The sequence below is a fragment of the Ambystoma mexicanum genome, chromosome 9, assembly GCF_040938575.1.
Source record: "Ambystoma mexicanum isolate Mex_15411 chromosome 9, UKY_AmexF1_1, whole genome shotgun sequence".
NCBI classification, from domain to species: domain Eukaryota; kingdom Metazoa; phylum Chordata; class Amphibia; order Caudata; family Ambystomatidae; genus Ambystoma; species Ambystoma mexicanum.
The window spans coordinates 719,683,556-719,755,644 of NC_090931.1; positions in this window are offsets into that span (position 1 = coordinate 719,683,556).

Consider the following 72,089-nt stretch of genomic DNA (forward strand, 5'->3'; position numbering starts at 1 on the left):
ATCACCCGCACACTCTGCCCTTGGATCCCTCTGTATCGGTTGACAACCCGGCTGCCTGGGCATGTGTTCGGGACCTCAGTGCAGTCGCCTGAACATTTGCTCACATCTCTTATGTGCCCAGGCCAGGGCCAAAAAGTTTGCGGACCGTCATAGAGTCCCGGCTCCCGCCTACAAACCCGGCATGAGGGTCTGCTTGTCGACTCACAATTTGCGGATTCCCGGTAAACGTATGCTTCTATCCAAGTTTGTGGGTCCTTTCCTATCACTGAGATAATCAATCCAGTGGCTGTGTGCCTCTCTTTGCCCTCTTCATGGAAGTTGCATGCTGTTTTTCATGTGTGCCTCCTAAAACCTTGTCCTTCATCCACCCGTTTGCCTTGCCGCCCCCCTCCGGTTCGGGTGGAGGGTGGCGGGGAGTACGAGGTTGCGGCAATACTGGACTTCCGGCTCCGTAGGGGTCATCCCTTCTGCCTGGTCGATTGGAAGGCCTACGGTCCGGAGGACAGGACATGGGAACCGTTAAGCAATATTCACGCTCCTGTTCTTCTGCGTCATTTTCATGCCCACAGGGCGTTGGCACCGCCTTTGGTGGTGGATACTGTTACACACTGACATTCGCTCAGGGCTCCTTCTGCATCCTTGTTGCAACATAACAAAGGCAAGTACACTATCAGGTCCTCCAGAAGTTACTTAGCACTTTGCCATGGTCTACGCCATCCTGCAGCAATGTTTTTGTCTCATTGGCAGCTGCCCTGGAGAAATCTGCAGCCCCTTACACTGCGAACAACATCTCCCATGGTTCCTGGTGCCTGTGTGTAGTTCGTGGAATACGGGCGAGTGAGCCTCATATTCGCATAGCCCTGCCTCCTCAGAACGCTGCTTCTGTTTGTAGTTGCTAATCAACTTTCTATTGACTTCCATATCAACTCCATTGCTGTTACTTCACGTGTACCAACCCTTTTTGCCTCACCCGGATTGCCTGATTCTTTATCCTCTGACTGCTAATCTGTGTACCGAACTTCCTGCAAACTCTAACGTTCTGCCTCAGATTATGACTTTGTCTTACATTCTTACATTGCCTTCCAGTGTACCGAACCTCAGCTACGCTTACGGACTGCCCCTTAACTACGATCCTGCATACCATTGCCCTCCTGTGTAACAAATCTCTGCGAACGCTTATGGACAGTCTTGGTGTTCTGCTCCCTGCGACTCTCTTTCTCTGGAAGCTCCGCTTACAGAAATACTTCCTCCACAAAAGCGGTAAGTGAATCCCATACGTCACGTACCTCACTTTGCTCTGGAACCTTTCTCTTCTGCTGTGACTTGGAAACTGAGTCCTCACCTCTACCACTCTTTACCATCCTGTTTACTGACTGTGTTGAATCCATTCCATATCCTGGACTACACCCTTTTTAGTGCACGCAGGGACGCTTTTCTGGGAAGTGCACCAACCCATCACAAGTGTGCTCCTTGTGCCTCCCGGGTATAAGTTACCTTACTAACATTCCTGTTTATTGTTTTACACTTCCGTTGTTTCCCATCCTGGATATTCAGTCAACCGAGTTCCAAACAGTGGTAAGAACCGTGCATTTCTCTCTCATATCGTTAAGGTCAACCTTAGGAAGTATAGTGTTTGATATCCTTCTGTGCTCCTAGTTGGTATCCAGTGCCTGTTATATCAGGATAGTGGGTAAATAACAAAGGTATCATTACTGTTAGTTATTAATTAAGGGGAGGACACCTCATTTCTTTTGTGGATATTTACTTCTTGTCCTTTCCTTTTCAGCTGGGTCCGTGGCAGTGCGTTCTCCCCGCGCTTTCATGCGATCAGTCCGTCTGTCTGCTATACTTCCAGCAGAGGGTCATATCGCAGAAAAGATATTCTTCCCTCACAGAGAGGAGGCTTGGTTGGAGGCTCAAACCCAGCTCTTCAAGCAACTATCCAAACCATTCAGGCATCCTGTCTTTGGGTACTCTCCGTTCAGTGAGTAACACACACAAACAGGTGCAGCTCTTCCACCGCGCATCTACTTACCATCCATAGGTATGGATGTTAAGCAGCCAAGTGGTGGTGGAGCTGTTTAACAGGTCATGTGCCAGTGCCTGGTCTCGATGAAATGGAGACCAGGATGGTGGTGATGGAGTGCAGAGTTTGTGGACCAAGGTGTTCAGGAGGAGCCATTCCTTGAGGAGGAAGGTCTTGAGCTCTTGCCTGGACTGGAGAAGTGATGGGGCAAGTCTGATGTTGATGGAGAGAAGGTTCCAGAGTCTTGGAGCGTACACAGAGAAACCTGTCTTCTTGTTCTTTCCTTCCTGCACTGTCACAATTCAAGTCTGCACATTTCCTTACTTCTGGAGGCTCGCAGAGCTCCGGAGATTCTTAGTTTCTCAGTGGGGTAGCTTGGGGACTTCAGGATGACAGCCTTGTAGATGATGCAGCAGGATTTGAAGATGATTCACACTTGCAGTGGGAGCCAGTCAGTTCGATGAGGGTTGGGGTGATGTGGTCGAATTTTCAGAGGCCTTTAATGAGTCTTGCTGCAGCATGCAGGACACATTTCAGTGGTGCCAAGGTAGTTGCCGGAAGGCCTTCCAAAATGATATTGACGCCATCCAAGTGGCAGAGGACCAAGGCTTGAAAAGCAAATCAGAATTTATTTTCTGGGATGTAGAGCTTGATTTTGTGCAGGGGAGAAAGCTGGTACCATGCCGTTTGTGTCTTCCTTGCTATGTGCTGTTTGAAAATGAGGTATCTGTCAATGTTGAACCCAAGGGACTTGGCACAGGGGGAAGCTGGGGTCTGAATCCCTCAAGGTTTATAGCAGAGATCCAGGTCTGGATGTCAGGGTGTTCAGTGTTGTTGGTCAGCAGGAGGTATTCAGTCTTGGTGGGGTTGAGCATCAGGTAAGCACTGGACATCCAGGACTGGATCAATGTGAGGCAGGCCCTGAACTAGTGATTGTCTTCGATGGAGAATATCTGCGTATCATCTGGGTTTTGGTGAATGTGGATGTTTTGTGGATTGAGTAGGGTTCAGAGTGGTTCCATGTAATAATTGAAGATCACGGGGGACAGGATGGATCCTTGCACGACTCCACAAGTGATGGGTAGAGTTGGTGATATGGATAAAACCAGCCTGTGAAACTGAACATTGCATGTTACTATAGAAGATGTTTGAGGCTTAACCTTGAATATTTGGTTGTATGAGTCTTCTCTTACTATACTGTAGCAGTGCCTTACATGAAAGACAATACATTGTGCAGGACTGAACCTGGCATTTGAGGTTTCAACAGATATATAAGAAGGCAGTAACTTTCCAAATAAGGCTCTACTGGCATATATATTGAGACAGCACTGTATTTAATATATAAATGGTAAAATAACCTTTATATTATTATTATTTCTGTATGCTTTAATGCTATTTGTTACTTTATTTATTTTTTACGTGTGCACTCCTCTTTTTATTTGTGATGCCAACAGGGCCAAATGCCATATGTCATCACGCCTTGTTATGTCATCAGGATCAAATTCTATGTGGGGGCACTTCCTGTGACATCATACGGTATGTGATATAATTTTCACAACCCCTAGAATTTGGATGAATTGATGTCCAGGACTTCTATGCGGACTTCTTTGTAATATGTGTATTTTCTTTGCAGAATGCATCTTATTCATGTATTCTTTTGTAGAATCAATTGTATTTATTATTATTTAGTTAATTTCACCCTGTCTTCTCTTCAGTGACCGAAGACTGTTAATTTCCTGTATGATATAATAGTGTGGTTTTTGCAACCTTGTGCTCCGCCCACACAATTACACACTTCCCTCCTAAGGAACCCTTTCCCTGATTCACGATGTGTTTTTTTGTAATGGGAAAATCCTATTGAGAAAACCTTTGTGAATGAGGACATCTGTGTTTTTCTGTTGTAATATCTGTTTCTTTGTTGCCATTTGCAGCCTAATCTTTGTGGCTTCAGACCAGATCATAGTCATTTGTGTGTGCTTGTCTGAAGCTATTAAGAAAGCTTCAAGCACAGATCTAATCCATTTGTGTCTTGTTCAAATATCCTAATTTTTAGTTTGGGCTATTAGGTGTCGTTTGCGACACCTATAAAGCCCAAACTATTTAATTCAAGTACAGATTCGTACAGATACGGAGGCATGGCATATGATGAGGAACACACAGGAATGACATATGAGGAATAATAAACAATGTATAGTTGTTGTTTGGTTCTGAGCACACCCATACCTTATCTATGGCCATGTTAATCCTTATGGCTTTTTCGACCATTCTTGCCTCTCCCCGCCCAAAACTCCTCCTCATGGGAACTCTCTGGAACCAAGCCTTTTGATTTGTTGATACAAATGCCTGCCATTATTTTTTCAAAGCAGTCTTTTGAAAAGTAATGACCTGGAGCTGTAAACCTGCTACTTGCGTAATAAAAATGTTTTAAGCAGGTTTGCTGCCAGCTACTCAATTTATAATCACTATGCGTGTCTTTCACTGAAGTACTGCTAAAAGCAAGCATTGGCAAAGCCAACCGTTTCTTGCTTGTGTATAAGTATTATGTATTTGCCATGCACTGCTATTAGGTGCCGAGGTACTCACACCAATTTGCTCCTGTTACCATCAATGCCCAGTTAATACCACTATGGCAGTCCTTTCCAAGTGACTTTCATATTCCTACACATAGGCCCACACTATTGGCATTGCCAATGCTTGTTCTACTACATTTTCGCTTATACTTTAGTCACTCTCATGCTTTTTCATTACTAAAGGACTAACATGTCCACATTTTGCTATTAGTTTTAGCTTAGCTAGACCTTGCAGTCATATCGAAGATTATGGTGTTCAAAGTTCTGAAAAATATGTTTACCAGTTCAGGTCTAGCCAGAGCTTTTTCACTGATTCCGATCTTGCAAAAGGTTGTAAGTTACATATGGGTGAGGATTTATTTAGTTGCAATACATCCAGCTGTTTCGCTTTGAGGAGTGTATTGCCTAAATCAATGCTCCTCGGCCTTGAATATTAACTTATTAGATTGTGTATAACAGTAAGATTCTGAGTCCTTCACAATTCTTTTTTTTATACTTTAGTTTTAATTAGCATTTTTAGATACAACAAACACATTCAAGAAACCAAAAAAAAAACCTGCTTCGACCTGACCCCCCACCCCAACCCCTGCCCACCACCCTACCCTGTGTTCAAAAACCTATATTTGCCTTGGGAGAATGTCAATGTTCAGTCCTTCGCCTGTACCGCTGAGATGATGCGATTTGTGGCCTTTCATCTGTTGGTTAGATGCTGCTTTTCCCCAGGTCGTGGGTTCCCTGGCGTGTTGTCTCACCTTTCGGGGTCAATCCTGGCTCGTTCAGGCAGGAAGCCTGGTGTCAAAATCAATGAACGTCCCAGCCCCAAGACTGCTGCACACCATACCATTTTGTGAGGAACGTGCTGCTTTCTTTGTTCACCATCGCAGTTAGTTTGTCCATCGAGAACATATTTTTCACTTTTAGCAGCCAGTCCTCTTTGGAGGGGGGCTTGGGGCTTTTCCACTTCTGGGCAAGGGCCACTCTGCCCGCCCTCAGCATGGTTTCCCACATCCTAGGGTATCAATATAGCTCTGTTTCCTCCGGGGGGAGACCCAACAACTTTGTTAAGGGATTCAGTCGCAAACGTTCTTCTATTACTTCTGCCATCCAATCCCGCACTGGACCCCAGTAGTCCTGAACTTTCGGCCAGAGCCACCACATGTGTCCTCTGGTGCCAGACTGTCCGCATCCTCTCGGACACCTAGGCGAGACCCCCGTGAACATCCTTGACAACTTTGCGGGGTCCCTGTGCCACCCCTGTAACACCTTAAAGTTATGTTCCATGTCCGAGTTAAACAAATTTCCGTGAAATGCTATCTTGAAGATTCTGGCCCAGGAGTCCTCGGAGATCTCTTCCCCTGCTAGGTTGTTCCAAAACATACGAAAGCTCCTTCTGCCTTGAAGGTCGTAGGTGTTTAAGATTTTGTACATGTTGGACACCGCCCCCTTCCTTGAGGTCGCCAGGTCGAGGAGTTTCTCGAAGGGGGTCAGCTGTCTCCTCTGGTTCGGGCCCCATGACGGGTTGCAGAAGATGCCCTTCAGGTGGAGGTATTCGAAGATGGATAGCGAATCTCTTCTGAGAGAGTCCCTCAGGTCCTCGTATGTTAGGAATTCCCCTTCTCTGAACAGCTGCCCCGCCCATTCCATTCCCTTATCCGACCATTCCTGGGAGTGCCGGAACCCCCTGCCTCCCAATCTAAGGGGGTGGCCCCAGAGAGAGGTCATCGGGGACGACCAGGTGGTGAGGTGAGCAGTCCGGGGGCCCTCTCTCCAAGTGTCCCAGAGGACTCCCAGGGACGGGTGGGACCTTAAGTGTTGCGGAATCGACCTGCGAGGGGCCCACAAGAGGTCTCGGACCTTCAGGGGATGGGCGTCCATGTCTTCCAAGTATGTCCAATACGTCCCCATTACCTCTTTCATATGCTCCAGTAGGACGCGCAGTTGGGCAGCACAAAAGTAGAGGTGAAAGTCTGGGAGCCCAAATCCCCCCTCCTCCCTAGGCAGAGTCAAGGTGGTCCTTCCTATTCTCGGGGTATTCCCCTGCCACACAAAGTCCCGGACCCCCTTTTGTAGCTCTCTAAAAGTCTTAGCTGTGATGTTGGTTGGAAGAGCCGTGTAGAGATAGAGAAGCCGTGGTAATATATTCATTTTTACTGCAGTCATTCGGCCATACCACAATAGGATCATCTTGTCCCATCTCCTCAAATCTGATTTGATCTCTGCCATCATGGGGTCATAGTTAGCGGCGCTCAATTTCGATATATATCTGGTGAGGAGTACCCCTAGGTACCGTACAGTGGCCTTCTCCACTTTAATCCCGTGAAACCAGACCAGAAGGTCGAGCCCTGGGTCTATTGTCCTCATAGGGAGCAAGACAGATTTTGCGGAATTTATCTTCAGACCTGAGAAGCGACTGAACGCGGCCACCAGCGCCAGGAAGGGGGGAAGTGATGCACCATGGTCCACCAGATATGCCAAGATGTCATCTGCAAACAGGGAAAGTTTGAATTCAACGTCCCCACTTCTGATCCCCCTGATGTCCGGGTGAGCTCTAATTGCTATTGCCAATGCCTCCATCGTGAGGACGTATATCAGGGGGGAGAGAGGGCAGCACTGCCTTGTCCCTCGGGAGAGGGGGAATGGTTCGGACAGGCTCCCATTCACATGAACCCTTGCCGTGGGGGCCCTGTAGAGGGCGGTCACCCAGCTCATGATGTGGGGCCCGAAGCCCATTCTCTGGAGGAGGAGCCCCATGTATCGCCACTCGACCCTGTCGAAGGCCTTCTCCGAGTCCAGGGAGTGGACACATGCGTTTAGCCCTGACGTCTGGGCAAAGTGGAGCAAGCCTATTGTCTTGCGTATATTGTCCAACCCTTGCCTTCCCGTAATAAAGCCCATTGGTCACCATGGATTAGCTTTGGCATAATTCCCTCCATCCGCCTCCCCACCACCTTGGCCAGAATCTTGATGTCAATATTTAACAGAGATATGGGGCGATATGAGGAGCACTCCGCGGGGTCCCTCCCCTCCTTAGGCAGAACTGCTATTAGGGCCCCCATCATGGACTCTGGGAGGATGCCATCCTCCAGCACAGCATTGAAGACTCTCGCTAAGAACGGGGCCAGGGTGGAGCGGAATCTTTTATAGAAATAGACGGTGAAGCCGTCATCACCAGGGGAGGTTCCCACTTTCATCCCACCTATCACCATGTCAATCTCATCCTCTGTCACCGGGCCCTCCAACCCCTCTGCCATCTCCCGCAAGAGGGATGGGATCTGTATGAAGTTCAGGAAATCCTCTATCTGGGTATCGTCCCCGTCATACTCCGAGGAGTAGAGGGTTCTGTAGTATTGGCGAAAGGCCTCTCCTATGTGGGAGGAGTTGCGGCCGAGATGTCCCTGGGTATACCTCACCTCCTTCACCCTTCTGCTTCTCTGGATCTCCCTTAGCTTCCAAGCTAGGATCTTATCCGCTTTATCCCCCTTCTCATAGTATTTTTGTTTTACCATTAAGAGGCTCCTCTCGGTTTTGTCCTTTACAATTCTTAATGAAAATTTGATATGTTAAGATTTGCTACAATTGCTTTGAGTAATGTTACTATGGCAAATGTTGTTTATTGTCCTACCAGATGGTCTTTTACTTACAAACAACTTTAAAATATATGCCCTTTTCAACATCTCCACACAGATTATTTCTCTAGCAAATAATGTACTCTGCCTATGTTTTCATATTGTAATTTTTCTGTCTGTTATAGTTATTTCCTCATTTCTGACAGTCCTGATTATAATCCTTTTTGTGGAGTTCAGTAAATCTTCTGTTAGCATTTTTCAGAAAGTGCAATAAAGCCAATCAGTGAATTTCTGTCATATAGTATCTCCAAACAGAATGCATGCTTGGGTCAGGAGGATAGCCTGCATGATTGGCTTTGAGCAAGACAACGCAGAGCAACACAGGTTTGAATCCAAGTACTTATTAACCGTGTTTTAAAATATGAATTAATGATCTAATATCGAATACCCAGACATGATGCCTTAGTTGGCTATGTTTTCTGCTGGTTGTGAGACCCAGGAGGAGAGACTGTTTGTTGATGGTGGTCCAAGCTAGTGTCAATCAGGGAATCTGGAAGCTAAGATTTAACTTTTTGAAGGGCAGTCTAGTGGGTGTGTAATTCAATGAGCATATCGGGCTAATGGTGGTAGGTCCAAGCTATGCAGCATTTTAGTCATGCCAATCAACTGTACAAGGCAATAACACATTTATTGCAAATGATATGATATTATATTTTATTTATAGCACACCCATACATAAGTACATCAAAGCATGACGAGAATGAAACGAAAGCGTGTTCCCGTGTAGATAATATTAGACAACTTATTGAAAAGCTGCTAGCAATTACTCTACTAGTAGCTGTCATGAATAAATCATATAATTTAGTAAAGAAATTGTTATATTTCACCTAACATACTTCGCTTGTGCAGTGTATTATTCACACAAAACAACAAAGACATAGTAGTGTGAACAAAAGAGTAAACGTTCTTTTGACAACAAAGAATTATTTACCAGATATTTGTTTAAAAAGGGCAACCAAGCCTTCTCAAAATAGCTACAGTACAATACCAGGTGTTTTAAACTTTCTAACTCGGAATTATTGTTACACAAGCAACATTTACTTGCGTCATCATGCAAATCTTTCGTATGCCAGGATTGAATGCGTTCATTGGCAGTAAATTGCTTTATTTTGAAATGCAGGTACAGCATTCTTTGCTTCTCGCATGGACATTAATGCAATATGATGCTCTTTTTCCACGTTTTCTAATACACTTTACCTATTCTTATTGATTAGCACACACCAATCATATTCCTTCAGTTTCCGTTTAACCGCAGGTAATAAAGCACACAAATCTTCAATGGACGCATTAATGTCAAGAAGGATTTTGTTCATTCTTTCAGCAAAGTTTGTTACAGAGGTGGGATTACAATCAGTAAGCATTTGTGAAAGATCCTCATATAGAGAATTTATTGGAGGATTTAGCATTTCCACATAGTTCAAGAGCGACCGCCAATGCCACTTAGATGAAAGTGATGTAAAATCTAATTTGTGACAGAGTATGGAGTTGGGTATGGAAGAAACAAAACCCAACATATATTTCGATATTTTGCCCTGGATAGCATCCAAAATTTGATCTATGTCAATTATACACATATCTAGACCATACAATAGTGTGGCCTGAACCTTTAATAGATAATATTGGATCAAAGGCAACAAAGAGTATTTACAATATTTGCGATAAATGGGTTTCATCTGTGACATTAGCAGTTTAACTTTCGTTATTAAGAGAGGCTTTCCACATAGTGTCAGTGAGATTATATCCCAAATATCGAAGAGCAGGGGCACACTTAATTTCGGAATCCACAATTGTCCACACATACTTGCACAGTTTTCTTTTGCATTTCATAAATATTATAATGTGAGACTTGGATGGATTTGCAAGCAGGTTGTACATCTTAGCATAAGCAGCAAACTTGTTCAGTTTATTTTGTAAACCAAACGGAGTACGATCAAAAAATATTAAGTCGTCTGCAAAGGCCACCCAATTAAATTGATCTTTAATTTACCTATGCGGACGGGATAAATATTGTCCTGCTTCCATAGCTCATCCATGTCACACATGTATAAGTTAAAGAGGACAGCCGCTAAGTTGCATCCCTGTTTCACTCCAATACAGGTCTATATAGGGTCAGTTAGAGAACCGTCAGCATTTAACCTTACCCTATAGTTTGTGTTTGTGTGTAATTGGGCTATGATGGCAACCAAGAAGGCAGGAATTCCCAATGTATACATTTTGGTCTATAAGTGTTTTCTAATTACCCTAACAAAAGCGGCTGTCAAGTCAAGCACTGCCATATAGACAGGACCTGATTGAGATTTTTTGGTTTGTTGCAAAATATGTGCTAATATTGTAGCATTGAGAGGGCAACCTATATATTTTCGAAATCCCACTTGATAGTGTGAAAGTATATCATTTTGGTCGATGTGTCTATAAATCCACCAAGATTAATTGAGTAAAGACTTTCAAATAGGCATCCATCAAGGCAATAGGCCTACAGTTATCTGGGTCATTGGTTTTCCCTTTTTGTATACAGGTATGATCAATGCTGAACACAAAGATGGAGGCAAGGATTGCGATAAAAAAAATTATCAGATTTCAGTTTCAGGATGGAGGCCCATAGGTCAGGATCAATTTTTAAGGCACATGGAGGAATTCCATCAGAACCTACAGATTTTGAATTTCTGAGCTGAGTAACAGCCCATTTTACTTCTAACAAGGACCGAGGGGAAACGTTGTGAATCGTCATTTCTGGATTCACACATTGCACTTGCTGATGGTCATTCGGAAGCTGACATTTAGTTGTTATATATTCAGACCATACAACCACAGGCATTGTTGCTTGTGCATTCCTTGACGTGTCACTGGTAATAGTTCTAAGCACAGCCCACACATGTCTTGGATTATGAGTAATTAGGTTATACATCAAGCTCTGATTATCAGCTATCTGCAAATCCATCTTTAGTGTTTTTATCTTGTTTTATACGATTGGCAGAGTAGTCATTTCTGACTTACAAAGTCCACATATGTATTTGCACATTTCATTGCTCTCCTAACAATATATTTTCTGCCTTTTAGCAAGAGCAACAGCCAGATTAAATGTATGAGAATGTGTCACTTCAGGACATTTGCTATGTTTTTGATCAAGAAGTTTATTAATACAGTTTCTAATAATAGAAACGTTATTTTCTTCTATCTGCAAAGCATTGTTCCCATTCACTAAACCAGCAGTAACAAAGCATTTTTCATGGCTATTTGCTTTTGCGAGCTTGCTACATAGCTTCAGAGACCATCTCACTGATAAGAAATGTCGATCAGGTTCGATCAAAGCCAAATTAGGTACCACTTCCCAAAAACTATATGGAGACCTTAAAGTTAGTTTAATTAGCATATGATCCCCAAAGGAAGGATTGGTGATATGGACAGGCTTGCAGTTAATAAGCAACAATGTGGATACAAAGATATAATCGATATAGGACTTTGCTTGCCCTCTTGCCCAAGTGTGATCATAGCCATGTGCACATGAATCAACAAGCTGTAGGTCCCAGTCAAGAAAATAGTTTACCCATAATTGTCCTTTTTTATATGAAGTACAAAAAAGACTGCCATCATTATTCTCATTGCTCTCATCGATAACCCTGCAATCAGCATTGAAGTCACCCCCAATAATAATCTTATACTTGGGATACCGTAACACAGCATCTTTCATAATATAATCCAATTGGGATAACATCTACAGTTGTGAAAGTTTTGCAGAGTTCCAGTACACACTATCAATGAGCAACGGTTCCGCAGGTTCGGAGTAAAGTGTGACTTCAATAGCAAGTGTATCTTAATTAGTGTGCATTACTTTGGTGGAGGGCCTAATGGCATTGTTAACCAATATTGCAACCCCACCTGAGAGTCTACCCAACAATCCTTTAGTGGCGAGTTGATTATATGTTACGTACCCTTCAATTAAAAAATGAGACATGCTCATGGTCTCCTGAACCAATACAATAGCTGGTTAGATACTAGGAGAGCTCATACACAGCCATGTTTGAAGGTTCCATAAGCCACACAAATTCCATAAGGTGACCCTAAGGGCAGGATTGCTACAAAGAAACAACAGGTTTACTTTCAGGTACATTTTTCAGGCGGGGCTCAAGCCAGGTAAGTTCTTTAATAGCAGCGGAAAATGCCGAAAATTGCTTCAAGATGTCTTCCTTAATGCCTGGCCGTAAACCTCCTTGAGTATAGCTAACCAATTTCTGATTCAATAACGGTTCAGTTTCCACGAAGGCGATAGCTTCTTCCTGAGAATCAAATATATGGGTTGTAAAACCTATGAGATCCAGGTCATATTGCTGTTCCAATATTAATTTCATCATATTGTAGGAAGGATAATGACAGATCATACGATTGCTTTTAAATTTGGGAGGATTATCCTATCTATGTCAACAGATACCAGAGTTCTTAACGAAGCAATATTTTTAAATGCATTCAGGAAGTAGGTCCTATTCAAGTTAGACCTCCCATTCAACCAAGGGTCACTCTCTCACCCCATAATAGTTGGTAGTTTAGGGGTTATGACCAATGTAACCTTGCTTATCTGTTTCAATAGGACAATTCAAAGCTATAGGGAAATTCCCTTGTATTGAATCTGTAGTGCTATTAGCACCATTCATAATAGGAAGGGGCAAGGCCTCACTAGCAGAAGCTATTGGAAGTGCAGAGCACAGTTTAAAAATACCAAGGCCAGATGACATTGCTGCAATACCAACAGCCATCTGTTCGGAAGAATATGCTTTATGTGGCATCAAGGGTCTAGACATCGACAGACCACAGTTCAAAGATGGCAGCATGGTAACACCTGTTTTTAACAAGTTGCATGTAGTTGCATGTAGTAGATTGATCCTTACTCAAAGGAGCCATCCAGGCATTCCTGACCCCTTGTAAGTTGAGACTATCTCCTTCAGTAATGGAATGTCCTGTCACTCTACATTTTGTACTCCTAACGATTGTGTAATAATTTGATCATTCCGTTTGTTTCTGTCACTTGGCAATCAACGACTGACCAGGTGTTAAATCAATGTTACTCTTGGCTTTTACATCAGTTCCCACCTTCCCGTCTATATTACTGGAGGTATTCTTATTGTGAGTTGCTTTACCTACAGCAATAGTATCTGATTTGGGGAGGATATTATTTGTGTTTTTTTTTTAATATACAGAAGTATAATCTTTTTTTGTGGTAGATTTTGGGATTTATTTTCCAATGCCTGTTGAGCTCTTTTTCTACAGGTTTTCGGTTTAAGCACTCGTTGAGTTAGGTGTTTCTGTCTACGCCATAAGTACCCATTGTCTGTTTCGAGACACTCTGAATCAACATTCCCACCATCAGGTACATCTTGTGGGATGTCGTTTTTATCTTCAAAATCAATCAAGTCAGTAAGTGCCGAAGGGCTGCTAGGGCCGTCATCAGTAATTATAACTTCAGCTACATTAGGTATACACTCATCAGGAGTATGTTTCAAATTGGCCTGTTGGAGATCCAGCAAGAGTTTCAATTGCGCTTCAATTTTCCCATAATTGGTCACCACCGTATGTAGTATGGTTTCATCAGAGGCCTTAATATTGTCCCTACTATCTGAACATCCACTAGCAGCCACATTAGCCTAAGACTTGGCATTGGGGTCAGATAACAGGGTAAAATCTGTTGTTTGTGCATATTTTGCAAAATGAGAATTGGAGGCCTTTGATGCAGATGCCAAGGCCAACATTGTATCATATGCATAAAACAGCCCTTCAAGTTTAAGTTTAGCTAAAATGTGAGCGAATGTTAGTTTCATCTCCCGAATTTCCCAATGCGTTTGTTCATGTCCCTTATCTAGTAAATTACGGATTTGTGTGAGAACTGGTTAGGGATCATTATCCATTAGACTGTTCTCTGGAAAGTGGGGAGATGAACTAGATGCACCACAAGGGGGAGTCCCAACAAAATCAGCATTCACTTCAGGGGCCAACCCAAAGCTTCTCTTTTCAAACTCTGTATTCGAGTATGCACTTTGAGTGGCAAAGGTCAGAGAGCTAGAAGATTGAGGGTAGTCTGCTATAACCAGTTGTATCAATTGGTTTAGCAGTCACCTGTTTGTTATGAAACGAAAAATCATGTTCAACCCCCATCCTTTTTTGTGAAGCAGGAGTTGAAGGACCTAAAGACAATCTTATCCATTTGCCTAGCTCCACCTCAATCGCAGGAGCAAGCATAGAAATATCGGAGACATGATTTTTAAAATCTTCCTTGAAATCAATCTTCATGTCAAGGATATTTTCAGGCTTATAACCATTTGTAGGGTTCATTACTTAAATAGGTTCTTCATCAATATCATTAATTTCATGAAGGCCAAAATTTAGGGGTAAGTCATCCGTCAATTGATGTACGAGGGCAGAATGCAGCCCCAAGGCAGACGTTGCGTCCACAGATTGTGACGGAGACCTAGAAGAAATTACCTGGCAGTTGTGTTCAGTAAGCAAGGGTGGATTTTTAATATACTCACATGACCAGGCACGTCATGGAAGTAGAGACATCCTCCATTTTATCCGATGACCCACCATCAAGGCAGTGCAATTTCCTACTGCTACACAAACCTTTCAACATTTTGCACTTAATACATGTACACAGATGGGCACAAGACCAACAATACAACAAAAAAGCCTATGTATCCTTGAAATCACAGGATTAACACAGTTTTGCAGCTCACTTAGAGCATGGACATGATCAGCGTGTTTGTGCGCAAGGATTACTAGATGGTTAACATCAAGCAAACTATAGTTAACCAATACGTACGTTGCAATTGAAAACAAAGAACAGACCCAAAATCAGGATTGCAAAATGATGATGGCATAGGATAAAATAGAATGTAAGATTAAATCACTCACATGCTCAAGTAAAATGCGCACATATCATACCCGAAGTATAACTAAAAGTGTTTAGCCTCGTTGTAGCTTTGCTGGGAGCACAAGGGGGTGGGGCCAACAGAGGAGTAGAGACGCTGCTGACTCAAGTAAGAGAATAAGTTGTTACCAAAGAACGCGTATTAGAAAAGTCCCAACAGAGTCCAGTGAAGTACAGCAGAGTCTCAGCAAGACTCACACTTCATTAATTAAAATAGTGAGACCAATAATTACTTGAATGTAAAATGCAGAAGTTTTTCCACGTGTGAGGCGGTGAAGTCTTTCTCTTGCAGATGGCAGACCCAGAGAGTCATCAGAGATTCCAACATCCAACAAAACAGTGGACCACTTGTGGGTGCGGCCGCGAGTGTGCGGGCACAGCCCAGTTGTAGCTTTGCTGGGAGCAGAAGGGGGTGGGGCCAACAGAGGAGTAGAGACATTGAATGTAAGATGCAGAAGGTTCACGCGTGCGAGGGAGTGAGGTCTTCCTCTTGCAAACGGCAGACTCGGCGAGGGATCAGAGACCAACAGCCAGCCAAACAGCGGACCACTTTCCGTCCACTTTCTGCACATTTAGACAGTTACGTTCAGTTTATAGGTGAACGTGCTGCTTCAGATCATGTGGCTGCAAGTAAATAAGATCTGGTTGCTCATAAAAATCGATAATATAACAATGGTGTGAATCGAATCCAGTGGAATGTTAAAAATATGAATAAGGCACAGGAGGTCATAGCCAAAATGCTATCTATATTTATAGAGAAACATGATGAGTACCGTGGAAACAGTGGCCCAAACGTACTGGTAGTTTTTTGTTGGAAATTCACGACAGGTATCAAGGAGGCCATTAAACAGAAAATAAATGACAAGAGAACACAAGAACAATGGAACAAAGAACAAAAAAGGGACAACATTATGACTCCTGTTTTGCTGCCACAAAAAAACAGTTACGCATTACGATTGCGGAAGTTCTTAATCGAATGAAGGATTTGTACACTCCAGGAGAAATCACTGCAGAGATAAGATGGGTCAAAGCTGAGTATCGTAGATGGTTGAGACATCAGCGCAAATGCTGTGTGATAGAAGTCTGGTAACAATGAGTACATTATGCTAATACTGTTAACCATAATGGCATATGGACAGTATTGAGAAGGACAGTTAAGAGAGATCTGCCAATCAATAGTGTCTGGGAGAAAAATTGGCGCACCCATATTGAGAAAACCTTTGGGTGCATGTACACCTATAGATAAGGAGCCAGCCTTGCCAATAGATAAATGGGTATGTAAAGCCCCAGTAAGTGAAATAACAAAGATAATAGAGAGGCTTCACACCTCACGTGCAGCTGGATCAGATGGTACCTGCAATAGTCTATTAAAGCTTTCACCAGATATGTGGGCATGGGTGCTGAGTCTCCTTTTTGTGCACATCAGTGAATGTGGTACCCTACCGGAGTCCTGGAGGGAGACCCACATTCTTCCGGTACACAAACAGGGTTCATGGTTAGATCCCTCAAACTATTAAATGTTGGCAATGTTGGATATACCAGGGAAGACATTTGGCAAAGTGCTGTTGATAGAACTGCACCAGTGGATCAAAGACAACCAAATCCTTCCCCCGAACCAGACTGGTTTAAGAGCGAATTCTAAAAAGACCCATAATCTGCTGATTCTCTCCTCTGCGGTCGAGTCTGCATGGACAAGGACGTAACACTGTTGTCTATGGCGCATGCATCGATTTCAGCGCCGCTTTCAATACAGCTATGCAGAATAGACTGTGGCGAAAACTAGTGGGTTGGAAGATACCCCAAGGCCTAATGAAGATGATTATGCTCTTATACAAGGATACAAGTATAAAAGTATGATTGGATGGCCAGGGGCCTTGTCTGAAAACATCAGTACAGGCAGAGGGGTGAACCAGGGATGTATAGTGGCAGCCACCCTTTTTAACCTGTACTTAGCTGATTTAGGCATTGCCTTTGATAATACAGCCCACTATCCTGGTAAAGTAAGGACAGCAAGAATCGGTTGGCTGGGCTATGCAGATGATTTGCTCCTGTTAGACAACACCCCTAATGGCCTGCAGAATATGTTAGAGGTATTGGGCGCTTATGCTAAAAACTAATGGCCTACGTGTCAATACCTCTAAAAGTAAGATCATAGTCTTCTCTGGTAAGAAGACAATAAGTAACACATTTGTATGGAAGATTGATGATGAGGACATGGAACAGGTCAGGCACTATACATATTTAGGTGAAGTTGTTGATGGCCAGCTTAAATGACTTGCACATTGAAAGGAAACAAAACATAAATGCACAGGGATAGTTTACAGCGTTAGTGCATTTATTGGCAGAAATGGAGGCTGCTCGCTCTCGTGACGATTGTACTCTTATAGAATACTAAGCTTGTATCAGTTATGATGTCTCGGATTGAAGTGTGGGGTCACAAGTTGTGTGACAAAATACGGAAATTTCATGCAAAACTACTGCGGAAATTGCTCAGAATGCCACACACACTTCCCATTGAATACATCCACTTACAATTAGATGTGAAGTGTAGCTTCTCTCATTTTACATATAGAGTGGCCATGTGTTATGAAAGAATGACACTATCATGGTTACCTTTCTTAAGGCCTTTGCTACTTTAGAGCATTGTGAAAATACAGGGACTCTGGGAAAGGTATTGAGTAGTGACAAAAAGTGGTTTGAAGGGTATAGACCGACACATGATGGTTTACATTCTAGATTGCGCAAACATTGGCTGAAGCAGAAGGTTATCACTTATAGTACTAATAATAATAATTTAGCATTCATGTAGCGCTACTAACCCTCAGGTATCTGAGCGCTGCTTATTATTATGACCATCAATCTGGCTTCAGAGCGGCCAGAAGCACGGAAACTGCTCTCCTGAACATCCGTGAGGACCTGCTCTTGAACCTCGACTCCAACACTCCGTGTGTTCTCATTCTGCTCGATCTCTATTCTGCCTTTGACACTGTCAACCATGCCATCCTGCTCAACCGTCTCCGTGATGACCTGGGTATCACTGGTCAGGCTCTGGCGTGGCTGACCTCTTTCCTTTCAAATCGACCCTCCCAGGTCCAACTTGGGTCCTTCCTCTCTGACATCTTTTTCTCCACCTGTGGTGTTCCCCAGGGATCTAATCTCTCTCCCTGGCTGTTCAACCAGTATCTGGCACACCTTGCCCACCGCATCGCCGCTCTCTGCCCCTACTTTCAGTGCTATGCGGACAACACCCAGCTCATTTTCAGGCTACCCTCGGCCTCCTCCTTTCCTTCCCTCATCTCTGACTGTCTGTCTGCCATCCAGGAATGGTGTGCCGCCAATGACCTCTGCCTTAATGCTAGTAAGACTGAGATTCTACTCATCGGCACACCCACTCCCTCCTTCCCTGTAGCTCTCTGGCCATCCTCGCTTGGCCCTCCTCCTGCTCCTACCTGCAAGGCAAAAAACCTCGGGGTCATCTTCGACTCCACACTCTCCTTCTCCCCTCATATATCTGACGTCTCTAAGAAGTCACACTACCAGCTGCACCTCCTCAGAGGTATTCTTCCCTTCCTCTCCTTCCCCCAGAAGCTCACTGTCTCCCGAGCCCTGGTTCTCTCGAAGCTGGACTACTGTAACAGCCTCTATCTTAATCTGCCTGCCTCCACTCTCCGCCCCCTGCAACTCATCCAGAACAGAACTGCGAGACTTGTCCTTGGCCTCAAGCCCAGGGACCGTATCTCTCCAGGACTGAAATCTCTACACTGGCTCCCAGTGGTTGCGAGGATTAAGTTCAAAACCCTCTGCATTGTCCACAAGGCCTTCTGGGGCCTGGGGCCTAAATACCTTCAACTCGCTCTTCCTAAATATCTTCCTTCCCGAGCCCTTCGCTCATCCATCTCCAACTCCCTCTGGGTCAGCCGCTTCTCGAAGCAACGAGTCGGGGGTCGATCTCTCGCCGTGGCAGGGTCCTCCCTCTGGAACAGCCTTCCTGCCTCCCTGAAACTTGAGGAGAACCATCTCCGGTTCCGGAAGCACCTCAAAACCTTCCTCTTTGCTTCTGCTTTCTCTCTCCCTCTCCCCTGCTAAAGTCTCGACATGAATCTGCACCGAATCTGCAACTGGGCCACTCTCACCGACCTCGGTCCAGGTCCCAGCCACTCTCCTCTTGCACTGCCTCCCTGGCAACCCCTGCACTGAGGGACTGTTCTCTGTATCCCTACAGCCCCCCTTTTCCCAGCACTTGTCTGCACTTACCTTGCACTTGCCACCAGCTGGCCCTATTTATTTACTTATTCTACTTACTTGTACTGCACTTCCCCCTTCCCCTTGCACTTTTCCCCTTCCCCCTTCCCCTGCACTTGCGCGGTCTGAATGTCACCTGGCCTAGTAGGATCGTTGTCTGTCTTCCCCTTGTTCCCCCCCCCTGCCTCGTCACGCCTTGAAACACTTGTGTATAGGCGCGTTACAAATGCCATATCATATCATATCATATCATATAATATATCATATTACCCACGGTGTGTGGTGCTCATGAAAGGCTGAGTTTGGCCCTGCCGGGATGCTATCTGACCGGCTAAGTACAATCTGATCAAATCATCAACAAATGTAAATAATTGCCCGTATGTCCAACACAGAATGCTCCAGGCTTCTGAACCAACATGTATCTTGGCCTACCCTAGCAGTGGCATTATTAGACAGTATTTGTTAATTAAATTTAACATCAGTGAAGTATTGGAGTGTAGAGGCGCAAAAACTGATATTGATATGTCTGTCTCTATGTGCCAACTATGTGGTATTAATACTCTGGAAACATTGAACACATAGTGGTGGATTGTGCAATCCTGGATGAAATCAGATCTACCTACTTGAAAACATATGATAATGGGTTTGACGGTGATGATAGATCACTTGTATGGTCCAGATTCATGCAAGGACATGATCTAAATGTTATATATTTTATTGTAAAATTATATTGGAAATGCAGTGGAATTTTAAATGCCCTATCCAAGGGTATTTTAGATTGAACAGGTAACGAAAACATGCTGCTATTATTATTGTATTATAATGTTATTTATGTCCTCTTTAAAAACAAAAAAAAATAATAATGGTAGGGAATGCATGGAATTTTAGCCATGAAATAGATAAACTTGATCATGGAAAACCCTGTACAATTAATTGTGTGTGTTTTCATATATGTTGTCTGTAATGTATATACAAAGCCGATTAGGCTACATGTATATTAAATACATAAATAAATAAATTAAGAAATACATCAATAGATGTGTTAAATAAAGACAACTATTATAACATTTCGAAAAGAGAAGTGGTCATCACTTTGAATGTCATATTACCATCACATTTGCCAGAGGGTTCCATAATCAGGAAATTATTTTCTTTTATGCATGTTAATATATGGCCAGGATCGGAAAATGAGCTGGTATCTAAACGATGAAGATTGAGTGCAGCCAACGCTTATAACGTGTTTTGATTAAAATCGAACCCGGTCTTTCTATAAATAGGTTGTGCATGCTGAGAAATAACCAGCGAGATGTTTTGCACTCATTTTAATGTTTGCAAATAACGAATGCAGAACACGCAATTTGCTCTGCTTTTCAAATGTGAAAATTATGATGAAATAGCTAAAGCCCATTCCCTTTATTTCGTATAACATAATGAGCAGCCATACAGAAATATCTATTAGCCCCCCTGTTGCCCTAATGTAAAAATGTGCTCGCTTCATACCATATTACACAAGAAAAAAATAATTCCAAATGGGATTTTGCAGCTGTGCAAATTATTATAATGAACCCCCTCATTTGTCCATAGGTTACTTTGTTATGTAGGTGACAGTCCATCTGCTTCCTTCCACCAGAATGGTAAAAGGGCACCGAATATGCAACTGTAAACACATTAGAAAACACGAGAGGTTCTGCATTAAATAATGTGTTTTTGGAACACTAAATTGTTCTTCTTTTATTTTTTTTATTGCATCTAACTAGAAATATTAAATTACATAGACCAGTGAAATAAGGACTTTTGATAAAGTATGCTTCCGATCGTTAAACAATGCCTCATATTTACTGCAAGGATTTTAGATGTCACATAGAAAACAAACTCCACTTATTCCTAGGTTCCCAATCTGACAGAACATATGCATCATGACTTCACAACATACCTAGCACATACACTAGAAGGGAGGGTGATCATGTTCTTTGTTGAACAGAGTAAAAAGCATGCATAAAATGCATGTGCTAAGATGTTATGCATGCTTCTTACACTACTACTACTTCTGGTGTCGAGAGGGGGCTCAGAACGGAGTTAACCATTTCCGCCACCCCATCCTCTCCACCATGCAAACGTGTAAGCATTCTGTCCGGCATGGCATTCGTATGATGCTGTATATGCTTTGGATGCCTATGAAACTCGCCTGCTTTTTACCCCTGCTAAAAGCAGGAAGAGTTCTTAGGAATCCATTGACATGCTCGTTGCCATTCATAGATGTCAGGTAGCATTTACTAATTCTGCACTACGAAGTGCAAAAACAGATGTGCAGGCGATTAAACATGCATGCATACCTACCTTTGTGTTGCACTCTTTAAGCACATGATTAACGTTGCACGGGGGAGATCTGTGTGCATATTGTCGCAAATGTAACAGGTCCCTTCCGTGAAATGTGGGCTTACAAACTAAACCCATTATTTTCTTAGTGGGCTCCCAAGATGTCAACTGCCAAGCAGAATCATACATGTAAATCTGTGCATTTATAAAAACCAAACACTGCAGGGATTGGTAATGATGCACCATACACTGATCTGCATAGAATGCATCAGTAGGAATGTTTCTACAGTGTTGGTGGTCATGCGAGGTCCATTACAGCACAAGGCCAGAAAATAAAGAATGGTGAGCATTGAATGGGGTTTCCATTAGTGAGCAGAGCTGGAGTCCAGAAGGGGATTTGTGGAGGAGTCCTGACACTGCTGCAGCACCACATCAATCACATCAGATGTGTGCCCATGCTGACATCCGACAAACACTTGTCCGAAGAGTGGGGTGTGATTAGTGCCTGAGACAGAAACAACTGGGAGCACTGAGGTTGAGATTCAAAGCTGAAGAGTTCCTGAGAAACAAGGATGTATGCAGTGAAATACTGATAGTAACATTCAAGAGGTTCATGCCACACCTGGTGTCTCTCCAGAGCTGGCAAAGTGCTGCAGATTGGTGTCTCAGTTGAGCGGTAGGTGAGGCAGATGTGCTATCAATTAAAATCACTTAAAAGTGCTCTGCACAGACAAGTCGAGAAATTAGCACAGGAAACTAGAGTGAAAAACAGAGAGTCTGAGCCCGGTGCCAAGATATTTGCAAAAGCAGGAAGCGATTTGAATCATTGCAACCATCTAGAGTGGGTACACCGAAAGGGGCCGGGCTGGGAGACTGTGCAAGAAGTCCATTAGCTGGAATCTCATACTGATGGGTAAAATGAGAAACATGATGTGCACTGACACTTGGTGGGAACATTCCTAATGTGCACGAGGGTCTTTGTGAAGTCTTGTTTAGACACACTACATGTAGGCAGGAGTTTACTGGCCTATAGGGAACTCTGGAGTTAGTCCAGGTAGGCCTCAGTAACCTGAGCCTCTTTTGTGAGGTAACCTATTTTAGTTCCAAATGTTCTCATAGGGAAAGGGTTGGGTTTGAAGAACATGTGTTACATGGGTTCATTTCCAGTGTCTTTTTTGCTTCCCAGTCCACCCTTGCATGGAGGAACCAGAGGACAAGATTCCCAAAGGGAATGGCGGACTTGCATGTCCAAGTTGACCCTCAATGTTTATAGGATCCATGAGAGATTGGTCCTGAAGCATACAATAGTACTGCTGAAGCCAAGGCAAGGCTCAGGGGAAACGGGAACTGTGAAAGAACATTCATAAAGTAAATCGTAGTATTAGTAAAACCAAGATGAGAATTAGGAGTAAATGTTCCTAACACATATGTGAATCTTTGAAGATACATTTGTCATGTTGCATACAGTAACCAGGAGAGACGTTTTCTAGAGTGCATCAGAGTGCTTGTGAAGTCAAGTCGAGGAATGCTGTATACAGGAACCAGAAGTTACAGTCTGTGAAGTGAATGAGAGTCTTAGTGATATAAAGTTGAGACACACTCCATAAAACCTTACAGAATTTCAGACCATTCAAATGAATAAACACTGAATACAGAAGCTGGGAGAGACAGAAAACATGTGTAAAATGTGTAATACAGAAGAGAACATGCTATGTGTCTGGTAGTCTGGAATCATTAAATAGGTGGTGGGGTCTGTCATTATCTGTTATGGATTTAGTAATTGTAAATGTTAAGGATTTGGTCTTGATCTGTTATTGGTTTAACATACATTTGTGGGCCATGTGTACATATAAGTCTTACTCGTATTTCTGGTGATGTAGAAAATAAAAGTTCATAAAGAAAAAGAGTGTTAAACTCCAATTGGGAGACAATGGCCCTCATTACAACACCGGCGCTAAACCATGGCGATATTAGCACCTTGGTTGGTGCCAGTGTTGTAACAAGTCCGCCATGGTGAAATGGGGAAATACCACCCCATTCCAAGGTTGGCGGGGCGGTATTTCGCCATTTCCCCATGGACCATCCCCATTCCCATTTTTGCACCATAGGGCTCAATGGGAATGGGGAAGGCGGCAATTACGGTACCGCAAATTGCGGTACTGTAATTGCCTGCGAGGTCCCTTTGCGGGTCCCTACTTTAACAGCTGGTCCAGACCAGCCGTTAAGGTGGGGTCCCGCAAAGGGACCTCGTAGTAAGGCGCTAAGTGGTTAACGGCGCCGCAGCCTTTTACGACACCGTTAACCTCTTAGCGCCAGGGTCGTAATGAGGCCCAATGTAAACATAGAACATGAACGCTGCAAAAGGTTTACCTTTGTCAATGGGGCAGTCCAGTAAAACATGTGCTCTCATTTTCCAGGCCACAATTAGTTTATAAATAAAGAATCGGGACTCTATTTATTGTGCTTGTATTCATCTCAGACTACCAAGAAATGGTGTCGGAGTGGGATAAAATGAAGTTTGAATTGTAGTAATTCAAGTAGGGAATTGGACAGTGATGAGGAGAATACATCTTCAGAGAGATCTGTGAATACCTGGCACCTGAAAACGTCCCCACCCACGTCTTTCTCATCTTCTTCCTCGACTATCTTTGTTAGCATAAATATACTACTCTCAATCTGAGTCTTGATTTGGAGAACTTAACATCCAGGGCACAATAGAAATAACTAACCTCTACATGCAAGGTCCAGAGAATAGCCCGAACCCTCCCTCCTTGCTTCATAGAAATGTACAATTAAAAGAAAACAAATGAGTTCCTCAGAATACATATTGACCAAGTGCAAACCAAACTTCCAACGATTACTTGATCATGAATCTATTGATACAAGACATGGCTGGGTTCCAAAGATAGGTACCACGTTGTCACATCGCAAGGCTTTTTTTCCGCTGAGTTTTTTGCTGAAAACCTTCGTCCGATTAAACTCATCATAAAATGGGGGGGTGGGTAAGGGTATAAAAGGGGCAGGAGTGGGGAGCAGGGACTCAATAATAGGGAAGGGTGTTTTGGGGGACCCCCACATATTGTTTTAAAAAATGCTGAGATTTTTCAGGCAAACATTTTCGACAAAAAACTGTGAAAATATAATATGTCAATCTAACAACCCAAAGATAGCTACAACTTCATTGCACAAGGAAAACACCAGTGAAAGAAAGTCAACAACAGGACATAATCCAGCTTCATGAGAAAAATGCCTTCTTACATGATCATCCAGACTTACCAGCCTCCCTATGTTCCTGAATTTGAGTGGCAGAACTGAAATTAGCATTTCCAAATGCCAGCCCTACACAAGACAGCAGCTATGTGGATATAAATAAGACAATTTCAGAAGCAATCAGGTTGGATGAAGAAAACTATTGGTAGAAGTTTAGGTAACACAGACATCTGACTCATAAAACCTGGAGGCAAATGTAATATCAGCTGCTAGACGTGGAATTAAAATGGTGTCTACCATAGACACAGCCAACATATTGGAGCTAAAATTATTAGAACAATTGCTGATGCTCTTCCACCACCTTTTCAGAGGTAGCTAATACAAAAGCATAATCCATCTATAGCGTAGGCTACACATACAGTCCAATTTTATTAGCACGCAGGATCTGGTAATGCCTTTTCAATTTGGACAAAATTGAGGTTCCACAAAAAGTCATTTATTGGGCATTTATTTCACAGTTGTATGGAACTGCCACCTAAACAGCATTGATGTAATCAAACATATAGGGCCTCATTACGACCCTGGCGCTGGACCATGGTGCTGTTAGCACCATGGTCCATGCCGGTCTCCGGCATGGTGGATGGCGGAATTACCCCCCCCCCATCACAAGGTTGGCGCGGGGGCGGTAATCCCCCATTCACCATTTGCCCTTCCCCATTTTGCCCCATAGGGCATAATGGGGATGGGGAAGGCGCTAATTACAGCACCGTAAATTACGGTTGCCGTAATTAGCTCCAAGGTCCCTTAGCGGGTTGGATTTTAACGCCTGCAAAAAGCAGGCGTTAAAGCCTCCAACCCGCTAAGGGACCTTGTAATCAGGCGCTAATGATTTAACGGCGCCGACGCTCTTTCCGGCGCCGTTAAACCATTAGCGCCAGGGTCGTAATGAGGCCCATAGACAGCATTACATCCTATGCTGCTATTCCTATGGAGTATTTGTTCACCTTTCAGAGCAGATTGTGAAGAAGATCCACAATTAACTGATGTAAAATAGGCAAATGAGTACTTCTTCCCAGCAACCACATTTTAAATGGAAGTATATCACCTCCATGGTGGTTAACCCTTCACTTCATAGATCTGGTTGACAAGGAGATGAGTGTGTACACCATCAGCCAGAGCAGAGCACATTATCTCTGTAACCAGAGGAAATGTGTATGTTGTGCTTCAGAACACTGGAGAAGCCATATACAGAACATTTGCACCCGGGGAAGGGCACTCAGCCAATCTGGTGGCTGGAACAGCGGGCAAGAATACACCATCCCTGCCGCACTGATGCACTAGCAGGTTGCTGACAGGCGGAAGGGATTTAACCCAGATATTAGACACGCAGTAAACTCGATAGAACTACAGTTAATTAATTAATTAATTGCCAAAACATGTGTCATCATAGGGAAATTTGTGTTATGATTAACACAGAGCCATCTGTGTTACGCATGCTGAACTGTTTGTGCCAATAAACAACAGTTTTCAGCACCCATGAACTTTGAGTGTGGCACATTAATCAATATGAGGGTGCACTTGTGTGATAAACTAGGTATTATCTGTGTTCACAAAAATAAAAAAAAGTGCACCCAATGCCATATAGTGCATACAATATTTATGGACAAGATATTCCATCACGTACCGTAGTGTAGTGTTGGGGGAGGTGACTCTGAATTTTAACAGTGACGTCTCATTTTAGCTATGGCTCCACATTTCAACAAGGGTAAAAGATTGGTCTCTGTCGTGTGCAAGAGTGTGAGACTTATGTGTGAGACTTATGCTGAATCTAATAGATGTCACCTAAAAGATTTTACTTCATATCACAGTCATGGACTGAATTGTTGTGGGCCATAAGACTAACATATACTAATTTACCTTATCAATCTAACTTATAACATATTCCCTACTAAAATTGCAAGCAAATCAGTTCATGATTGTTGTGTATAAACTTGGTGCAGATTGATAAATCCAATGTGTAAGTCATTTGGAATGTGCAAGGTTATCCTGGAAATGCAATAAATGAAATGTGCAGTATTAAGGCTGCACAGTGTTTGAATGAAGACGTGACAAGTCAGAATTGTGGAATGTGAAATCCCTTCTGCTAAACACTAGTTTATTGTTTAAAAGACTGTCAGAGCTGGAAACAACACTGAGATGTAGCTATTTTCTTCCATTGCTACCATTCTAAGCAATCAGGATGAACACGGTCAGAACTTTCGAGAGGGGTGGCTGAGTTTCAAGGGGGTGGTTCTCACTGACACATTGCATCACAGAAAAAGGCTGGCTCTCTTACATTTCATATAGGTGCAATGTATGTACATGGGAAATTTTAGGTCAGAGGGCTTAAAAAGGCTGGCAGGAGGGAGGGCTGTCTCACTCTGGCTCCTAGGCTGGTGGGATTCAGTTCCTCTCTGCCTTCGGGTTCCTGGCTGGCAGCCATCTCAGAAGAATTTTGCTGACCCTTAGAGACGTGTGCAGGCAGGTGCTGACAGAGGATCTTGTGTGCATTTTCCAAACTAAGAAGGGAGTGTCTGGGAGCTACACAGGGGCCGTCCGCAGTTCAGGACACACACACATAATTAAAGATTATATTTGGTCAGTTCAGTGAACTGAGGAGCGAGCAAATCAGTAAATGCTTAGTATTAGATAGTGTAGGGTGGCGAATATAATTATAAACTTGTCAAATGTGGATAATTCATTTTTAGGTGCTGTACAGTGAAATCTTAAACATGCATAATCATGTTTATTTATTTTTTTTATTCATGCAACAAATTTCAAATTTATTAGAAGTTTAGTTTCTGCCAAGATTGGTTAGAAGCTCAAGGTCAGTTTCCACAGAGATCTGGCTAGTTACCAAAATACACTGTTTTGAAGCTTATTTTGGGCCTGGCCATTTTATTGCAAATAAGAACACTTTGAAATCTATCTTAGAAAGGCATTTTCATTGCAGACAAAAATAACTGCAAGCAAATTTCACTTAGAAATTTTTATTTTTGAATCCTGAATCACTGATATAAGGGCCATGTGTACATTTTGCATTATATATTAAGACTGTGTATCTTGCAAATTTCTAACTTCTGATGAATAATAAAAATTCAAAAGTTGAATCACCTCTGAATATGTATTATGTGTTTTGATCTGTGATGGCAACACAGGGCACTGGGGATACCCAATGGGGAGCTAGTATTACGGCCTGTGGCCTGTGGTAATTCACTTTGCCACATATGTTAAGACAACAACCAAACGTGTTATTGTACACTGGGTTTCAGAAGGGCAATTTGTGTTTGTGAATGTGAACATTTTGTTACATGATAAATGCCTTCTAAAATACTGCCTAAAGGGAATATTGTGGTATTGTAAATAAAATACTGCAAGGGGATAAGATAATTATCTAGAGGGTACTAAATCAAGACTTATCAGATGATACTCTAAAGTTTGGCCAACCAAAAATACTGCCAAAAATATCTCTAACAGGTGCCTTAACACCCATGTGCTGGGAATGAAATTACAACAGTTTTCTGATCCATCCCAAAATCCATCTAAGTGAAACAATGTGGCAAGGCAAAATATATGCCTCCTCAAAAAATGCTCTTACCAGACTAATACCTCAACAGGTTCATACCAGCATATACGCAGAGAAAGAAATACATTTACTTTTCTCCCATGAAACGTTTTTATTGCTTGCTGGAGTGGTGATGATATGAGATTCAGAGGATGGACTGCACTTCATGTTAGGACCAAGGAGAATTGTGAATGTAAGGATTAAGGATGTTTGAGAAAGTGTTATACATTGGGGCAAAACAATATGGAACATCCCATCTATCTACATTACCAGTCATGTGAGGCCAGTCTCAGCACAAGTCAACTAAACATGCGTGCTGGCCCCAAAGGGGGCATCCACCAGTGTTTAAATTCAAATACATTTTTATTGTACTAAGGTTTTACAAAATTGTATATATAAAATAAAACTTTCAATTTTAAAAGTAACATGTAGAACTCATGCAGGCTCAAATTATTCGTAAAAACACACAAAATCAATTTCAATAAAACATCTTACATTAAAAATGTTAACTAGCAAAGAGAGGAGGGAAAATGATAAAATTAACAGGTGAAGATGTGTTTTGTCCCCCGGCAACTCAAGGCAGCACCTAGGAGAAACTGCAGACCATTAAGCCGTAACTCTAGGTGCACCCCAACTGTGTCCGGTGCTCCTGCAACTCAAGGCAGCACCCCAGAAAAACTGCAGACTGTTGACCCGTAACTCGAGGCTAAACCCCAACGGGGTGCCGTCCACCCGCAACACTGTGGCCTTCAGCCCAGTTTCACACCTAAACTGCTGGCCTATACCCCTAATCATAGCAGCACCCTCAAGTCCTCACATAACCCTGACTGACATCCAGCACAACTTACAGGTGTCCCTCTGTCACTACACCACCCACCCCTAACCCCACTGACCTCTGCCACACCCCCAGACAGCCCCCTCAAGTCCCAACACCACACACTAGCCTCACTGACCTCCGTTACAACCCCCAGGCAGCCACCTGCCACTAAACCCCATCGCCTCAACCCACTTACCTCTGCCACAACTCCCAGGCAGCCCCCTCAAGTCCTGACACAAGCCACCAGCCCCACTGACCTCCGTCACAAGCCACAGGCAGCCATGCCAATACACCCCTCTCCCCTCACCATACTGACCTTCACCACAACCCCCAGGCATCCCCTTCAAGTCCCCACACCATCCACCATCCCCAATGACCTCTGCCACAACTCCCAGGCAGCCCCCTATCACTACAGCCCCCTCCCCTCACTCTACTGACCTCTGCCACAACCCCAGACAGTCCCCTCAAGTCCAGACACCACTCACCAGCAACACCGACGTCCACCATAACCCCCAGGCAGCCCTGTGCCACTACACCCCACTCTTCTCACCCCACTGACCTCTGCCACAACCCCCAGACAGCCCTCCCTAGTCCTGACACCACCCATCAGCCCAACTGACCTCCATCACAACACAAGCCCACACATCCATCTGACATTACACTGCCCTCCCCTCACTCCACTGTCTTTTGCCACAATCCCCAGGCAGCCCCCTCAAGGACTGACACCACCGACCAGCCCACTGGTCTCTGCCACAATTGCCAGGCAGCCCCCTGCCACTACTGCCTCCTTCCCTCACCCCACTGACCTCCACAGCAACTGCCAGGCAGACCCTTTAAGTCCTGACACAACCCACCAGCCCCACTGACGTCCCCCACAACCCCCATCAGACCCCTGCCACTGCACCCCCTCCCCTCATCCCACTTACCTCCACTGGAACACCCAGGCAACCCACTCAAGTTGTGACACCAGCCACCAGCCCCACTAACCTCTGCCACAACCTCCAGGCAACCCTCTGCCACTACAACCCCTCCCCTCACCCCACTGACCTCCACCCCAAACCCCAGGCATCCCCTGCCACTACAGCCCCTCTCCTCACCCCACTTACCTCCACTGCAGCCCCCAGGCAACCCCCTGAAGTTCTGACACCGCCCACCAGCCCCACCGACCTCTGCCACAACCCCCAGACAGCCCCCTCTAGTCCAGACACCACTCACCAGCACCACCGACCTCCACCATAACGCCCAGGCAGCCCTGTGCCACTATGCCCCACTCCCTTCACCCCGCTGATCTCTGCCACAACCCCCAGTCAGCCCTCTCTAGTCCTGACACCACCCACCAGCCCAACTGACCTCCATCACAACACAACCCCACACATCCCCTGACACTGTAACACTCACCAGATATCCACGGATATGCCACTCAGTCTGGTTGGACCATATCCGACCTTGAACCCCCTCCCTTAGACTCTTGTTCAGCCAAGAACCGGGTCTGAAAACACAGGAATTTGGGTTTAGTTTTATTGTCTCTTCCAGCCTGGAGCCCACCACCCTTGTGGACACAACAACGCCCTTGGTGCTCTCCTCACCTTACTTTATTATATGGTGTGCTCTCTGTCCTACTACTCTGTGCAGGGGCGCATTGTTGGATGGGCACGGCGCAACCTAGTTGCTTCACTGGTGCGGGCCCTCAGAGTCCAGACCTGCTGCGACTCTCGTTTGTCCAGGTAAGACTACTGGTTTGGCAGGTTGTCCTTTACTTTGCAATTGCCCCTATTAATGTCTCTCTTTCTTCCTTAGGTGTGAATGGAGTTCTAGTGGTGCCATGCTGCTTGGGGCTGTAAACGAGATGGTAAGTGAAAGCGCGATATGCAGCGCTATGTGCGTTTTCTTGTGCTGACCTGTTTGTTCTCTCTTCCTTACAGGCCGCTGCGATGTCCCGGAATGGATGCTGCCAAGAAGATGAAGAGCGGTGAGTAAAGCGTAGCACGTGCCGCCTTCTTGATTTCTTGTGTGCTAATCGGTGTTTTCTTCCCTCTTGCAGGTTTTTTAAATGGCCCGGAATGGACGTGGGCCAAGGGCAAGTCAACCCCAGGTAAGCATGCGCTTATTTTGCTTGTTTTATTGGAGAATAAACGCTTACTAATGCTGCTTTTCCGTTCTCTTTTCTTCTCAGGTGCGGCTTTCCAGATCGAAGGAGGGCTCGCCGCGATGCTGTATATTCAGGAACCAGAATTGGAGGGCAGAAGCAGGATTTGCTCGCAGGTAAGTGATGGAAGGCTGTGGTGCAGCCCAGATAGCTTGACTATTAGGGCCAGGGGTAGGGGCTGTTACAGACACTATACTGCCCTCCCCTCACTCCACTGTCTTTTGCCACAATCCCCAAGCAGCCCCCTCAAGTACTGACACCACCGACCAGCCCACTGATCACTGCCACAATCGCCAGGCAGCCCCCTGTGACTACAGCCTCCTTTCCTCACCCCACTGACCTCCATCACAACTGCCAGGCAGACCCTTCAAGTCCTGACACAACCCACCAGCCCCACTGACCTCCCCCACAACTCCCATCAGACCCCTGCCACTACACCCCCTCCCCTCATCCCACTTAGCTCCACTGCAACACCCAGGCAACCCCTCCAAGTCCTGACACCACCCACCAGCCACACTAACCTCTGCCACAACCTCCAGGCAGCCCTTTGCCACTACACCCCCATCCCCTGACCCCACTGACCTCCACCCCAAACCCCAGGCACACCCTGCCACTACAGCCCCTCCCTTCACCCCACTTACCTTCACTGCAACCCCCCAGGCAACCCCCTCAAGTGCGGACACCTCCCACCAGCCCCACTGACCTCCGCCACAAACTTCAGGCAGCCCTCTGCCACTACAGCCCCCTCTCCTTACCCCTCTGACCTCCTCTCCAACCCCCTGGCAGCCCCTGCCACTATATTCCCATCCCCTCACCACACTGACCTCTACCACAACCCCCAGGCAGCCCCCTGAAGTCATGACACCACCCACCAGCCCCACTGACCTCTGCCACAACCTCCAGGCAGCTCTCTGCCACTACACTCCCTTCCCCTCACCTCACTGACCTCCACCACAACTCCCAGGCAGCCCCTGCCACTGTATCCCCATTCCCTTACCACACTGACCTCTGCCACAACCCCCAGGCAGCCTCCTCCAGTCTTGACACCACCCACCAGCCCCACTTACCTCTGCCTCAACCCCAAGGCAGCCCCAATTGAGTCTGACCTCTGACCTGTGAAAATACCAACTTACCTCAACCCATCTGGCCTGCCTCCAAAGTGTACCTACCACCTATCCTCCAACATGATCAACTGGAAACACTGCTGTTGAATTCATGCCTCTAGCATCTTCCATTACTCCCCGGTTGACCACACTCATCTGCACATCAACAGGATAGCACACCATTGCACCATCTACACTATGACCACCCAATGTACATTGAAATTGCTCAAATTACTGCAAGTGAATGCCCTTAGAGGACAGAAACAAATCACAGAATAGGCCTAATCTAAAAGAATGGCTGGGTGCATTACAGCCTCTGCAAAAGTAGACAGGTAAGTAGGGGAGGCAAAGTCCTTGTCAGTGACCAAAATAGAACAGGCCTGTGTCGGGGTGATGTGAAGCATGTCAGAGAGTGAGGGACTCAGGGACTCGGGGAAAGTAACAATTTTTGCAGCTACACTGAACCATCAATAATGCAACTCATCTGCATTACAGTGGCAGTAGTGATGCTTTATATGAGAGCTGGTAGAGGCTGAATGCTGATGTGGGTGGGTGGGGGTCCATACCTTGTGAGGGATACAGCAATCTCCCATTGAGGGTGCACGTGATGAGTGTAGCCCAATAATACACAGTGAATACCCACAATGACAAGCAAGTGCCAAAGGAACACAGACACACCAGTGGACCTGAAATGAACACAACATACAATAAACCATAACTCCAGTAGCAAATTTGCAGAGAGGAATGATACCTCACCCTCTAATAAGCAGAGTGGAACATGTGGCAAGACACATGAACACAAGAGTATAGATCCACATTGAGATAGTACAAACACATACATCACATATCTCACACATCAACACAACCAACCCTGTCCACACAGCATTAGACACACATACCAAAAAACACAACTCAGATAAGACCAACAATAAACACACAGTGACCCTGAACAAGTAATGAGAACAGATAAACAGCTATTGCACCTCAAGAACTCTGATAGCCCCATTCCTCCGTGTGAAATGTATGTGCACACATCAAAGTCAATCAAAAGAATGCCAACATGACAAGCACTGACAAAATACACATCAACAGACACATATGAACACATTTACCAATGGAGTACATAAACAACCATGCCATACCACTATCAGACACACATCCAGATCCTGTACCCAAAATAACAACCTGGATGTATTTCAAAGCACACAGCAGGCAAGCAACACATGCGCATGACAAACCTGTCAAGAATATGATGTTGAAAAGCACAGCACCCCCCACCCCCACCACATCTACAAGAGCCCACCAGTGTACATAGAGCATGGATGACACATTCTTCACAAACAAGGAGCATGCACACATGTCCCCCAACAAACATCACAGCAACAACATGACAGGCACATTGAGGACTCAGCCCCCATGACCGCAATTGTACCCATGCACTCTAAGAACATGGAGAACTTAAAAGTGCACATGGATGAAGAGACTTCAACAAATGTGATATGAACAGCATGAATTAAAACTATGTACACATGAAAAATCGGAAGCAAAACATGTCCAAGGCTGAAATAAAATACAGGGCTGACGCCACCACAACTTCCTCAGCTTGTAGGCAGTCCACCGTAGGTTCCTGGAGGGCTTGCAGGGTGTACAAAATGTATCCATCTGTCTCCTCTGCCACACTGCAGGACTACCCCAGAATGGCTACCTGCCTCCTTGCCTGTCGCTCATCCACCTCAGCCCTGGCCCTCAGAATGGCTGCACCCCATGGCTGCTGCCTCTCCACCTCCTACTGCCTCACATACTGCACCCTGGCTGACACCAAGTTCTCCCGATGGATCCTGACCCTGCCTCAGTTCACTCACCTGTGCACTAATTTGCCTTATCTGGGTGGCAATGCCCTGAAGAATGCACCTCTGCACAGCCACCATCTGCTGGTGCCTGGGAGTTAGTGGCCCATCTCTGGACTATCTCCGACCAGATGGCAGTTGTTGTCGGTGGAGTACGGTACTTGCACTGCCCAAAAGTGCCTGCTGGACCTCCAATGCCTGTTCCTGTGTGGGCCCCTGAGCTGTCTCAGTGACCACATTTGCTGTTGAAGTAGGGACTTCAACCTCATCCAGGGACATGGGCACATCTAGACAGGGTTGTGGGGGGACTGGTGCTCAGGGGACCATGGTGGGAGGTAGCATGGAAGCTGTAGGGGTGGACAACTGGGCCACAGAGGTGGATGTGGTGGAGGGGGCCATTGCATGTGCCAGCCTACAGAGACCACTTGAGAGGAGTGCAGTCCCCAACTGTGCCAGGAAGGTGGATACCTGTTTGTGATGCTTTACAAGATCTGCCTATAAGACCTGTACAGCATCCCGAATGGCTGCCATCCACCTGGCAATATCTTCCAGCAGGGGCTGCACTACTTTGCAGATAGCATCATTGGTCCCAAGTGGGGGCTCGGTCTGGGGTGGAGGCATCATGGAAGTTGGTCACTGCTGCTGCAGATGGCCCAGGGATAAGAGGTTGTGCAGAAACCTCCATGGTGCACAGCACATCCTCATGCTCCTTGGCCAGTGGTGCAGCAGAACACCCTCCACGATGTCCCCATCTGACCCAGTGGGCTGGCCTCCATCGGCCTCCTCCAACAACAGACACCCCCATCACCCCAGAAGACCCCAGAGAGCCCTCTGCCTTATTTGGCTCCTGTGTGGCATCACCCTGTCCCACCAATGCTGAAGAGTTCCCCACTACAACAACCTCCTTGGACTTACCATCAGCATCCACACTCCATGGAATAGGTGCAACACAGCCACATCGCTCTCCAAAGATGATGACTCAATCTTGCGTGACTGAGGTTTGTGCCTGTTGTGGAGGCCCGGACCCAGCTCCTCTGCTCCACACCACTACTAGTGCCCTCTCCGCCAGCTGCAGCAACTGTGGAAAAGGGAACAAAGAACACAGACATCAGTCAACATTGCCAATACATGTGTCACAAACACAGCATCAACAGTACCATGTATTCAGCACATGTCAACCATCAACTGACACAAACACACACGCCCATGCAATCAGCATGAATAGTGAGACACCATTTTAGGCACAAAGATGATTCCCACTCAAGAGACATCCACATGTCCACAAGCACATTAACGTGTGGCCACATAACGAGGTGTTTGGCATCACATACCACACAGCATTGGCATGAGACTGCATACTGGTGTAGAGAAGCCATACACACATGCTGTGTATACGAGGGAGTACCTGCAATCATACATACTCATGCAGAACACAGAAACACACACTGAACAGCAGTGCACCACATGGCTACCTACCAACAGCTTCCAGACGTTCCTTTCACCACAGGATCTAGGAGTGGAGCGCTGGGTAAAAGGTCTCCAGGACACAAAGCTGAAGGGGGGACAATCGATGGCCGTCCACATGGTGCACCTCCACGGTGGCACCTGGTTCGAGGGAGGCCTTTGCCTTATACTGGTTCCAGTGCTTGTGGTCCTCCCAGCGGTTTTTCACTGTGTCAATGGTACAGACTGCCACCATCTCTGCATCGATAGCAGGCGTGATGTCCTCCCAGATCTTCAGATGTCCGCCCTTTGCACGCTGAGTTGCTGGGTTGCAGAGGGCATTGAAGTAGGCTAGAATCTTATCCACCAGGAGGCCAACTTCATTGAAGGTACAGTTGGCAACCCTCTACCTCACCTTGGGGGTGCCGCTCGATGAAGGGGAGGGTGGGCCAGACCTGGCGACCACTGAGGTAGGTGTGGTATAGCTGGGGCCTGACGTGCTGTGGAGCAGTGGTGGCAGAGATACAGATAGGTGGACGCCCTTTGTCAGCAGTGCAGGTGGTCACAGAGACTCACAGGTGATCTACAGGCAAACACGCAATGAAGGAACAGCAGGCACTAAAAGACAGTACTGGTGGGCAGCATACACTCACAAACTGTCGGGAGCAGCAGATGGAGGGGTTTGGAGGCAATACAGAGCTGGAGGAGGACAAATTAAAGGAATGGAGAAAGGAGGAATTGTATTTGTGGCATTCGAATGACAAAGCAGAGTGGAGATGAGAGGAAAGGCCCTCAGCATGTAATTCATGTGCTACATGCTGCACCTGCCACACCTAGGCAGTAGTGACAGTGATATTTAAGAGGTGCAATGCATATCACTGTTTGTGCGCAAGAAGGTACACCGATGGAGGATTGAGTGTTGCCGAGAGACATTTGGGTGTACTTTGCTAGCTGTTGCCTTCAAATAACACATTTTATTTGTGGGGGTTGACTTGGGGCATACACATTTATTTTTGTGTCCTTTACGAGGCTTCTGGTGTATCGTGTATGCATTTTTTCTCTTTTGGGGTGCCACTGCATATCACGCACTACATTTCCCTGTTTTCGGAAGACTTTGGTGCATCGCATACACAAGTTTAGGCTTTTGGGATGCCACTGCTTATTGTTTTGAAGGTTTACAAGTATTGTGTATGCAATTTCTGTGATTGGGGTGCCTCTGCATATCGAAAAACACATTTTATTGGTTTTGGGGTGGCTTGGAGCCTTGCTGGACCACTCATCTACGTAGTCCATCACATAGACTGTTCCATTTCATATTTTCTGTGAGACATATTTGGGGGTGCTTTTCCTATATTCATTTGTGTGAACCATGAGAGGGAAGGCCCCAAAATGGCAAGGGAGAAGACAGTGACTTGGTGAGGGCACGATACATACCCCCAGAGTCCTTTTCATGTGATATGATATGTTATGCTTACAAAGTCATAACAATACTACTTCCAGAAAAGAGAAAAATAAAATATTATTAGGAATGTATTAACTGTATTCAAAAATTGTATATAAAATTAATTAATATTTATTTCTCACAAAATGGGGGGCATATTGGGTGCAAAGCACATAGAAATACATGCACACACATAGATTTGATCTATTTTATACATTTATAACAATGTATAAAAATGTATTTATAGAGCGACATAACTAAGACAAAAATATTTATATGTGATGTCTCTCATACATATCTCAGAGAGAAAAATGACAAAGAAACAACACAACACTGAAGAGGTACAAATCCAAACAAATACTAAACAAATCCCCAATTAACCTGCACCAAGTGGCACATGTGCCCCAGTCCCAGGAGGATGTGGTGTGCCTTAGGCCGCAGGTTGCCCAGAACCTGTACGTGGACATGGTTGGAGGCTAAGAGGTGTACCAGCACCACCAAGTGCCACTAGAGCCACAAGGGGATGTTCTGAAAAGGCTCCACTCCAAGATCAGGCACAGGAGAAGGGTCCGCCAAGGAAGAAGTGCTTCACTGATGAGGAGCTTGAGATCTTCACAAATTATGTGACAGATCACCAGGTTGAGATGTACCCCTAGGCAATCAGCACCCATACTCCTGCCCAGCGAATGGTGCAGTGGCAGCATGTCACCAAACTCATCAACGTCTGTGGTGTGGAGAGGTGCCCTGCTAAAGAGGTCCAGTATCCGATGATCAACCTCACCTCACATGTAGGATCAAACATGAGCTGAGTGACAACCAGGCCCCTGAATAGGCAACTGGGGGGGGGGGGGCAACAAAGGAGGAGCAGCCGACTCATTTGAAGAGGCTGCTAGTTTACTCATTAGCAGTGAGCAGGTGCAAGGCATGGGAGGCATGGACGCCTATGTGTACTTGATGAGTGGCATTTGTGTGTATCATATATGTAGATAATAATGGTTGACCTGCCCATATATGGGTTGTAGTACAGTTGGCTACAGTTGTCAGTCAACCATAGCCAATGCATGTTTGTTACCATGTACACTTCTGTGATCTGGCCTGCGTTCTGAGAGGTGCATGTGTGTTTTTCATGTGTGGCATATGTTTGTGCCACAGTTCGCATCATTGTCTGCTGGCCTTCACAGCTGTGCAAGTACTTGGATGCAGGGTTTTTTCTATCCACATTTGTGCTCAGTGCAAGACCCTATGATGTGCCCCCCTGACTGGCACAAATCAGTCCCAAGCCACACCTCTGTGTCATGCATAAAAACATCCTCCACTCCAATAAATCATTGCTAACCTAATGAGCCAGTCTTGTTGCATTGTACATCAGGTAAAAATGATATATCATGTTGAAACACAGCAGTTGCTGCTGAGGTGCATGCTTGTTCTGTCACCTGCTCTTACGGAACACCATGTCAGAATCCATTTCCAAGCTGCCTGTACTGACTCAATGTGGTGTGCCCTGCCAGCTGGGGTCTGAGAGCCCACAGACCACTTCCCTGTGTTGCAGGAGTTATGTTGAAACAAACTTGCTTGTATATTGCATGGGGCGACACTAGATCAAACATAGGTTACATTTGCTGATAGAGGGTCATCATTCCAAGGTAGACAGTCTTGTACTCTTCTATTGTACTGTCTGAAGATAAGCCACGAGAAATGGTAAGGGGATGAATAACAATAATGAGTGTACCTGTCTGTTTTGCATGTAATGAATGTGCATTTTCTAATTGAAACAATGATCATAGAGCTCTAGGTTCCATTCACCAGTCTCTGATAAAAAAAAGTTGTATGTGGGAATCAGTGAATACATGACAGACACATGTCTTTGTGCTTGCATCAATGTTCACAACACTCACCGTAACATTGCAATGTCTGTAACTATGTAACATACATACTTGTCCAGGCATGTAAATTGATTTGGATATGGAATGACATGGCATTAGCATCGCCCACTCAGATGGGGCATGATGCCTCTGTTGCTTCTTGTCTCAGGAGAATTGCAGATTAGGATGGGCAGGGTCTCAGTCTGAGCATGCCCAGTCATCAATGCAGGCACATCTTTTGGTGGATAATGTTCATAGACAGGAACAGATGCCCCACAAGAAATCCAGAGAGGAGGTATGAATGTAGGGAATGATTGCTCCACTTCCGTAAATTAGCCTGACCATTAATGATTTGATGAAGCTTTAAGAACAATTCGGTTTCTGATATGTCGTAAGTGGGTCCACATTTCCCCAGCCACTGCCTCCTCACCATGAAGCATAGCCTCAGGGGTAATTTGTCCACAAAAGAGCAGGACCATGCTTTGTCTGATAGTGCTGGGATTAGCATATCCTCTTAGTGCTGGCCTGCAACCAGTACATATCATGTTGTGGCAATGTGTTAAGGGTGTTTAACTCAGTGGAGTTTCAATTTGAGGGTACTTCTGTGATTGATTCATATGATTACGTGTGGGATCAGTATGACAAACTTGTAGCTGCATATGTCAATATTCCTATTGCAATGTTGTACGGACAAGTGACACAGAGCTAGCTCAAGGCACTATCAAGTTGTGCGGTCACAAATAGCCACTGCAAATATAGTGCACAGCCAACACACACAATGTAAAGTCCTATTTCACATTGTGTGAGCTGACAGTGCCCTTTACATGACAGTGGGCCTCATTATACCTGTGCCGGTCTGGAACCACCAGTGCCGGTAAGCCTAACGGCACCAGTGTTTCCGGACCGGCACAGTATGACTCATGCAGGCGGGTGCTGTCCAGCCCGAGAGGTCAGATTAGACATGCAGCACCCGACCGCAGATTTCCACGGAAGCACTGGCACCGTTGTTAACAGGGCCAGTGCTTCCCGTGGTCCCCATTCCCATGGAGTCCAAAAGGACTCCATGGGAATGGGTACTTACAAAATTACTTGTGCCTGACTTCTCGGCCGCCAGGGTCAGAATACCCTGGTGTTACCGAGACGTCAGGCACCAGTAAATCATTACAGGTCCGGAAGCGATCTGCCGGTTTTACCGCCACTGTTACCGCTGGACCCGTAATGATGGCCAGTGTTATGTAAAGCATTAGTCAATGACTGCCAGTAACTCATAGACAGCCATTGACTGAGATTTTACATGACATTGTCATGTGAAGTGTGCTACCAGATCACACAATGTAAAGTGACAGCTCCTATTCATGAATTGCACCAGGCAAACAGCAGGGGGCTCCCACCTATGTGAAAACACACACAGGGTGCTGATAGACCCCTGGGCCGGCACTGATGTGACAAATCAGACATTAACAGTCATGTGTCATTTCATATTGGGACAGAACATGGAGGCTTTGACAAATAGGGTGGTGATTTGGCCAGCACACTAATCATTGCTGCACACATATCACAGCTTTGAATTACATGGGCTATGGGGTGCACTGTGACACAATGGACCCTACTGTCCTAATCAATGTGCTAAGTCACATTGAGGAGACATCTGGCAGTGGTTGGCATGTTGTGAGGATGGATAGTATATTGATGGTGAGGGGATGTATGCACACCATGTCCCAATGCACCCACCAGAGCACTTTAGCAAGGATACCAAAGTTAACCTTCTCAGGCATGCGCATTATGTAGCAGTTAAGTGATATTCATGAACAGTTTCAATACATGAATTGACAAGACATGTAAGAACCGTTTCAAAGCCTGAATTGACAAGACATGTAAAGGATGTACATTGTATCTTTTAATGTGTGTCATCTTTTTCATCTTGAAAGTATGTGTAGATTTGGTCAGCTAACTGATGCTTTGTGCTGGCCTTTCCGAATTACAATGCTAAGGGCTTGAGCTGGACATTGGTCCCTAGGCACTCAGGCAGATCTGCAAACAAGAAGCCGGCGATGGGTTAGTTGGGTGAAGAGGGAGTAGGAAAGTGAGAAAATGGTGTGCTGCTGACAGCTTCAGTTTGGTTTTCACTGTGCGCTGAGCTTAGGTGAGAATATCTGACCAATGCGAGACCTTGTATGCTGTGCGTGTGCTTTATGTGTTGTTTGTTTGTTGTTTTGGTGGGGTGAAGTGCATCTGGTTTGTTGAGCGAGAAGATGTTTGTGTGGATTGTCGTGTGAGTTAGGTATGCAGAGATTTGAGCATAGGGTTAGTGGATTATATGTCTCTTAGTCCTTATAATTCTTGTTCTATGTATCCAGTTGTCCTATAGGTAGGCATTTTTTCACTTTTTTTCCCCATCCATCTAATTGTTAGGAGTGACTTGTGGCACGTTCCCAGCTGTGTTGTTTGAACTTAGTGTAATAGGTAGGGGCATGTCTTGTCCCCCACTCTGGTACTGGTGATGTAGTTAGCAATCATCCACTCCTTGAAGAAATCACATCAGGGAAGCTATGCTGCATGTAAGGTTGTGCACTGTCAATCATGTGAATGGCTGGTTAAGTGTGCACCACAATATTGGCATGCAGTGGCACACAAAGGATTTTGACAGGTCATGTGATTTTGGGATGACTATCAGTGCAGATGTGAGTTTGTCCACATGTTTGTGTGTGTATATGTCCCCTTGAACATCCATGCATGTGCAAAACATTTCTGGTTCACTTCCACAAAGGTCAGCAGAATCAGGAAACCGTGCAGCACTCATCTCATTTCAGCCATTGGCAGTCTTTGACATCTTCTATGACAGCATCCTCAGACTCCATTCTCTAGACATTTGAACTCTGCATTCTGATGGTTCATCACTTGCCTTGCCTCGCTTAGCGTTCTCAAGTCTTCTTCCTACATCCTCCTCCTCTCCCCTGATGTCTCCTATGGGGTACTGCAGGTGAACTCACTGTCAAGCCCTCCTCTCCAACCTGTGCCAGAGCCCATGACACACCCTTATCTGCTCACATGACCTGCCCTGCTACAAGTACAGTATCCCATGATTTTACGGAAAATGTTTTTTCTATCAGTGTTTTAACTCCAACAATCCATTGATACAACACTGTTTAAGGGGTTAAAACGGGAGGGAAAGTGGTTGGGGGTGAGGTTAACAACACAGGAAAATGGTGGGCTTGGGTGGGTGACCCCCAAAATAAAAAAAAAAAAATGCTGTGATTTTTTTCCGGTAACAAATCCATTGAAAAGATGTTTTCGGTAATATCACAGGGAACCTACGACTATACATCTTACATACATCCATTCACAGTTCATCAAGACCTTGAATGATCCACATCGCAAACTTGCCTCAGGAAATGCAAATCTGGCTGTATGTCTCCATGCACTCCACACGACCAGTTTATCACACTTCGACCATCTAATTGTGTACTGGTTTGCACATGTGGACCCCTCACAGCCTTTACCTGTGTACCCTATACAAGTCACGTGTTGTTTATTGATGTTGTTCCTGTATGTTGTATCCTCTTGAGTGCATTGCATGTCTTTTGTTTCCATAACTTGTTGTTCTAATTCAGCCTTTTTTGAGTGACTGCACTGATGTTGTTCCTGTATGTTATATCCTCTTGAGTGCATTGCATGTCTTTTGTTTCCATAACTTGTTGTTCTAATTCAGCCTTTTTTGAGTGACTGCACTGTATGTACATTGTCGGCATATGGATGTGGAACATCAACCCCGTACCATAGCGTCTGTCCATCTGTTGTACCTGAAAGTGTTTGTAGTACACACTATGATCCCACCCCCTTCCTGGGAATGGCTCATCCAGGATGTGTGATCTGTTAGAGGGGGATGCAACAGCTGGGGAGTAAAGACCAGTCCATGAACTGTGGTGTCCAATGGGGTTGGGGGTTGTGAATGGTGCAGAGTCTGGAGTGGGCTTTACAAGCATGGTTTGTGAACATGGGTCTCTTTCTGGTTTACATGTAATGGTATGTTATCCATGTTGGATTTGTGATGTGAAGTTGATGAGTCCCCTTTCTCAGGTGGCCTGTGTTTCGTATAGTATGCCCTTTACCCTCACCCGCTATTGTCCTTCGTCACCCTCAGCATGCAATATTTTTCCATTGGTGTGCCGTCTAGACTCTTTGCCCCTTCTGTCCAATTTTCTTTCCTTCCATCTCTGTATTGTTCTCTTCATCCCCTTCTATATGCCAATACACACTTAACACCCCCATCTCCATCCTCATCACCCCCAGGCCGGATAGCTCCTTGCTCCCTAATTCCATTCTCTCTCTCTCTTACCATCTCCTGCTCTCTCTCTCCCTCCCCCTCTCTCCCTCTCTGTCTCTCTCTCTCTACCTCTCTCCTCTCCACAGTTGCTCATTCATCACTCTGTCTCCTATCTCCCTCTTGCCCTCTTTCATCCTTCAGCTCCCATACTTGTACTTGCACTCCCCAGACCTTCACCTCCTCACTTGGTGTTCCTTTCCCTCCCCTGCATCTAAGGGTGACGCAAAGGAACACATGACACCTGACGGTGGATGTGCATGACTTGTTTGCCTGCCATCGATGGCCCAGCTTGTGCCCGCATCCCAGGGCAGACTAACACATGTGTCTAGAGTGCATAACATGCTGTGGTGTACATTTGTTTGCTTCACTGCCATTGATTACTCTGGCAATGAGTTTTGAGTTTGCTCATTTCCTTTGACATGGCTTTCCAGTTGTTGATACTGGGTGGACCATGGCTGTTAAGTTACCTTGTTCAATATTGGATACATCAAGACTGTCCTGTTGGTTTACTTTCATGCAATGCATGTTTTTACAAGCTAAGAATGTTAATTCAGGTGAAATGCTGTGGATTCAAGACAGGTGTGTACCTTGTGCAGGTAAGTTCAATGCACTCGGGGGGCACAGATTGAAGTGTCATTGGTGGCAGGGAGGCTGTCACTGCATCCTGGGTTTTTCAGTGCATAGGCATGAGATGTGCAGGTCTGGCTGCATGGTTGCGGGGACACATGGTGATGGGAAGCTAGCAAGTCATTGCTTGAAGTTTCTGCATGGCACTCAGGGGGCACAGGTTGCAGTATCATTGATGCCAGGGAGGCTGTCACTGTGGGGTGTTTTTCATTTCGTTGACTTGAATTGAGCAGGTCCAGCTGAATGAGTGCGGGGATAGATGGTGATTGGAGGGTGGCAAGTCATTGCTTTCAGTTTTTGCATATGTCATGGCTGCCGTGCTGCATCCGTTCACTCACCTTTTCATGGCATGTCTACCCACTCCTGGTGCTTCTGCTCTGTCTAAGGGTGCACTCCCCAGACAACTCCAGACCCAGCACAGCATTGCAGGCTATGTGTGGGCTGAGGTCAGGCCCCCGGACACCAGGGACACGCCATAGGCCTAGTGTTGTTGTTTACCATGGCGACACGTACCATGCACAGTACACAAGCACCTATTTAGACACCTGTTGACAGCTGATCAGTGCATCTCAATGCTCCCTTCAGTTCCCAGCTCATTGGTCATTGTTCAGTCTAATCCCTCTGTGCTCTACCTTCCCTTCCTCTTGCCTGCTCCCTGCTCTCTTTTGTGTGCCAGTCTCCTTGACCTCCATTTCTCCTTCCTTTCTCTTGTCTGCTTTTATGCCTGTTGCCTCTGTGACTGCTGCCTGTTTGCCCAGCTGCCTTCTGATGGATCCTGTCTTCACTGTAATTGATGAGAAGGTCGCCTTCAGTCATCTTGGACAGTCCTTCATCAACTCCCTTGCCAGTGTTTTCTACATTGTCTTGTTTCCATGTTAATCATGGAATCCAAATCGTGGCATTGAGAGGGCTTCCAAGGAGATCCTGGGTTTCTACCCTCTCAGTGATCTCCATACGGGAGTTCTCTCAGTGTCATTCTGACTGCAGCCCGATCTGAAGGATAAAAATGACCCCTCACAAGAACAAGGGGTAAGCAGAACCTGGTTCTTCACAGCATAGCACTCAGGGGGCAGGCAGTGGCGGTGTTGTGGGTGGGGATGGTGTCACTGTGTGAGGTGTTTTTCATTGCATTGACCTGAGGTGAGCAGGTCTGGCTGTGGGTGTGGGGGGACATGGTGATGGGAGGCTGGCTAGTCATTGCTTGCAGTTGTTGCATGGCAGTCAGGGTGTGGTGTCATTGGGTGCATGGGTTTCTTATCTGCTCTGACCCTGTGTTATATTTCTCTATTGAGGTATACTGCAAGGAGAGATGGTTGCTGCTATTCAAGGGAACTGTGCTGGGGTATGCCTGCACTGTTACGCTCACCTGGTTCCCACAGGGGCGTCGAACGGACCTGGACAGCTGCGGTCTCCAACAACGTGATGCGTAGTGAAGAGATGACAGTCTGGAATGGCCCACCTAATCTTGTCTGCTGGACTCGTAGAAGTATTCTCCTGCAAGTGGAGAAAGGGATTTAGCCACCCATGGACTTTAGTGATGGCCCCCAACTGTTCTCGTTCTCCCCACTAATCACCTCCGATATCCCCTCTTGGTAATCTCACCTTATGTTTTTAAATGATGAGCTCTCCATCCTGCATGGCATGCAGGGGCGCGTAGATAACAGTTACTTCACTGGTTTGAAGGTACTGGAGGATTTCCGGAGGAATCTTGACTCCAGTGTCTATAAAGTTCAAAGAGTTCAATATGTCCGATGTTCACTCTTGTTCCATTCCCTCGTTAGGTTGCAGCTGGGTCCAAAAGGATATTGCCTGGAGGCAGCTGATGGCGTTCAGGTAAGAGTCTGTATTACCAAACACTGTCCGGTAAAAGATGCATGTGTTTAGCTTGCTGTTTTCTCTCCCTTTATAGGTGTGGCATTGGAAGATATTGCGAATTAAAGGATAATACCTCCAGTGGTAAAGCAGGTAAGCCTATGGTGGCAAAGATTTGTCTTTGTCGGTTTTCTCGGCTCACCTTGTTATTCCTTTTGTTTTCCCCCCAGGTGCTGGGTTTCGTCGAAGAAAATGATGGAGGCAGCGCCGAGTCGAAAGATGCGGTGGACTGGTGAGTATAACATGGCGCTGCTGCTGGCGAAGCGACGCGTGCTGAAATAATGTCCTTTCCAGGCTCGGAGATGTGCTGGGTCCGGAATCAGGTAAGGAATCAAATAATGTCCGTGATCTAACCTCTTCTCCTTTCTTTTCCTTTTGTCTAGGAGCTCCGGATTCGAGGCGGGCGTGGCAGAAGACTGGATGCTGACTTGCAGACACGGTGAGCGTTACGCTGCTGGATGCAGAATAAAACAAAGCATGAGCTGCTGTTCGGGCGTGGTTTAAATAGCCTGCAAAGTAGTCCCAGATAAGAAGTTCTGCAGAACCACACCCGAGTAAAAAATAGTCCCTGTAATAAAATAGTCCCATCCAGGCCTCACGTTGGCTTGGACTCATTTGCAGCATGGTCTGCATAAGGTAAGTAAAGTCTATGAGCCTGGCGCCTATGGCGCCAGGACTGATTTCTATGATAAGCCTGGCGCCTAAGGCGCCAGGACTGAATTCAAACAGCCCCCAGCTGGGGCTGTTGGGGTTTTAATGAGTATCTGGATGCCTGCTCCCGGGGCTGATGGACTCGATCCGGATGCCCGGGGTAGGCATCATGACATGCACGCAACACTTTGGCAGTGCAGGCAGGTTTGGACACCTATGGAGGGGAGCATGGATACATTCCTGGGTTCAGATTGAGCAGGTTCACAAGGGGAAAGATGTGAGGAGGAATTTGCATCTTTCTCGAAGTGAGCTTGCAATGTTCTGTGTCTGTATGACTATTTGGATATTGTTGTACATTGTGAGCATATTTGTTGTCAGGGAATAGGGTGGCCACTCTGCCTGTATATTGTTGTGGAGCATGTATAGGGTGGCAAGGGCAGTCCACTCAAGTGTTAGTTACTGCTTACATTTTGTGCTGTTCCTTCTTACTTGTGTTCTCTTGTGTGATGTTGGGCACCTGCATGCACAATAGTTGGTTGGGTGCATGTGAAAGTGATAGGGGATTTCATTGATTGTGTTGTGTGCTTTGGTGTGAGCAACATGTACACTTTTGTTTCCACTTTCTATGATCGTGTCAGCGGTTGGTGCCATTGATTTGATGGCTTTGGACACACATAGTTTGCCTTTCCCAGACACACTTCCTCAGGGTGTTGTTATGGGCATAGTGGATTGGACCCGATTCATCATTGAATGGCACCAGGTATGTGGCTTCAATGTGTGTGCCCCACAGAAGCTGGTTTTCATGTGAAGTAGGTTTGCATGAGCTGATTGTGTGCAGCCTCTCCCTCTGCACTTTGCCCGAATCAAGGGCATGGGTGGTGCCAGTGGCTGAGGGGGATGTCCCTCCTGCATCTCTACTGGTATGCCACACTGTCATGATGAATTTATTTGCATACTACTAGAGTGGCATATAGCAATATGCCACCAGAGTGGTCAAGGCAGCGAAAACATGACTTGAGCACCCTGAATGTGTGCTCCACTGTGCCCCTAGCTATGTGCTGAGTTGTACCTTACCTCAGCTGGTGTGGTAGTATTCCTGAGATGGAGAGAGCAGGAATGTTGAGAGTGGGTAGGTACTATCCCCTGCAAATGTGTAAATGGTTGTTGTTGGCATTGGTTGTCATGTTCTACTACTCAGTGTGCCATTTGACTGCACACATGTGCGTGACAGTTGGTTCACACCGATGAGCAAGGTTTTGCCAAAGGTTCCTGTTGCCAGGGCCCGGTAAAGTGGTGACTAGCAGAAAATTAAGCTGTCAGGTGTACATTCAGGGAAATTGGCATTGACATGCATGATGACTCTGTTTGCTTCATGGATGACCTGCACATTGATTGAATGCCAATGCTTTCGGTTGTAGTAAATTTGCTCCATCAATTGGGGGTAGAAGGGACTGTAGCACAACATACGCTTAATCAATGGCTCAGAGTACACATGGAAAGTATGCTATGGCATAAAGCTTCTGGCACACTCTCTGCCTCGCCTGCAGTTTGTGTAGCATGTATATGTGCCTACGCACACACACACGTGATGTGATGCAGCCCACTATCTGGTTTAGACACCAGGATTGTGTTGTCTGCGATATGCCCACACCAATGGGAATGGTGTGCTGAAAAGAGCCTCTGGCCGGGAACTGTAGGGCTGTCAGCACCTTCTCCAGGGGTGTGCGGGCATGGGAGCAGATATGGGTGATGCATTTTCTTCCTCCCACTCCCTGCCCAGGTCTAGGAACACATGGGTTGGGAACATTTACCTTGCTTACACCTGGTCATCTGGCATCCCAAAGAGCGTAGTATGTCGGGGGAAAATCCTATCCTCACCATCCTCCTCCTCTTCCTTCTATGGACATGTACAATTGCTCCTAGTATACCTGCATTCATCCTGGTTCAGCGACGATTGAATATTGTGCACTGTGCTCTTTATATACATTTCCTTTGTTTGTTGGTTCCTGTACGTGTTGTACTTTGCGTCTCCTATCATGTGTGTATGATCACAACGTTTGCATGTGACTTCTTTCGACCTGAAGTTGCGTGTTGTAATCCATGAATTGGGTTAGGTATGCGCTTGACTGGGCGTGTGAATTCTTTGCATGGCATGTCCCGCAACATGTCCACGTTATTCCCCGTTCTTCCTCATTTTGAAGAGTGAATGGGGAATATGCATGTTCCGCCCCAAGTTTGTTTCTTTGCGTAGGTCCATCCCACACTTTCAGTGGTGTGTCACGCAAAGCGCTCAAATGCATGCAAAGGTGTGATGGACCTGCACAAGGTCGCAGAAAGTCAAGCAAAGTCTGATCCATGAATCGGTAAAAGGAGTTTTTCATGCTGAAAAGTGTGCAAAGATACTTATCAGCTCACAAAACATTCGATGAATCCGGCCCCTTGTTTCTAGGGGACGTTATTTTTATCCCATTCCAAATGCAGTCTACGAAGGCCAAAAGTAGTCAAAACCGTTATTGGCCATTTTATTTTCAGGAGGTTTTACCTTGGACAGAAGAATTAAATGTTAAATTTGTGTATCTGCTACATTTTCACCAAAATCACTGAGTGATTCATGGGGTTTGGTCGACTTCCTTCACTTGGTTCCTTCAATTTTCAGGTGAAGCAGACCTGATCAAAATTTTAAACACAGCGGTCTCATATTTGGAATTCTCATGATGTCCACCTTTTCTTCTCTACCAAGGGTCCCTAGATTCCATCTTTCATGCCACCTTTGAGTAAGGCAATGTCTGTGTTGCCATTACACCATCCTCATAAGCCATGCAGAGCAAACCAGCCTTCTTTAATCTGTTTCTTGGTATCAGGCATACATCATGTTTATCTTTCTAAGCAATTATCTTGTGGCAACCAAGGCAGCGTCCGACCCCATCTAAGATATTTGGAAGATACTTTATAAATTAGGCAATCTCAAGCAGCTCAAATATGTATTTCCAGAATTACAGGTCTCAGTGTAGCCATGCTTTCAATACGTCTTATCCATTCAGCATGGGTATTCACGTTGGGTGCACCCATTAGTAGGCTAACCATCATTAAAAAAAAAAAAAATACACACACACTTTACGATAAACCTTGGGTTTTGAAATGTGCTGCTCCCCGCAGCTCACTCCCATTAATGGACCTTGAAACAGCCTTATCGAGGAACTTAATGCTGAAACACAGCAGCCAAAACATAGGCCCCTCACTAACTTAATGAACCCATTTTCTGTCAGGTCGAAGAACATTGCATTTGTGCCACTAATCTGTAGAGTTCCAGGCAAAGGCCTTACCAGCTATACAGTTAAATATTGAAGGAAACAACTGGAAAGGGTCGGGCTACCACACACCCTGTCTCGCATCTTTCATAATTGGGACCTGTATAGAGAATTCTCTGTTCAGATCAAAGCACACTCATTGATCTTGTTTCATGCAGCTCCTTTAAGTTACTCAATGATCCGTTATCTGCCCTTTCCTTAAATAATGAGTCCCTCTTCCACGGAAGAGCTACTGAATCGAATGTGCCTTTTAGATTCACAAAGCCCACACAAATAGACCCTGGTTGCAACTTCAAATATTGTATAGGAAACAGTGAAAGATGCAACACTACTTTATTTATTGGTGTAAAAGCCAGCCTTGGATATAATGATTGTTTCCCTCTAAAGGGCCAGTCATCGGGACTACTAAAAACAACCTTAATAAAAAAGCTTTGAAATGTGCACATATTAAGGATATTGGCCAACAGTTTCATGGCGAATATCTACTTCTCTTTATGTAAATTGGCCCAATCTCTGCAGTAAACCATTCAAGGGGTGCCTTAGATATAATGGCTTTGGAATATCTAGTCAGAAAATGGGTCAAACATTTATTTTCTATTTCCCTGGAGAATGTCTGTTTGTATTTGATTAAATATGGCTGCCTTTCCACTCTTCTGAGAACAAAACGACAGAAGTAACGCAGTAAGGGAAAGGTACAAAAGCATTAACCTCTAACATTACTCGGCCACTCCACTGTTGTTCTTCACCTCTGTCATACTTTCCCTATTTATGCAGGCTACTAAAATATTCTCCCATTCATCAAAGGTGAAATTGCTCTCTCGGCAGAGGACATAATCCTTTGAACTGAAATTCTTCATGGCACAAAATAGCCTGCTGTTTAGGCATTGTCAAGATCAACCTAGCCACGCGCCTGTCCCTCACCTTTTTTCAATGTAACTAGGGCCTTATAAGCTATATTTGGAGTGCATTGGGGCTTTCTCGGTTCCTCCTGTGAAACTCCAATACTGTTAGGCTAAAATACATTTGACTCTTCAGCTCCAACAGCAAACAGAGGGGGGAGGCCAGAAATCACTTAGAGAACGATTCCTGAAATCTGTGTAGATAAGGGGCCAAATCTAATCCTCATGCCCCCTACGCGACTTTCAACACGAAGGAAGAAAAACGACAGATGTGCTTCACTTTTAGGCCCATCACAACGAACTTCAATATATCACAGGTGTGAGAAGCGTTATTCACTCAGACAGCCATTCAGACCATACCAAATAGATGATTTGGACAACATAGAAATGACATTGAAAGAGCAAGTAAACTGACTGCAAAGCCAGAAATGAATGACATCATCACTGATATCACGACGTTACCACATTATTCATGAAGTAAATATTCATCCATTCATGAAGTTACACGAACATGCACTAGTTTATTGCATATAGGCATAAAGCACATGCTTATGAACCACGTAGGTAGAGGACAGACACACATACATATTTCTTTATATTCACATCCTTCGCATATATTTAGCTTGCACATGCTTGACTGCTACTAAGACGCCATAGGGAATGATATGGAAGCTATAGGCCTCTGAAATGGATGGCAAAGGAGAGACAGGCTTCAGGTACATGGAAAATCTGACATAACCGCCACAGCCGGAGGTCAAACATAAACAAGGCACTGAGCCAAGGACAAGTGGTGATGTAAACTTCCAGTTACCAATACAATGAGCCACCTGCAGAAATTCAGGCTAAAATCCTTATAATTACAAGCAGAGCAGCTTCATTTCATGGTCTCCACACATGTGACTAAACCGAACAGGACAATACCCATTCAACCAAGGTAGGCAAAGAGGACTGTTCTCATTGAACCAGAAGGGGGAAAAAGCTACATGTGTTGCCCACAAGCTTCTAACTGAATGCCCTCTCCCAGGCTTAGGTGATCAGAGATGGCAACATTAGGGAACACACAACACCTCCATGTTCCCATTGCCTTGAAAAGGTATACTCAGTCTGGTAACTGTCCAGAGTCCCATGGATGGGAGGACACATTCTGGGTAATCCAGATCCATCTTTCATGTTGGGGTATAATTTGTTGCCAGGACCAATGATCTCTCTGTGACCCTGCAACATTGTAGATTGATACTTGTAGAAGTGGTCCTAGAAGGGGCCACTGGATATGGCTATCCATTTGTATAACTAACCAATATATCTTATATATGTATCCTACCCAAACTGACCAATGTAAATGTGTGATATGTTTCTGGAATGAAATCTGAATTTGTGACATCGCATGGGGAGAAATCTTGGCGGCACATGCTTAGAAGATGAGAGCTCCAGAGGGTACTTGTTTTTCTGGTGTGATCCCTGTCATTTTGTTTGCTAATAAAAGACAGTACATTTGGCCCATGACTGAGTTTTTCGTTCTTGTGGTGGGGAGTCTTTGATGGGCCCAAGTGTTCTCTGCAGATAAATGGGATGACTGCTAGAGAGCCCTGGCCAGACCTATAAAGCTGTGCAGCCCACACAAGAGGAGTACCCAAATCACCATCTGTGAATGGTCACCTGGAGAGTGAGGTTCAAGTTATTTCCAACTCAGATAGGAAAGTTAAGCATGCCCCATGGCATGGCCACCAGACTGTTGCAGTTTGGAGAGTCCTGATCAAAATGAAATGGAATTCAGGCTGATGTGCTGGCAATGGGACCAACTCGAACATGCTCATGAACAAAAAGTTGAGACAGACAGACAGAGGCTGATGTCCGGATATGTAATTTGACTTTGTACAGCCATACAGAGAAGGCAGAACAAATTGGAAGGATGGGAAATCAGAGGAAAGTCTTCTGCCATAAACACGGGATTAAAGCAGTAAACTATCTGCATGCTGCATACAGGAATGGAGGAAGGAAGTTCCAAACCATAAGAATGTCTTTGTGAAGCTAAATTGGGATAATGGTACAGTAGACAATGTTTCTAGACCCTTTGTGAAGACACAATGAGACAAGCTGTACACCAGAACCAATGGAGAAAATCCATAAAGGAAATTGACAGACACTGAAGGGTGAAACTGGGATAGAAAGTTCATTGATTACATGACAATGTTTGAAAAGTGAATTGAATAAATCCTGAAGCATGCTACAAGCTAGAGCCCATATAGATATTTTCTAAAACATATGAGATTTCTATTTGAAGACTACACACACCAAGAACTGTTCTTTAGGAACTTGAAGGTAGAGGACCACCTCAGTTAGTTTAGTTTATATTTTCCACTCATAAGCTTCCGACCAACACACAACCTTTGCAGGCAGTGCTCCAAAATGTTGGAACTCACTTATTGCTCTACTGCATGACTGACTCTTCCCTCCAACCTTCTCTCCCTCTGATGTTTCACTTTAGCTTCCGGCCTCCATTCTTTCATATTAACTCCTTTCCTTCTACCCCTCTCCCTTCCTCACTACACCTCATCTTCTATTACTACTACACTTATTGGCTGATATTGATTTTCTCCAAATATTATCACTCTCACTACTTTCCCTATCTCTCTACTAACTACTACTGTGTCTCCTCTCACCACTACTACTTTTCCTCTTATTAGTACTGCGTCTCCTCTCACTACTACTATCTCTCCTCCACCTAACTACTTCTATTCCTTCACTCCAAACCTTACTACTCGACCCTCTGAGCACTACTACTCCACTTTCAAAACAATACTACTTGGACACCTTCACTCAGCTCCTTCTGATTCACAGTCACACTCTACACTGACTCTACTGACGAGCAACACAGGCACACCACTCACTGTGCAGTACCTGTGTACTTACTACCATCCCACTTACAATACCCCACCTTTATCCTATATGGCTCCACACTCCACCACTCTTTCCCTCCTCCTGCAGGTCTCTTGATCTACATCCACTCCACTGTTGGCCTCAAGCGGGTAACATTTACTTCCTGTTTCCTCTTATTTGCCTATATTCTCCCTCTTTCCTCTGTCTTGGTCAGCTTGGACACCTTCACCCAGCACCTTCTGCTTTACAGTCACACTCTACACTAACTCTATTTACTTGCCACACAGACACACCACTCACTCTGCAGTACCTTTGTACTCACTACCATCCCAGTAACAATACCTCACCTTTCTTCTATGTGCCTCAACAATCCACCATGATGCCCTCCTTCTGCAGGTCTCTTGATCCACCACCACTCCACTGTTGGCTTTCGCCAGGTAACCTTTACTTCCTGTTTCCTCTTATCTGCCTATATCCTCCCCCTTTGCTTTGCATTGGTCAGCTTGCCCTGTCCAATCTATGCTACCAATTTTCTCAGGGCGTGTGTGTGTGTGCGTGTGAGTGATAAACCTCAACAGGGGCATAAGGTCCACCAGACTGTGCATGTGACATTCCAATCCAAAAGCTGTTGTACAACGACTTCTCCTCAACAGTGTCGGGGAAATTATGTGAAAGAAGTTGCCAAAATGGCCCTGGGGTCGAGTGGCCGCCTCTACCAGTGCAACCCAGCTGGTCTGCAGGATTCTCAGAGCTGCTGCGTATGCCCCTAGTGTCCAGGAGCATTCCTCCCTTTGTGGCACAGATGCCGGGTGAACCAGTACAGGTCCTGTCATTTGGCTCTCCACCAGCAATATGCATGTTGGGCGGGTTGGGCCATCCCCTCTCCACTCATCTGCTCTCAGCAACCGTTGCAGGGCTCCTGCATGCTCCAGCAACATCAATCCCTGTGAGGCAACATGTTGTCATTCCACCGGCACCTATGATCTGAAATGGCAAGAAGACCACTAGTGAGCCTTTCTGTCATGAGGCATGGTGTGAGAAAAAGACATACTGCGATCTGACACACTGGCCCATAGAAAAGGTGTAAGAGTCAGCCCACTTCCCGCCTTGGGCAATGCCAGGGTACTGGCCTTGTCACAGCTGCTTATCCCCCCTCCTTCCTTTTCATTGTCCATGAGAAAATACAAATTAATAAAAAGTACACTTTTTGAATGCCCACCTGAGATATGAATACTATGCTTAACTATACACACTCTTAAAGGAATATCAACCTCATCGTTCCATCACAACTTTAATATTAATTTTCCTCCTACACACCCATTCCCTGTGACTCTGTCCAGTCTGCCTTCGCTACTGGGACTTCATCCTTTCCTCTTTCAGAGTAGAATATGCATGCCTTAACACATTTAATTTGGCTGTTTGATCTCAGACCACCACCAGACCGTGTGTTCTCTTCATTATCTCCACCCAATTGAGAGGCATGCCTTTATGAACCCTAAGCTGTTAACATTGTATTGTTTCTGAGCACTCTACGACAATGCTGACCCCCCTCCCACCCTTTGTCTTTCCTATGCAAACAGTGCCTGCACCGGCATGCCTTTGCCTTGAAAAATGTGTGCGCCTTCCTGCTTCACCCTTCTTACCTTGATCCTAAGTTCTTGGAGTGGATACCGTCTCAAAAAGGCTTCTAGTTCCCGGAACTAATCTATTTCCCCCATGAACTGCCTCAATCTCGTTCCCACCTTTCATGGCATAACTCCTTTTAGGTGCTGGCACATCCTCTCTGAGTACTCCACTGCCCACCACATGGTGCACTCCCATGGACTCCTCCAATCTCCTTGCACCAGATGATTTAGCCCATCAGGGATTCTCCCTTCCCGACAAACCCCTGGTCTTTTATTGCCTCACATTATGGACATTCTGATTTGGCTTAATGGGAATTCCTGTACTTTGAATGTGTGTCCACATTTACACATTATGTTTTTTTTTAAATTTGGATTTTGATCTATAAACACTCACAGGATTTTATAGCGAGACATTATATGGCATGACAAACAATACCATCACCAATCATAGACATGTACAATGCGTGTTCATAAGTGCAGAGTCATTGCTATTTTGTATAAATATTCAGAAGCGTAAAATTTAGACTTGTGATCCATAATGAACAATTGCACATCATTTTTTAGCTCACAACCTGATACCCCCTTCTGTGATACCAAAAAATATTCTGTTGTCTTCATCGTATCTTCTTGAGCTCGACGTGGCAAATATAAAGAGCCCAGTGAAGGAAACGCGAAAGTCATGCTCGTCAAGGCTCTGAAAACAATTATAAATGTGTCTGTCAATTTTTTTAAAAAAACAACACAAGAAAGAAAATGGCAAACACATTTAAAAGATGGGAATTAAGTGAAATGAACAAAGCATGATTCCATTTGAAGACACCTACCAACATACCTACAAGAATAAATCAGTAAACGAAAGAAAACCTACGCATGAGCTCCTAAATGACACTTCAGCGAGCTGATGGACTTCAACCTACACACTGATCTACAGCAAAAAAAAAAAAAAAAAAAAAACAATGCAAGTGCAAAACATGGAACATGATTCCATGGGACTGGTGACATGCACCACAATCCCTCACACTGACAAGGAGCACATTGTGGCTCCCACATTCTAGGTGTACAAGGAGAAGCACCCAATGCCTTCGCAAAGTACAGATAATGACATGGGGCAACACACGCTGCCATGTGCAGATGCCACCCTCAGAAATATCCACTGGAATCCCACTTTTACATCAACGAAGTACAAACACACATGGCTCCGACAAGGCATGGCCCATACACTAAAATGCTAAAGTCGCAAATAAAACGTGCATTTAACACAAAAACACTTACTTGCAATACATAAGAACCAGCGACTGCAACCAAGCACACCGGGCAGTGGCAAGCAGCATCAAGCAGTGGCCACTGGCACTGTGGAATTCTCCCGGGGTGTGCTTCTTCAAACTGAAAGTTCAAGCCTCATGCACTCATTTGCAACCATCAAAGTAATCCTTGATCTCCAAATGCGCCTCCATCTGCAGACTCATGGCCTTGCGGCAAGAGTAACTGGGGGAGTCAATTGTTCCATCCAGCTCGTAAATTAATATCGTGCCACTCCCCGCATTTGCCAAAGACTGACAGGGCATGCTACTTGGCTCTGACACAAACATCAGTATCACGTATTCCTACAGTGGGCTTGATTAAGCAGTAATGGAACCAATCCCACATCCAATGGACACAACCTACCTGGACTCTCTGTGCATTGTCAACCATCGGAATGAAACTGTTAAGCCATGCTGTCTTGGCCAAGGCACCACATACACTAGACATTACTGATGCACAAGCAGCAGTGCCTGTCAATCAATAATGGGATGCACTCATGGCAATTCCCCCGGTTTCATGTCCATGCATGACTGCTGATTAATTCCACCTGCAAAATCCAGGTGCCCACAACTGCCTAGCACAATTGCACTATGACTGTCCCTCCTTATGAACTATGAGGGCTGCAGTGAGGAACACCTTCCAATCTTCTCAATCACTTAAAGACCAGACATTTGAAATACATGCAAGCAATAGATCTCCTTTGTCACTTCAACAGAACTGAATCATGTAGGGATGGTGTGTGAGAGAAAAGGAGCTTGGGGGTAGTCATGTCATAGACACTCTTATTGCCTTCCTGGGCATAGCCCATCAATGTATGGGTACTCCTTCATGAGCTAGTACACTGTGTGCAATGATCAGCGGGGGAGGTGTAGCCATGCATATCACTGGCACATCAATATGTCTTGGTGCTGTAGGATATCTCCTGAGTTGAGCAAATTCATACTCTTGCCATCTGCCAATTAGAAGGGCAAGAGGAAGGGGCGGGGAAGACAACAACAAAGTAGGGGATCAAATAAAAGGTTATTTACAGTTCTTGTTGCATTCTGGCCAGCATACGTGCAGTGGGGTGGAAAGAGTGATGAGCCATAAGCAAACATATGCTACAAATACAAACGCAAGGGCCGATAAGTGCAAGACACTGGGTGGTGCAGACTCTGTGCATTCAAACCTGTATTTCATGCAAAAAAGGGTCTAGCCCACTTTCGCCGATCATTTTTGCAGGGTTTATTTGCACTTTTTTGATGTAAAATGCATATGGTAAGTGTGGGTAAGGTATACAGAGGTGGCGGGTGGAGATAGTAAGGGGGTAACCATTGTTACCAGCACTTTTTTCCAGACCGAAAAACTCATAATGAGGGCCAATGTTAGCATTGGTTCTGTGGAAACTGAGACTCGGAGGCTCTTTGTTGCCATGAAACCCACTGGGAAGGACACCTTTTAAGACTGTTCCAGCACTGCTGACAACAACAATGAAACAGGACCCACCAACATTTAGACACAACCCTCAACGTTCACAGAATGTAGCAAATCTAACACTGACGACGCTGCCAGACCCCCACCAGTATTACACACAGACACCAGGAGAGGCAACACCAGCTTCATACAACCTCGGGCCAGGCAGTGCCATCATTCTGCAAAAATGAAACATAAATACTTTCAGGGGAAGCAGATTCTCATGTTAAGATGCTTTACCGTGGGAGAAAAACAAACCAAAAGCACCCAAGAGACCCGATTTGATATGTGTTCCCGTCCAGGTCCTAAGAAGTGTTGCGTTTCATAAGATTAAATATAACCACCCGTGCCTACCTGAAAATCATCAGATGTAGACAAGGGACAAACAGAGTATGCTTCATGTAAATACACAGAATAGGAAGAAGCTGTCACCGGTGGCTTGATCCGAAACATGTTTCCATAGCTGAACAGAGTATGTCTGAACGCATGTCTCATTCACTTGGTTGCATGTGATCTAAATTAAGGATCGGTCTGGCATACGATTTCATCATGTCAAGACCTGTGGGAGTTGTTTATGGGGGGCAAAGGTGTTTGAGGTTGGTGATGTCAGAGACACCATTTCTTATATATTGGACTTACCCCATTAATATGTCTGTGCCTTCATGAGCCATTTCAAAACTGCTAGGATCAGGGTGGTATGAAGGCATTCAACTGATATGATAGGTTATTTATAACGCGCTTAATACCCAGAGGTTTCTAAGAGCGGACCCTCGGATCGAACCTGTGGTGCTTCATGTAGTCTTGCTTCCAAGGTGGGCACGTTACCCCTGAGCTAGCCTCCTGAGACCTAACTGACATATCAATATGTCCTGGCACTGTAGTATATGTTCTGAGCTGCACCAGTGCTCCTTTTGCAATTAGCAGTTATATTTATGTAATATGGATTCAATGTTATATAAGGTGGCATCTGCAATGCACAACTTGTTTGGTGCTACCTCACGGGAAAGGGATGGGGACAATGCCAAAAGAAAGGACAAAATAAGAGGTTATTGATGCATTTGCAACAACATAAGTTTAGGTAGCAAGGAACAGAGCGAATAGCTAGGGCCAGGGACCAAAGATGCGTCAGAAAAAGAATGCAAGGACCATACAACACAATTAAGAGATAGTGCCCCGAGGAACTTAGTCAGAAATGGCCAGGGTTAGACTGGATAGAACCTATGAAGACATCAATTCCATATCGCCTCAACAAAAATAATAGCTCCACAAAAACCATAATGTCAATTATAGAGCATATGCAGGAGGCCATTGTTCAAACAGTAAATAGGCTTGTTTCAACAGATGAGCTTTTATTAGCCTTCTGAATTTTAAGTGGCAACCGTATACTTTAATGTTTATTTTGAGATTGTTCAAAAGGGAAAGGCACCAGATTCTCCAAGACGCTCCACCAAATTCCAAGCAACTGCAGTGGTTTAATGGTTAAGTACTTGCAACGCCATTTTCCATTAATGTTTTAAAAAAAAACCTCAAAAGTGATACCAAATACGGGGCTAGAACTCAGGTTTCCAGCATCCACAGTCCATGCGCTTATCATCTGTGCCATTGGCATCCCCACTTGTTGGATTAGCGGTTGGGCATGTATATCTTTCTCCTCCAGCACCGCCACTGAGTATATCACATGTGCCCCCCCCAAACCCCGGTCCACCTAATTCCACCTCAGCTGAAGAGCCCCCATTGCTGCTCCTATAATTCTATCTGTCTCTACTACAACTAGAGCTTTTCTATGTATCATGGTTATATGCAAAGATATACTGTGTTAAACAACAGGTTCACATAACAGAGAAGACAAAGGTGCGTGTTTTGTATTAATAGATGTGCCAAAAAGCATTCAATAATGACAACAGTGTTCAAAGTAAGTCACAACATGCGTAATGTAAGTACAAAGACTGAGCCTGTAAGTACAGTCTTTGGTGTTGCAGCAGGCAGGCAAATAACCAGACTGCCCAGGCCCTATGACTCTTATCTGCCAAGAAATGTCTATTGACCTATGCGCCTCACGTTTCCAGACCAGCTCATTTATACAGGGTTCATCTTGCAGGGTGACATGCAAGCTGCCATTTAACATCTTGCCCTTGGACACTTTGCACACAGCTTTCAGGATCCTTCCCAACTCCACAACCCAATTGCCTCTTAACCCCTTCTTATTCGTCTCACAGCACCTCCCATAAGTTAGGAATGCATCTTTTGTTTGTAGATTTCGTTCTTGAGGCTAAGTTAGGCCTTCTGACCTTTCCAAAGGGTCATGGAAGAAAGGAAAGAAAGGAGAAGGCATAAAGGAGCGGAAAGCAGGTGGAAGTCGAGGGATGAGGTGGAAATAAATATCGGAGAGGTTGTTGGCAGTAAAAGAAACATGGTCTGGCAGAGAGTTTGACATTAGGGAAAACAATGAGTGAGGGATGAGGAAAGCTGGCCCATGCATGCAGCTCTCTGACTCTTTCCCACTGTACCAGAAGAAAGAGCCTTCCTATTCCTAGCTCTCTCCCAAATGGATACATTTGCCTGGAGAGCCCAGAACTCATTTCAGTTAGCCAGAGGGGAAACAGGCCACTGAGAGGTGCACACCCCTTCATTTCAATAGGCTTCTGGGGCTGCTGTGAGGAAAAAAGGCATCATTATTCCAGCAAGATCATCGTCACCAAGGCCACCATCACTAGGGGATTACAGAGCATGCTGTGACACTCTCCAGGCCCCGGTTGGCCAGGCTTATGTTGAAGAGCACATATCCTAACCCTAAGCTGCATGGGTGGCTGCACCATAGAGGCTGCATCAGACATAGGGCTGTGCCCGTTTCGGGCTGTGGTCACATTTGGGAGCGTTAGGGATGCATGGAGGATGCAGGGCACAGACCTCTGCCCATTTTGCTCCAGGATTAGCACTTGCTTGTCAGTGGTGGAGCCAGTCACTCCAAAATGGAGGAAGTTGACGGCAGAAAGCAGCCCTCTTCCCTGACTCCCACCCCGAGGGTAAATAGTGGGAAAGGCTTGCTATAGCAAGAGCCTGGCAAATCTTTCACCTTTGAGATCAGAGTTTTTAAAATGCATTAACAGGCAGCAATAAAAACAGCAAACAGTATCAGAGGACAGAAGCCTACCCAGCGCATATCAATGCACCCCCCATGACAAAGCCAACAACTTAACTGGCCTGCTTAGCTTTGTGTGGTTCACAACTCTCGATGATTAGCATTTCTCCAGGAAACTAAACATCCTGTGAATTGGGGTGAGAGATAGATCTATTGTGCCAAAGGAAGGCATGATAGAAATGCAATTTCTTGCTCTCAGAGGAAGAAGGGTCCACAGCCCGAGGAGATTATCATCAAATACACCACACATACACAAACACTACTAGATTAAGAAGCTCCCCTGAAGAAAAAGTTGGTTAGATCAAACAAAAACCATCAACCATGGTTTAAGCCCGAACTTGAGAAACTGAAAAAGGAAAAAAGGAGGAGGGAGGTCATCTGGCAGAAATCCCCAACAGAACAAAATAAGAACAATTGGAAAGAACTAGAGAAACAATATAAAGACAGCATCACCAAGGCAAAAAAGAACTTCTTTAATGATGAAATTCCCCAGGCCTCCAACACATACAGCAAACTTTCAAATATTGAAATCAATTGAGAAACCTAAAGCATTATCCACACCTATTGCCCCATCTCAGGAAGACTGTAATAGAGTGCAAGATTTCTTTGACAACAAAATAATCAAGGCAAGAGACAGCATCCAAAGTACACAAACGGCACAACCACTCCAGCCCAAATTAGTTACTCTGGCGAAGATTCTAGAGATTAGGGATACATTGGAATTTCAACCAATAAGGTCTGAAGAGCTGTTGAAAATATTGAAATCCATGAAACCGTCAGCCTGTGCGGAGAACTTTCTTCCCCCAAAGATCATCTTAGATAATAAAGACATTTTCTCACCTCTACTAACAAAGATGGTGAATGCATCTTTTAAATAAGGTATTATCCCAGAGAATATCAAGACCATCACTGTGACACCCATGTTAAAAAGATGAGGCCTAGATCCCAAGGAACCTAGCAACTTGCGGCCAATAACAAACTGCAATTTTCTCCTTAAAATCATGGACATGGTTGTGACAGCCAAGTTACAAAATTGTGTAGAAAAGAATGATATTTTACACAAACAACAATCAGGTTTCAGATCGGCTCATAGTACTGAAACAGCCATGATAGACCTGCAAACTCACAAGTTAAACATCAAAAAGGAAGATAAAATAATTCCTACTTGTACTGCTTGACTTAAGTGCCACATTTGATTTGCTAGACCACAAACAACTCCAGTGGGTCCTTTATAAAGTGGCTAACTGCTCCCCAGTTTCCAGTAAATTGCTGACTTCCTTCATCTCGAGTAGAACATCCAAAATCCATTGGGGAGATAAATTCTCTGCAGAATTGCCTATTGAATGTGGCGTCCCTCAAGGTGCTTGTCTCTCCCTGCTATTGTTCAACCTATACCTGAGAGAGTATTGGGGCATTTTTCACCAACTACGCTGATGACACCCAGGTGGTGGTTGAACTTTGTGGGAGCTGCAGTCATGACTGTACAAGGTTAGGAGACATCTATAACATCATGGAGGCATGGATGCTGACAAACTGGATGTGCCTAAATGCAAAGAAGACTGAGTTTATGCTCTTTGGCTCTATCCATTCAAGGCATAAACTCAGCCCCAAGTACAAGTCTTTTATCATCAAGGATTTGGCCATTCCAGTTAGAGATACATTGAAAACTCTATGCATGACCCTGGATGCATCACTACATGCTAAGGCTCAGGTAATGCACCTACAAAAGAATTGCCAATACTTCAATCGGCTACTTCGGTCAATTAGACCATATTTAAGTGAAGAGAACACAGCAACCATTGCAAGAGCCATTATTTTATCACGGCTTGACTATGGAAATGCCTTGATGCTTGGCACAAGTAAAAGCATCATGGCCAAGTGCCAAACAATTCTAAACAATTCGGTCAGAATAATAAAAAAAAACAGACCATGGAGAGAACATCTTACCAAAGACCAAATTGATTTTCACTGGCTGGCAGTTGATGTAAGAATCATTTTCAAGAGCACGACCTTGGCACACAGGAGCCTATTTGGACAGGCTCCAGGTTATCTTAAAGAAAGTATCACCTTGTACACACGTACGAAATCCCTAAGATCAGAAGGAAAGAACCAGATAAAAAGCACCCGTTCTAATGCTCACAGGGTATGGGCAGAGCTTTCCCAGTCAGAGTAGCCCTGATATGGAACAAACTCCCTGTCAAGCTAAAACGAGAAAGGAACTACCAAAGCTTCAGTAAAAAAGCTGAAGACCCATTTATTTAAATCAACCCACAATCCAGTCAAAACTTGAAAGATTTCCTTAAGGGTTTTTGTCTTGTGTAGTCTGCAGGTGACACTGTCAGTTGCTTGTGAGATGCTGATACAGGTTTGCTTGCTATGCAGGCACCTGCGCTCACCTCGCAGCACATCGAGAAGGTGTTTCAGTCGCCGGTGCAATTATGTTATCAAGCATGACCTGCAGGTTTAACTTTTTTCCTTCATTTTTTCCAGTCAGTTGGGAGCAGAGAGACAAGCTTATGCCTGGAGGTTTACAAAACCAGAGTGCACAAACCAAAGCAGATAGCGGGAATGCAGGTGTTGGTGGGGCTTTAGGTTTGGCATGATCATTCAGTGCCTTGCATCCCCATTTTCCATAAAAAAGAAAATATTAATCCAAGGAGAATCAAACATGGGGTAACAACTCAGGTCTCTGCACCGCCAATCCAAGCACTTACCACCTGTGCCACTGGCCTCTCTGCTTGTTGATGTAGCTTTCAGGCATTTATATCTTTCTCCTCTACGCCCGCAAAAGAGACTATAACATCTGGTCCCACGCTCCACCTAATTCCAAGCAACTGCAGTGGTGCAGTGGTTAGGTGCTTCCTTGTAGAGCTGGAGATGTCGGTTCAAATCCTTCCTTTGGCACATATCTGAAAAGGTGTCATTGGTTAATCTCCTTGTACTGTTACAAGTATCCACCTGCCTCCTCCTCTAAGGATCAGTGCTAATAAAAAGAGTTCCCTGGACAAGGGAGGGTAGCAGAAGGATCGTAACGGAAACATTATGCTGGCTAGGTTTGGAGGCTGAGAGTAAAAAGGTAGATCAGTTTAAAGGGGTCCCTGGGAAGATAGAGCAATGTGAAGGGGAGCATTGGGAGGGAACTTGTGGCAGGGCGAAGAGGGTACTTTGGAGGTAGTCTAAAGGACATAGGTGGGTGGGTGGAGGTAGAGTAAGGAAAAGAGTGGCCTCTGGAGGGGTAACTATGGCAGGGCAACTAGGGCCCGGGTGTACCATAGGGGGGGAAAGGGCCATGGATTGCAGAGGGTGGGAATAAGCAAAGGGGGCCCTGATGAGAGCAGGGGAATGGAGCAGACAATAGGAAAGCTCTTCTTTTGTTTACAGAGCGCACAAATATCAACTGAACTGCAATGGATGCAAAGTAGTACATTGCGACTCCGGATCAAAGTTTCAGGGTGTTAAATCATCAGTAGTATATCATCTGTGTACAAGAGTGGCTTTGTTTTTGGAAAAGGATCCAAGATGAATCCATTACTAGCTATTCAGGAAGAGGGATTGGATCAAAGAAGTTTCACCTTAGATATGAACTAAGGGCCTAGCTGAAACATTTGCATGACTAGAAAAAGATAGTGCCATTCCACCATGTCAAACGCTTTTTCAGCGTCAAGGGGGAGGATGAATTCAGGCTCTTTTAAATATATTTTTTGTTGGGATGAAAGTCCAACATCCCAAGTGTGAGAGAAAGTTCAAGTTAAGGAAATCTCTCTTGGTTAAGACATGAACCATGAACCATATGGAGGGCCAGTCGCCATGCTAATTCGCACGACTTATAGGACTCATGTGATGCATACAAAGGGAAAGACACGGTTTTTAGAGTAATCAATGACGAAATATACATCAGACACCTAAAAGCATCTAACATTGAGGGTGCATAATGTGTGCAGTAACATAGGAGACAACTGACATTTTGCAGCACAGCAGAAATAGCGTATACATACAAGTAACAGAATGAGATACATTTCACTTCCTAAAGTGGAAGTAATAGCCAGACAAATATTGGAGACATTAAGAGAACATATAGAAATTCATATTAGCATGGTAACATGAAGCAAATGAGGTGTGTGCCATTTTAAAGGCGCACATGTATTCTTAGAATCAGCCCTTCACAGTAGTTAGAAAACTAGGCCACAGAGAAGCATTCACATATTCAGTGGTTAAACACAGCCCATTCCTGCTTGTCCCAAACATGACAAAGGAGAAGGTCAGACTCCATGAGGGAAGATGTGAAAAGTTGCACAGGGTGCAGCAGGTTCCCAAGTCTGAAACAAGTGAAACATAGAACAAATAATGTTCTTACCCATGTTCTTAAAAACTAACAAAACAAAGACCACAGCTCGGTGAGAACGGGGTAATATGCAGAAATGAGCACAAAATTAAGTTGATCAGGCTAAAGACACACACTGCCCCTTGTCAGAATACATCCATCTAGGAGTGAAGTAATGAGTACCAAGCAACAGGAGTATTCCAACCAAGAATACAAAGAAATAGGTGTCCAATGACCATAGAGGCAACGAGAGGCTTGAGCAATGTAGGAAATATAATCAGGAATACATTATTTTTTCTTTAAATGTTCTGATACCTCATCAAACCAAATATGTTCATAAGAGTTAGGGATGCTCACACCCACCCACACATAAATACGCATTTTATATTTGCACATGGGCTCGATGAAAGTGGCCAAGAAGAACGCCCTATAAAGTCATGCAGTTCCTAGTTGGGAAAAGGAAGGAGATACACCAAAAGGTGAAACATGTTTCCAACACGAACTACAATATTAACTGTCAGTTGAACAGTCACAAGGCTGAGAATGGTCAGGAGGTGCCAATATTTGGGTCCTATGCGAATTGAATGAGGTATTGTTTTTTTTTTGTTGTTGCCACACTGTCTACACCTCACCACGTGATTGGTCAATTAAGGTGAAAGCAGCCTATCCAGAAATACTCGAGGTCAGACAGTCAACGAAAAACTGAGCTGTGTTGCAAAATGTTAGAATGTCTATTGTGCAATTAGAACTGGAGAAGCTGGATAACACCATTATTAGCTCATTGATGAGATTAATTATTAGAATGGTCACAAGGAATAGAATAGGCAATAGGGGTAGGTATTGTATAGAATCCCATATGGGACAGCACCCACTGTGCAATCACTGAATGTGAATTTACATGTTTCTTGTAGCTTTATTTTTACTGTTCTGATTGACACGCTAAAATTACCAGCATGCAAAGCAATACTACCCGGAAGAAATCTAAAGAAACACAGTGAGACTGAAACAATCACAGCCCAAGGTTTGCTTCACATGGTGTGCAGATTTATGCACCCCTTCCCTTTCTTATCAGCCATCATTTGCACCTCTTGGTGACAATGGCCACAACACACATTTGACATTTATTTTTGCTACTGATAATTAACCCCTTGTTGAGACACTGCCCGAGCCCTTAAAATCCAGTTGCAGCACCTTCTCTCACTTTGCACCAAGCTTTTGACTGTTTGCTTTGCAGGAAGAGGAGGGGGAGGAGGCAGGGACTTCAGAAACACACATTGCTCATTTTGGTATCTGGTGCAAAGAGCTACTGGGAAGCTTCAGGCGGGCTACCAGTGGCATGCACCGTTTGGCTGGAGACTCTGGAGTAGACCAAATCATAGTTGTAATTGACAAAGTTGGGGTCTCAGTGCTACATATTTATTTCTATTTGTTCATAGTGTCTCTTGTAATTTATGCTGAAATATAGATTTTATGGCCTTTGAAATGTGATTGGTGATGCTTTCTTTGCAGCTGCAATGATTTGTTGTGCATGTTGGTGTCTTCATAGGAAAATTGTAAGTGGTCTGGGACTTTTCCTTTTTATTCAGTTCTCCTAGTCGGATATGGTGAGCCCTTTGTTTCACCAAAGGTGGAGTGAATGTCATGTTCAACAATTGGGGTACGTAGTTGTGTCGGCTCCTATTTTCTCCGGCAATCTGAAGAAGCAAACATTGACTCATCTGTTTCTCTCTTCGAAGTCTGTGAGGTTGGTCTCTCTAGCTTCTCCACTCCATACTAGAGGGCTTCCTGGCCTTGAGTTCTTTTTTGACAGTTATAATTCTGTCTTTTGTATCAGCGATTCGGCCTCCTATGGATTGTATTTCTTTTTTGTCTCATTGATATCTTCCTGTATCCTTAGTGCTCTCTTATTCAGAGATGTTGTCGAAACTTTGATGTTGGATTACTCTGTCAGCATTTTGCCTATATCCACTCTTAATTGAGCAGCAAGGGAGTGAGGGGGTTAATGTCTTCTGAGAGAGGGTTTCTTTTCCCACTCAATGTGTCTGATTGGGGTGGGGGTCAGGATTATGTGGACAAAGTTATTACTTAGTGTAAACCTTGTCATTTGGTATTCTGAGTTTTGCCTCTATGAATTGTTTCATTTTCTCCTGTCTGCTGTTCCTATTTTAGTTCTGTGCTGTTCACTCCTCTTCCTTTATTGCTGGCTCCCATCTTAGGGCCGGATCAAAGAGCCATTTCTCTGCCTGGCTGGGGTTTACGACGGCCCGGTGGCAACCCCTCCATCTCTGTCGTGAGAATCCATGCTGTATCCCACTGTAACTGTGGCATGCCACCTAAGGCAGTGCCTTGCTGCTGTGCCACACTGTAAGTTAGGTAAGGATGGCTTGACCCTTCTTCCCGCCGGTTCTTTCCTTATTTGCCTGCCTACTGCCTATGTTGCAACTCCACACTAACTCTTACTGCGCCCAATGCTACTCACGTCGCACGGCCGTAGCATTTACTGCTGATGAAACACGCTTTATCTAACTTCATGTGCTTTTGCCGCACATGCCTCCCACTTTGCTTTTTTTCAGGTGCTTTTGCCGCACATGCCACCCACTTTGATTTTTTGCAGTGTGCTACTGCACTTGGATTCCAACTAAATGTATTTTTTCTAAGCCACTAACTATATTATGTTATGTGAGGTGTGGCCCTGCCAGACTGTGCATTTACCTTAATTGTCCCTTCATTTGACCTACCGTGTACCTGCATATGTGATGAGACTTTCCCCTTACCATAGGGCAAGGCTTTCTATTGTTGAATTTGAGCTACCTTGCACCTGCAAATGTGATGCAGCCCCCTGCACCTGAGGCTTTCCCATTGTGTGAACCCATTCCAATGTCATTTCCTCATTTCTACCCTTGCGCTGTGTCTATACTGGCTCCATTGTACTTAATGCTCCCTTCTCTTCCCACCTGAACTTTACTACTTCTTCCCCTCCTCTCCCTTTCTCCCCTTCTCTGTTACTGCACTTGCACAATTCAAATTGTCTTATGACCTGATAGGAACGTTACTGCTTGTCTTTCTTCCAGTGCTCATCCCCTACCTACAATCCCCTCCTCCCCCTCCCTCCCTTTATCCCATACCTTCCCCCCCCCGGTCCCCCTCTCCCCTCTTTTCTGTTATGGGACCACCAAAGGCATGGAAACAAATGTAATATGACTCAGTTACTCTCTCCCTTCCCGCTCTATTCAGGTGCTGGTACCATATATTATCAGCTGCAAAACTGTGTGCATCATTTTCAATATCTAAATTCCCATAAGAATCATTAGATGCAAAATCAATTTTGAAACTTTGTTGCATTTCTTATACCCAAATATCCCTATATTTCCTCCCCAGTACACATTTTTTGTGCAACACATATGACCCAAAAACAAAAAAGAAAAGAACTCTATAAATTGCTGAACACATTGTCCATCTACAACCAATTCCTACTAAAACAATTATACATTTTAAGACAGGCTTTTAAAACAATTCTCAAGTTTTGTACGCTCTCCTCCACCCTGTCAGCTGGAACGAACCGTGATTGTTAGATTGCCCTTAACTTAATAATTAGTCGACTGCTGTTCCTCAGGCATTCTTGGGGGTGTATCGATGTTCCTCCAGACATCGTGGAGATGTATTCATGCTTAAATGCCTTCCACTCTCACAGCCATAGGAATAGAGAAGATGACCTTACGGGGTCCAGGGAATCGTTGGTTGTTCCAGTGACGGACAAAAGAATGAACAAAGACCCTCTCCATGGGGGTAACAATGGATGCTGATGCTTGTTTGGTCCCACACCGACGTCGATCTTGTTTTGCTGATGAGATGCAGTAACCTGTGAGGACACAATTCTGCCACTCTTGTTTAAAGCCTTAAGATAGGCCCCAAATTCATTTCACAGAAATTCTGCTGACTTATGTGCATCAGTACTTCTGCATGCGTGTGAGAGAGGTGAAAACATTCTACAATCCGTCACCACCTCATTTCAATTTGTGGGATATCTGGTGGGTGAATAAGCTGCAGCCTTTGCCGACCTGCGAAATCAGTTTTGCTGGTATGTGCAGTGCATTTACAACCCCTACTTCCACAGGCAATGTTAACACATTAATTAATCATGAAAGCAGCGCGGCATGCTGGACACGTGTCCCATCCGATCTTCTAACCCTCTTCTCTGCCAACTAGATATCCCAGAATGTATTGTTGTAGAAACATACCCAGAGTCAGGGTAGATAGTGACTGCCTTCCCCAAACCCATTTCCAGCACCTCAATAAGTGATGCGATCTCGGCTGCTTACGCAGAGTAATATGATGGCAATATCTTCTCCACCTCCACCCAGTACTCACCACCCACAAGACTTGCAACTGCTACTCCTGTATGTCTCTCACCAGTGTCCTGATTAATCATTGATGATCCATCAACAAAAAGTGGTCCTCCTGTCTCCAAAGCATTTTCTTTAACACTTCTCCTTTTCCCTCCTAGGTCACACAATCATGACCATCATCACCAGGCTCCACTAGGTCAGCCACAAATGTCACTGGGTTACTACGTGATACCTCACGTATGGAAGCATTTCACAAAATAACCTTGTACCCAGAAACGCTCTGAGTTGTCGAAGCTGATTTCGATTTCTCCAAAATTGAAAAAAACTGCATTCTCAATGTACATTGTGACCAGGCAACCCGTAATAATGGCTGAACACTTTTATATTGAAAAGGTCACTGCCACAAGAGATTGCTCCCATAGAAACTGACCCTGTACAACTGAGGCTAACTCACTATAATAGGCTAAGGGTTTGTGACCTAATGATGTTTTCTGTGTTAGAACCCCTTTCATAACCTACCCATCTGTATGCGACAAAAAGGAAAAATCGCTTTTGGTAATCTGGAGTCACCAAAACTGGAGCATTGCAGATCGCAGTCTTGTGCTCCTGAAAAAGATATCTCATTTCAGCTGACCATTCGATCAGAATCTTCACTTTCTAAGCTTCCTTGAGAGCTTGCAGCAGGGGCTTCGTGTGTTGATATTGATATTTTGTTTGTATCACACTCATACACAAGTGTTTCAGAGCGCATGTAACTAGAGTAGCCGAAAATCCAAGACCTACAATGGGTACAAAGACCCAAAAACTATTGCATCTGTTTTACCGTTGTTGCTTGAAGCGTGTTCTGAACTGTGGTGGCTCTCTCAGACACTACCCTTCTCCCTGCTGATGATGGTACATGTCCCAAATACACTAATTCTGTTTGACAACATTGCAGTTTTTTGTCCACTTGTTGTTGTCTCTGTGAGCAGGATGAGGAGCCTGACTGTATCTCCTCTACACTTTTCCTCTGAAGCACTACAAACAAGTAAATCGTCCACATACTAAATTGCAGTGCTGGATATTTGGAAGTTCCCCAAATCCATCTGAATAACTCTGTTAAAAAAACTTGGAGATTCACAGTACCCCTGGGGTTACCTTGTGTGTTCAAATCTCTGTCCACAATATGTAAATGCTGTGAGGCACTGGGAATCAGGGTGCAATTTGCTCCTTGTTTTAATTGTATTTGCACTGCCCCTACACTTTTCAATAACCCTACATCATGGGGATTACTGGTCCATAAGTGATCCGGCACTTTCACCAACTCCTCCTTCTAGTGTTATAATGCTTTTTTCACAATGAGTATAGTCTGTGGTACCTCCCTTTGCTCCATCATTACCTGACAAGGCACCCCAATGTCAAAAACCATTTCACCTGCATCTTTCACATTCCTCGAACAATTCCTCATCAGACATATTTCTTAACAATGAGGTTGGATCAGTACACAACACTGTGCGCCATTCACCTCCTTCCTCATTGTTGTGTCTGAAAGAACCACACTGTCCTTCTTCACAACCACAGCTTTTAGAAGAATGGTAACGATAGTTCCTGGCATTATCTCCTGTGTCTCGGCATTTCGGAACATGTCCGATCTACTATTCCAGGTACCCAAATTAACACTATCATTACCCATACATGAATAATGCAGAATGTACTGGCACCCACCTAATTGCGGTGTTGCTGCAATGCGTGGGGAAAGGCAATGCTTCTCTTAATGGCAGTTGAGCACACAATGCTGTCCTTTGAAAACATGCTCAACATATAAAGCTTGCTCAGGAGGTCCCTTTGCAAATGTTTTGCCAAAGTATCTTTGCAATATAACAATGGAGCATATAAAATGTGATTACCTACCTTGATACGCAAATCTTCAGTGTATGGAACCGATAGGACAGCCCCAGAAAATCCCTCTGTGTCCATTGCTTTGCCTGATAGGGGAAATCCACCTTCTTTAATACAGGATTTTGTGGACCCTGTGTCGACCATGAAAGAGAATGTCTGTTTACCTACCTTTACACCAATCTGGGGTTCCTCTGTAGTAACTGATAGAATTGGACACGTCAGAGATACCTCTGGGCTGGCTTATTCCTGATACATTTGAGCACCAAGATACAAAAAAGGGTTTCCTCAACGTACACTTGCTC